General features: G+C 37.5%; 1 protein-coding gene across 1 annotated transcript; it reads right to left on the minus strand.

The window, feature by feature from the left end:
• Positions 1-40,577: 40,577 nt before the first annotated feature.
• RAD51AP2 (RAD51 associated protein 2) lies at positions 40,578-47,287 on the minus strand. The gene is made up of 3 exons (XM_026675587.2): positions 46,474-47,287; positions 45,701-45,796; positions 40,578-40,696 (listed from the first exon to the last, which is right to left on the minus strand). Exons 1-3 carry the CDS (start codon positions 47,285-47,287, stop codon positions 40,578-40,580), a joined length of 1,029 nt encoding a protein of 342 aa, XP_026531372.2.
• Positions 47,288-62,147: the final 14,860 nt, after the last annotated feature.

Below are 62,147 nucleotides of genomic sequence, written 5' to 3' on the forward strand. Positions count from 1 at the left end.
ATTAGAATTTTAAATGATATTTCCCCATTGCAAAATCTCTTTCTAAATCTTAGAATTCATCTATACGTCAATTGAATATCCTCTCCTCCAAAGAAAAAGATAAAAAACTTAAATCTTACATTCAAGACAAAATAAAAGTTACAGCTTCTTGTAATATGAAGTGCCAAATTAATACAGGGAGTCTTAAAAAGAATGCCACAAGCTACAAAAATACCTCATCATTCCACCAACAAGAGTTGTAGCTTTCTTCCCCATCAGATATTTCTTCTCACAGCTGCAGTTGTCATCTCCATTACAGTTGGAGCCTTTGTTTATTCTGTGGAGAGCAAGTAACATAAGGCCCAAGACAAAGTAGAATGGATTTTTTTAAATGTTCATTTAATATTACAGAGATGTCTATATTGCTTCCCTTCTCTGCCTCAAAGTGACTTGGATATCTGACAAAGTATATGTACAGATGCATTAAAAACATTAACATCCATAAATAGAATTATATCTAAAATGATTTGCCATTAACTGTGTTAAGTATGGTCGGTGGGTCCAATTGAAAGACGAGGCTCAAGTAGTGAACAACAGCTCTTTATTTTACAGATAGATTCTGAGACAAAAACCCTAGCCGCGCAGCTCTTTTTATAGAGCTGGCCACGGCCAGGCAGCCTATGACAGACGTTTGAGCTTGCCGCGCTTGGTTTTACCCAATCGCGGCAAACCCCATACGAACCAATCACGAGTGCTTTAGAATGTCCAATCACGGCCCGGCTCTTCCGGACCAATAGGAATGCATGTCTTCAAGCCTGCTAGTATGGAACACCCCTCCCCTCTTGGTTCTGTCCAAGGGGCGGGGTAACGTAGTCACGCAAGTATGCGGGTCTTCGTACCTGCCTACTTGACTTGCACGGTTCATAATGTCTCTGGTCGTCGTCAGGTTCGGACGGGCTCCGCGTCGCTCTCAAGCTCCTCGATGGAACCGCCTGGAAGGGTGAGCCGGGCCTATAGCTGTGACTCCCACCTGGTGACTCTGGGTCGGTCGAGTCGTTTGCTCTGCTGCTCCCGCCTGGGTTCTCTGGGCTGTAGAGCTTGTCCGGCTGCTGCTTCCAGGCGAAGTACCCGTCTGCCACGGTTCCCTGCTGGCTGGTAAGCATTGTTGGTTTAATGTTTGGTTTTTATTTAATGTGTGTGGGGGGGTGTTCTGCTTGCGCAGGTACCGGTTCTTTTTCTGAGTTTGAGGTTTCCCCCCCCCCCTCTGATTTCTTGGTTAGAGTCTATGAGGGGAAGGGTGGCCAGCCTGGACCTTAGCTGGTCAATATGTCGTTTCCAACACCTACCATCTGTGGTCTTGAGCCGGTAGGAACGAGGGCCCGTGATTTGGGTGATTTTTGCAGGGAGCCATAGTGGGTCCCCTGTAAAGTTTTTGGCGGAAGACAGTGTCTCCTACTTTGAAGGTGCGGTGTTTGCTGCTGGATCCTGGGGGTTTCTCCGGGGTGTAAGCAGGGTGCAGATGGTCTAGGGGTGACCGGAGTCTTCTGCCCATCAGCAATTCTGCTGGGCTCTTGTTGGTAGTGGTGTTGGGTGTGATGTGTTGTATTAGAAGCATTTTGGTGATTTTCTTGTGGATGTTGCCATGTTCAATTTTTTGAAGAGTTTTTTTTTGTAAATTGAACCATGCGTTCAACTCTGCCATTCGCTGCTGGGTGAGCTGGCGATGTCAATGCGTGTTGGATGCCACGATCTGCCAAGTATTGCTCGAAAGCCAATGCGGTAAACTGGGGTCCATTGTCAGATACTATCACATCTGGCAGACCATGCGTGGCGAAAAGTTTGTTTAATTTCTTGATGACAGCTTCCGTGGTGGTTGTTTTCATTTTGCTCACTTCGAGCCAATTCGAGTAAGCATCAACAGTGATTAAAAAGGTGTGCCCCTTGGTTGGTCCTGCAAAGTCAATATGGATGCGCGACCAAGGGCTTCTGGGTGTCTCCCATTCTAATGGTGGGGCTTTTGGGGGAGCCGAGCGAGTCTCTTGGCATCTGTTGCAAGCGGTGACCCAGGTTTCAATTTGCTTGTCCATGCCTGGCCACCAAGCGTAGCTCCTGGCCAGGGCTTTCATGCGTACAATGCCTGGGTGCCCATCGTGTAGCAAGTCTAAAACTTTTTTCTGTAATGTTTCCGGTATTACCACCCGGTCTCCCCACAGAATACAACCCCTTTGCGAAAAAAGTTCAGTTTGTCGGTTTTTAAACAGTTTAAAGAGTTCATTTTTCTTGCTTTCTGGCCAGCCCCTCTCCACCCAGCTGAGAACTCGCGCCAAGCGTTTGTCTTTTCTTGTTTCGTGGGCAATGTCTTGCGCGGTCAATGGAGGTGTGGATACCGTTTCTATTTGTAAAATTGGTAATGTTGGTGCTGGGTCATCTTGCACGTCTGGTAAGGGGGATTAGCTTAAAGCATCGGCGTGCGAGATGGTCTTGCCTGGGCGATGTATTAATTGGTAATTATAAGCGGCAAGAAATTCAGACCATCTTGTCATTCTAGGTGACAGGATGTGTGGAGTGGGTTTGTTACCCGCCAAAATGCCAAGTAGGGGTTTATGGTCTGTAATAATTGAAAATGTCATACCATAAATGTATTCGTGGAATCTTTTTAGTGCAGAAACGATGGCAAGGGCTTCTTTGTCCAGCTGGCTGTAGTTCCTCTCTGGCTTGGACAGGGTTCTGGAAAAAAATGCAGTGGAAGCCTCTGTTCCATTTGGCAAAGTGTGGCTTAAGATTGCGCCAACGCCGAAGGGTGATGCGTTGCATGTAACAGTCAGTGGAAGGGTTTCGTTATATTGAATGAGGACTGCGTCTGAAGTCAAAAGGTTTTTTATTTGTTGAAAAGTGTGTTCCTCTCGCTGTCCCCATATCCAGGAAGCCTTTTTATCGAGAAGTCTATGCAAGGGTTCCGCGACAGTCGCTTTCTGGGGTAGGAAAATGTTATAGAAATTAATGAGTCCAAGGAAAGCTTGGAGGTCTGTTTTGTTTTTCAGTCTGGGGGCTTCTTTGATGGCTTTTAGTTTTTTGTCGGTAGGGTGAATTCCCTGTTTGTCAAGGAGGTATCCGAGGAATTCAACCCTTTCGGTACATAATTGACACTTCTCTTTTTTTACTTTGAGGCCGGAGTCTTTAAATTTTTGTAGGACTGCCCCGAGTCGTTTTTCCAATTGTTTTTTATTGGGGGCTGCTACTAAAACATCATCGAAATAGGGTACGACTCCTTTAATTCCATGCAGCAGTCTTTCCATTAGGCTCTGGAAAAACCCCGGTGCGACGCTGACTCCAAATTGGAGTCGGTTGCATTTAAATGCCCCTCGATGTGTCACGATAGTTTGAGCCTCAGCGGTTTCGGCATCAACCGGCAGTTGTTGATAGGCTTGTGCCAGGTCGAGTTTTGCAAAGATTTTGCCACCCCCCAGTGAGTGTAGGAGATGCTGGACTACTGGCACGGGGTAGGCACTCTGCTGCAGGGCATGGTTGAGGGTGGCCTTGTAGTCTCCACAAATTCTCAGGGAGCCATCTGGTTTGATAGGGGTGACAATTGGTGTTTCCCATCAGGCATGGTCGATAGGTTCTAATACGCCTTGCGCTATGAGCTTATTTAATTGCTCATCTATTTTCGGCTTGAGTGCAAATGGCACTCGGCGCGGTTTGAGGCGGATGGGAGCGATGTCAGGGCTAAGATTAAAGGAGATTGGGGACCTCTTGTACTTGCCTAAGGTGTCATCGAAGACCTCTTGGAAGTCCTGTACGAGCATCGCTTCCCAGTCTTCATCATCTGTGTGGTTGATGCCTGCCATCTCGATCCCCAGCGGTGTAAACCATTGCAGCCCGAGTAGACTGGGGCAGTCCTTATCAATGATTGTGAGTGGTAGGATGTTGGTATGGTTTTTGAAAGAAATCTTGAAGTGTCCTGTACCAGCGACTGGGATGCGGTTTCCTTGATAATCTCTTAAAATCAGTTTCTGGTCACTTAGTTCTTCGTGGCGTATGGTGGGTATCAGGCGTTTTATGGTCCGCCAAGAGACCATAGAGAGGTAGGAGCCAGAGTCTACTTCCATGGTGCATGGTTGGTTTTCGATGGTGACCTCAATACGTATCTTCTGTGCGTCTATTGGTGAAGCGTGGCCAATGATAACTGTTTGGTGCGTTTCTTCTCTTCTTGGTGCATCACTGAACTTTTTGGTTCGGCTATCACGGCTCCATCTGCTGTCAGTCAGGCGGTCCCGGTTTTTGGTGGGGGTGCCATCTAGTCTTCTCGGGCTGTTTCCCCGACGCCGGGGGCTGAAATTTCTTTTGTTGCGGCATACTTTGGCGATATGCCCTCGCTTCTCGCAAAAACGGCAAACAGCGTCCAGGAACTTGCATTTGGAACGTGGGTGATTTCCTCCACAGCCGGCACATTGGTACCCCGACTTAGGACCACGCCGGTCTCGCCGCTCGCGATCCGATTGAAGTCTGTGAATTTCTTCCTCTTCACTGTCAGAAGGGGATTCGATGTCACCATGGTGGGTGGAGGCTGCGAGTTTTTCTGGTGTGGAAGTCGTCTCACTGGTTGATTGGCAGTCAGTTCCATTTGAACACCATATTCGCGCCGCTGACTTACGGGTGGCTTCGGCTGTGGTGGCTTCGGCTATGGCGTCGGTGAGGGAGATGTCACCCTTGGCCATCAACCTGCTTTGGAGTGCTGGGTCTTTCAGGCCGAGGACGACCTGGTCACGCATGGCCTCGTCCAAGTTAGCGAATCCGCACAAGCCCCCTAGGTCCCTCAGGTCGGCTACGAACTCACCGATGCTCTCACCCTCGCACTGATCTCGCTGATAGAAGTCATGCCTTCGGATGAGAGTTGGCACAGCCGGAGCATAATGGTTTCGGAGAATGGGAGCTAGGGTGTCCCAATCCATTGTCTTGACATCTGCGGGCTTCGCTAGTGCCTTGGCCATTTTAAAAACGGCGGGCCCGCAGTGCGTTAAAAAGACCGCTCGCTTCTTGCTGGCGGTAGCGTCTTTTAAGTTGTTGGATTCCAAAAACATTTGGAAACGATCAATGTAGGACTCCCAGTCCTCGCTGGCTGGGTTGAATGGTGCGGGTGGCGTGGCGCTGCTGGCCATTTCGCTGGTCGTCTCTGCGTTGTTTGCCGCGTGCTAAACAGCCTTGTTGTCTCAGAATCCCATCCTCGTCGCCAGTGTTAAGTATGGTCGGTGGGTCCCATTGAAAGATGAGACTCAAGTAGTGAACAACAACTCTTTATTTTACAGATAGATTCTGAGACAAAAACCCTAGCCGCGGCAGCTCTTTTTATAGAGCTGGCCGCGGCCCAGCAGCCTATGACAGATTTTTGAGCTTGCCGCGCTTGGTTTTACCCAATCGCGGCAAACCCCATACGAACCAATCACGAGTGCTTTAGAATGTCCAATCACGGCCCGGCTCTTCCAGACCAATAGGAATGCAGGTCTTCAAGCCTGCTAGTATGGAACAAACTGCATTATCATGGCATATGTTAAAGTTAAGTTTACAGAGCGCTATCTTCACTTGCAGATTAAAAAAAAACCCAATGCAAAGCCAAATGACCAACCCACTTCAAACAATTCTGCCTTCGAGCAAGGGTACTTGTGGGTGTTGCTCATAATCTCTGTGAAGGCAAAGGTAAATGGACTGCCACCGGGAACCCTCACTTTGGAAATTGTCCTGGGCACATAGTTGGAAAAGCCAGTTGTGATGTGGTTACACAGTGCTTTCCACTTGGTCTAATTTTTTCAATGCAGAATTCTCACTTGCCAAAAATAAAGCACATCATTCAAGGATTTATTTCTATTAGAATTAGAGAAGGGGGATTTAATTTCCTTTATTGATTATGAATGAGATATCAAGGTCCTCATTTGTCAAGGCACAAGATTCATTTTATGTATTAAGCATTACATTAGATATAAATATGAAATGTATTAGAATTCATTGCCTAATTTGCACATCAAACTCCAGATATTATAGTGAGAATATTATATATGAATTTGTATAAATGTGTGAAAAGAAAGGTATAGCAATGGAAATGCCCATTGAGAGGATGTGGCAGGATTTTCTAAAATGGCTTACAATCAAGCCTAAATGAATACAGGACAGGTAAATATAGATATACTCTAAATTGAAGAGAGTTCTGATTATATACTGAATGCTGTTTATTTACTATATCAATTAGTAATGACTGAAATCAAATGGACTTTGAGAGTTTGTCTGCATTGAGAATTTGTCCAAAATGGGTCAGGTTTAGGAATTTTTTCTTGCAACATGTGCCTTGAAATAGGATCTTTTTTGAAAGCATTTAAAGATCCAGGTGTAGTATTTAAACAGTTGATGAGTATGAGCCAAGCCAAATAAAAATACCCAGAGACAGATGTTTATGGACCAGAAAGGTAAGTAAAAAAATGTTTATAGGAGCTAGGTGTTCTAATTAAATTAGAGGGTCTCTCTAAGCTTTCTGTCCACAGGGTGGAGAAAAAAGATTGCTGATTTATATCCGGTATGATGCAGGCTGAAGAGGATAGTCTAATCTAATGGTTCCCAAAGTGGGCAGTACCGCCCCCTGGGGGGCGGTGGGATGCCTTAGGGGAGTGCTAAGAGGCAAGGGGGCCAGCAGGGGGCGCTAAGAGGAGACAGGGGGGCGTTTGAGATGCCAGCCCTGCAGGTTCACTCATTGACTGTAGCACTGCTCCGGAGCCGGCCCCTCCAATGCGTAAGTGGCATGTTATGTGCCTCAGGGACCACCAAACTCATAATTTTAAATCCTGGAGACCACTAATATGAATTTTGACTGACAGTGGCTTTCTGGCGTTGGTGGGAGAGAGAGAGGGGGGAGAGAGAGAGAGAGAGAGAGAGAGATCTGATCCAACCTCTCTCTCTCCCCCTCTCTCTCACACACAGGCAGGGGTGGGATTTAGGCCCCTGATCTAAAGCTGTCAAAACTCCAAAAACAGGTCAAGTAGCTCTGGGGAGGTCAGTCATAAATTAGAACACTTGCTAAACAATCAGCCATTAAGTGAGGACCACTTGTATTTGGTTTGCCAGTCACCTGGCCATGCCCACCCAGTCACATGACCAGCAAGCCACACTCTCAAATTAGGCCACACCCACAGAAATTTGAATCCCACCCCTGGGTGGGGGGCACTGAGGATGAGTTTGTAGCACTAAGGGGGCGGTGGACCGAAAAAGTTTGGGAACCACTAGTCTAATCTGTCAAATAAGGAAAGAAGAGCAAGGACGAAAACAGGAATTAGGAGGGAATTTACTGCCTGTATTCTTAATGCCCATGGGATAAAACATGTAAAAGATCTGGGCATCATCTCTGTGCTTCCAAGATATGCTACTGTTTCTAGTACTGTTCTCATCTACCTATACTACAGATTTCAACATCCCACTCTGCTACTCATGCTGATTAAGACTCGGGTCTCCTGCCCACCCTTTCATACCGCTGAAATTCACATGATCTCATCACAATCTATTTCCAGATACTAAGTAGGGTTTGAGTATCCCACAAGTTTGAACACATCTAAAGAGAAATCCACCCTTTCATTTCTACAGATCAATGCAAGATTGAACCATGCAGAGTTAAGTTTAAAATAAAATAGGTTTCTTTTTTGTAATAAAATCACTCAATTAAGAAACACACAAATGCTGGGAATTAATTTATAGCTAAAGTACATGAACTGGGAAATATATGTGTTTCTTTCTCGATTTAGGCAATTGGCTCATACTGCTTTATGTTGTTAATTTCACAATCCAGCCCACAAAATTTCTGGGGGTGGTATTGCAAAGATTCTACAGTTCTGTATTACTGAATGCTCAATTAAATATCCGTAGATAGTGATGGTTTTAAGTGTGATTGCCAAGAAAGTTAATTAACATCAAAGACAAAGTTCAGGAAGACATCATATAGCATAAAAGATTCATTTAGGAAGTTTGATTTTCTTCTTTAAAAAATAAAAAAGGCACAGTTTTCCTTACATCTGCTTAAACTGCTTGCTTTAACTACACTGAGAAATGTTTATGCCTTGTATCCAAAGATGTTCTTTCATCCGTTGAAAGCACTCTTCAGTTGTACCAGGGAAAAGCACTTTTTCTTTCTTATCCCTCTTCATTCACTGCAGCCTCCCAAATCCTGCATCTGAGGGTAGTAGAGGATTGTGGTAAGTACGGTAAAAGGGATGGCTGAATATTGGCAGCAGTGTCTTGTGTGAGCAGAACTGCTTTCTTCTATCCACACAAGAAGCATCTTCAGCTACAGACCATAGTTCTTGACTTCTAGGCCAATGCTGTTATTCTTATATCTGGGTAGAAATATAATTCCAGAACCTGCCCTGAACCATGTGGGTATGTTGTAAAGGAAACATGCAGATTTCAAGTTCATGAATAGTTTATGCCTCATTCTATGTCTCTTTCTGCATTAGATGAAGTCCAATAGATACCTTTCTTACATGGGATTCTAATACACTAATAATAAAAAAGCGACACAAACAAAACCTACTTTAATATTGTGAACTGAACACTGATATAGGCAAGTATAGAAATGTTTTCCCTTATAGACAGGCCTTGTCTGTCATGCTCAGCTGATATTTCCATTAGGCTTTGGCAGAAATGGAAGGAACAGCAATAAAGATTCAAAATAGCATTTTGATCTAATCTGTCTCTAACATTTGCAGAGATTACAGACATCAAGCATGAGATAAAAGCCAATATAGGCCTAGAATAACCCAAATAAGAGACCAATATGAGACATTATCTCAAAAATAATTTACAAAGGGTTTTTACTGGAAACTGAATGATATGAAGACTTGCACTGACTGAGAAACGGTCAATGAATATTAATAAGCTCTCATATTCAATAAGACTATGGAAGGTCAAGAGCTGGAAAGCCAATCACAACATGGTATTTCCACTGCATTCACACATCATGATGAACCTTCCAGAGAATAAAGGAAGTTTTTTTTTTTTTTTTTTTTTTTGGAGGGCTGGGGAATGTTTGAGATTTTGGGAGAGTTGTAGAGATATTGTGTTTTGGGGGATAGCTTGGTTTGTTATTCCTTATTATCAAAACCATGTATCAATAAGCTTGGCTTGAGGAAAAATTGAAAACAAGTAGTAGGTAGTTTCTAATTATATGTAAGTTTAAAATCAATACACATATTCTACTTTAGCTTATTTGTGTTTTAGTCATCTCATGCAGTGCTCAAGTGTATTAGATAATCTGATTGTAGTCTGTAGGATAGTGTTATAGGAACCTGTCCTGGACAGCTGAAATTTGATTTCCCATCCTGAATTTGTCTCCCACAGCATTAGCTTTTACAGTGCTCTCTAGATGCAGTTTAATAATTGAAAATTTATTTTGGTTGTTCTCAGAATATGTAATCTTTAGAATCCGGTAAAACTTATTGCGTATTTGCTGTGTTTGTACTCAAACAATTTTATAATCTTATTAAATTAATGTTTTGCTGAATAATCATAGAATGTGCAATTATTTATAATTGTTTTAGAGTTATATTTTTACATTATTTCCCTATTTCATCTATTTTACACTGCTATTAAAAATGAAATCAAAGTTTATTGTTTGTTTGCTTTTATCCTTTACTCAATTCCCGGTTTTCTCAAAAGCATTCCCCCCACCAATAAGCATCTTCTTTCCCTTCTTTTTTCTCAGCCTCCTTTGTTCCCCTTCTCCCTAAAATCTCCTAGATGTTCTCCTTATCTTAAAACATCATTATCTATTGCCTAATCATATTATGACTAGGAAAGCAATTCATACATATAGCATGGCATGACAAAACAGTATTCATTAGATTAATAGTGATTGGAATGCAGAAGAAGGACAAACATTTGATTTACATATTTTTATCTAATATACAGAGAGAGAGCCAGTTTGGTGTGATTAAGGCACTAGCTAAAAATCAGGAGACTGTGAGTTCTAGTTCTGCCTTGAACTCAAAGCCATTTTGGTTATTGTGGCCCTGTCCCTCTCATTCAGTCCTAACCATTAAACCTACACAACAGAGGTAATTTTTTAAAATGCATTAATTTTGGCCTACATAGAATATTGCCCTTGCTCTAAAGCACAACTGAACAAACTGCAATTGTCAAAATTAAAATGAAGCATGTATGATTTTTAAAAGCCCATAGGCTTCTATTTTTCATCTATCAAACTGCAGCTAAATTTCCTATGGAACTATTCCTGTTAGTAACCAAGAAATAAAGTTGGATAATCCATCATTAATCTTTCTTTTGATGTAATGGATAAAATGAATGCAAGGATGGAAAATAAGATGAACGTGCCTATAACTTTAAGCCCTTGGGTGATTGAAATGAGTAGAATAAAAAACCTTGGCTTATACAGATTTGTCAAGAAATTCCATTACATTAACTCAGAAAACTTAAAAAAGGAATGGTGGGATATAAAAATTGTCCATCTAAGAAAGGTCTAGTTATATGGGTCTTTTGAAAAGAAAACAAGCTATTGTTGTTTGAAACCTAGAAGAATGAAAATCTACCCAATTGATGTAGTGGCTATGATCTGGTCTAGAAACTGGGAGATTCTGAGTTCTAGGTCTCCCTCAGATAGGAACACCAGCTTGGTGAGTTTGGACCAGTCCCTTTTTCTCAGCAAAACTCAAAGCAGAGTTGTTCTGGAGAAAATAGGTGGGATTATTAGGTATGCATGTTGCTCTGAGTTGACAAAAAATAAAGGCAGGGGAAAAATGAACACATACAAATATAGTTCTCCATTCATAAGAGGCATATACAATGTATCTATTGGGAAAAAATAGAGTTAGAAATGTGTATATTAGCCCAATTATTATTATTTAGAGTGATATAACTAATCTATCTATGCTAATATGCCCAAAAGAAGATATGAATTTTATAAGAGGTTGTTTTTAAATTTCTCACTGGACACAAGATATAGTAAACTCAAGTTTATAAAAATAAAGAAAAATTGAAATAGTTAAATTCATGTATTCATATTACAAACTATACAGAAATCACCACCACCAGGGCAGAGCTGGTGTCGCGACGATATGGCATGCAATCTTGGAGGTCTGAGATCGCTGCCGATATCTTTGCTCCTGGATGGTCCAATCGGATCTAAACCATCCCGAAGAGATGGTGAAAGTAAAGAGCGCATCCTGTCGATCCCAGGGATACTGCAAAGTCCCTGGTTGATCCAGGAGAAGCTCTTCTTGCCAGCAGCAAAGAGGCAGCCATTAAAGCTGCTAAAGTTGGGACAGCTCCGAAACGAAAGAGGACGGAAAGAGAGAGTGTGCTGGTTTGGTGAGAATTTTTTCTTTACTCTAAGATTTGAATAGGAAATTCAAATCTAAGGAAAAGAAAGAATCTGTAAAAGTTTTGACAGAAGTGACTAAGCGGCGATTTTAAACAGGAATGTCAAAGTAATATTTTTATTTATTTTTCTCACTGCTGGATTTTCTACACACGATCCTATATTTTGAAACTGGACTGGTTTTTTCTCTTCTTTTATCTATTCTTTTTCTCCTTTTTGATTTTATAATATTCTAGGCTAGAGACTCCCTTTTAGTTATTTTTTTTAATATCTTTTTCTTTTTTTAATTAATTCTTATTATATTTTGCTTGGAAAAAGAGGGGTAAAGTGAAAGCAAAAGAAACTTTGTAACACTGCCAACTAGAGGCTTGGAAATATTCTATTTCTCTTTTGACCAGATAAAGCTGAAAAAGAACTGAGACTTCTTTTCAAGGACATTGCTATTTGATAAGATAGAGGGAAGAGCATGGGAGAGTATTATTGCAGGTGCTCTTCTGGGTTTCTATCAACAGCTGGAGTCTGGTGTTGAAGCTTATAGGAAAAGAAAAGGTGATAAGTCTCTGGAGAAGAGAGTTATAACAAGAGCCTTGGATAATTAAACAAAGTGCAATGTGCTCTTTATTTTTTCTAAGTTGCGCTACCCCTCCTCATCAGTTTACTTTTTGTAATAGCTATTTGGTTTTTTGGCCCTTTGGAACTTGTCTTTGTTTGTTTTTTCTTGTCTTTGGAAGTTAAATTTCTATGCTTGCTCTTTATTTTAAAGGAAAATCTTTAGTATTAATGATTTTCTTCCTTTTTTTTTTAAGGGAGTAGTCTTTTTTTTTCTTTCCCTCCCCCTCCTTGGTATTTTTGTCTTTCCATCTACCTTCCATATTGGCTTTTTTTCTTTCTTTCTTTTTGTTTATTTTTCTGGCCTTCTTTTTTTTTCTTATGCATCCTTTTATATTTGAGACCTCTTAATTGGATTAAGGTGTTGAAGAACCTGAATAATTTTCCCTTTCTCTTTTTTAGCTTTTTATTTTTCACTTTTCTGCCTTTTTTAGGATTTTACAACTTTTTCTTTTTTTGTGTGCGTTTATGGTCTTTTCCTTCATTTTTGAATTTTTACTGCTATCTAACCAATCGATTGGATTAAGGTATACAAGAACGTGAAGAATTTTTTTTTCTTTTTTTATTATTATTACTATTTGGCTTCTTTTTTCCTACTATTTTTATTTGGAATTGCAATTGGTTATTTTGCAATTGGTTTAAGGTCTAGAAGAACCTGAAGATTTTGAATTGCTCGAAATGAGTAGGAAATTAACAGCCCCTGGTTCCTCAACTTCTACTTCTTCCTCTCCATCATCTGGAGGACAACGTTCAATGCAGACAATGTTATGGCAAGAAAAAGAACAAGAAAAAGTGAACCTGCAGATGATTATGCAAGATATTCAAAATATTCAAACAAGAATAGAGAATATTGAAAAGAGGACAGAGAACATCGAACAAAGAACAGGGAAAACCAATGAAAAGGTGGAGAACATCCAACAAATGATGATGAAGTATGATGAGAGACTCCAAAAAATTGAAGAAGAAGATAAACAAAGAGACAAGAAGATTGGAAATATTGATAACAGATTAACTGTGGTTGAACAAGATAAAGGTGGTATGCTGAGATGGGAGATGGACAGATCAGAATTTTATCTTAGATTCCAAAACATAGAGGAAGAAAATGGACAAAACCTAGCTGAGATAATGATAGAAATATTGGCTGAAGCTTTGGAAATAACTGAAGAGAAGATGATGGATGGAATAGATGAGGTCTATCGAGTCTTCACAAGATATGCAATGAGAAATAGCTCACCAAGAGAAGTTCACATCAGATTTACAAAGAAAGCCATTAAAACGCAAATATTGCAAGTGGCAAGAGAGAAAACATTGAAATACAAAGACAAGGAGATTGTGGTCTTGAAACAAGTACCCAGAAGAGTGAGAGAGATGAGAAGAGAATACTGATTCCTGACCAAAATGCTACTTAAAAAAGAGGTGAATTATAGATGGCTGATTCCAGAAGGTTTAATGTTCACATGGCAAGAACAGAGATATAGAATTGACTCAATTGAGAAAGCTGAATCATTTTACACAGAATTTTTTAGAGGGAAAGAGGAAGAGGCAGAAAAAGAAATTTCAATAATTGAATTCGAAGAGGACTGCCAAATGACGACTAAAAAAGAAGAAGGTGCAATAGGTGGAAAGGAGGAAGCCAAAGAACAACATGAACCAAGATCTACGAGAGCTGTTAAACCTAACTACAAAATATAACCATGGAAGAGAAAAAATTGATTACAATTAATATAAATGGACTTAACTCAGCTGTTAAAAGAAGGAAAACCTTCCATAAATTAGAGAAATTAAAATTTGATATAATCTGCCTACAAGAAGTACATATTAAAAAGCAATATGAACAATTGTTGATACAGCCAAAATTAGGGAAAATATATACTTCCTTGACACAATGCAAGAAAAGAGGAGTGGTTTTATACATTAAAGATATTATCCCAGCAAAATTGATTTATAGTGATGACGACGGAAGAATACTAATGGTGGAAATAATGGACAATAATACGAAAACACTCCTGATTACAATCTATGCCCCGAATGACAATCAAGAAGAATTTTATAAAAAATTACATATGAAAATAATTGAACTGGACTATGCTAATATAGTTATGATGGGAGATTTTAATGGAATTGTAGACAATAAATTGGACTATACAGCACAGAAAACAATAAAGCAAAACAGAAAGACCCTCCCTAAATATTTTTTTAAAATGGTAGATGAAATAAACTTAAAAGATTTATGGAGAGAAAGAAATGCTAAAACCGAACAATACACCTTCTACTCAAATAGACATTTATCATGGTCCAGAATAGATATGATATGGATGTCAACAGAATTGTTAACTAATATTCAAGAAATAAATATTGAAACAAGTACCTGGGCAGATCACAATCCAATGACAATTAAATGGAAAAGACAAAGAAGAAGATCTAGATGGATGTTAAATAATACTATTTTAAAGGAAAAAGACTTCACACAGTGGATGAAGAAAGAACTGGCTTTTTTCTGTAGAGAAAACAAAAAAGAAGATACATCAATCCAGAACGTATGGGATACAATGAAGGTATATGCCAAAGGCTTGATAATAGACCATACAAGGAAAAGAAATACCATGAAAAGATTAGCCTCTAAGGCATTAGAGGATGAGTATAAAGGACTTGAAAAAGAGCTACAGAAAATGCCACAGAAAAAGGACATTAAGTTAAAAATGGATATAACCAAACATAAAATGGGTCTAATAGAAAAAGAAGAACTAGCACAGAAAATTAGAGGTGCTAAACAGAACTACTTTGAAGATGCAAATAAACCAGGTAGATGGTTAGCATATAAATTGAGAAAGGAGAAAGAATCAAGGAAAATATTGCAATTAATAGACGACCAAGGCCAAGTTTGCTATGGTAGTAAAGAGAAGAAGGAAATCATATGAGATTATTATGGGAAACTATGCACACAAGAGAATATTGATGAGGAAAGAGTTAAACAGTATTTACAGAATGCTAATCTACCCCAGATACCTAAAGAGATTGAAACAATGTTAGAAAGCAATATAACATAATGATGATAGAGTTAACTGAAGCACTCAAGAAGCAAAATAATGGAAAGGCACCAGGCCCAGATGGACTTCCGGCAGAATTTTATAAAACATTACAAGAATAATTGAACCTTCCATTGCTAGAAGTTATGAATGAAGTTGTGTTAAAGAATAGGATACCTAAATCATCGTCAGAAGCTTATATTACACATTCCAAAAGAGGAGGCCGATCCATTACAAATCAAGAACTATAGACCTATTTCCTTACTAAATGCAGATTATAAAATTTTTGCTTCAATATTGGCAGAAAGACTTAAAAAATACTTAAACAATTTTATCCATCCTGATCAAAATGGATTTCTGCCAAAGAGACAAATTAAAGACAATATGAGAGTAATCTTGGACACTTTGGAATACTACAAGGCACATCCTGAAAAACAAATGGCTTTGATATTTTTAGATGCACAGAAGGCATTTGATAATGTGAATTGGCGATTCATGTTATTATGCTGGAACAGATGGGCTTTGCTAAAAAATTTATTCAAGCAATAGAAGCTATATATCATAAGCAAACGGCAAAGGTAATGATAGAGGGAAAATTGACAGACTCTATCGATATAAGAAAAGGAACAAGACAAGGGTGCCCACTATCACCTCTGTTGTTTGTGTTAACCTTGGAAGTGCTAAATAGAAATATTAAAGATGAAAAGAATATAAAAGGGATGAAAATTAAAAAGGAAAAATTTAAATTGCAAGCATTTGCAGATGATCTGGTTTTCATTTTAGAAGACCCACTAGAAACAGCATCAAAATTGATAGAAAAGATAGAGACATATGCAAAGGTGGTTGGTTTGAAAATAAATAAAGATAAGACAAAGATCTTAACAAAGAATATGCTATCAAGACAAAAGAAAGAACTGGCAGATCTATTGAAAATCCAGGTCACAAATAAGATCAAGTACTTGGGGATATACTTGACAGCAAGATGTAGTACACTAAAAGAGAATAATTATATCAAACTTAAACAGCAGATAGCGCTAGATTTGGCGGAAATGGGAAAATTTACAACTGTCATTAATAGGGAGAATATCAACAATCAAGATGAATATATTACCCAGAATTTTATATTTGTTTCAAACAATTCCAATTAGGCTTGGAAAAGATTACTTTGAAGATTTAAATAAAATTGTGTTGAAATATATATGGCAAGGTAAGAAAGCGAGAATAAAGTTAAAACTTTTGCAAGATGCCAGAATAAGAGGAGGGTTTGGTTTGCCTAATTGGGAGTTGTATTACCAAGCTACAAATTTGATGTGGGTTAAGGAATGGATAACATTAAGAAATACTAGATTGTTGACATTAGAAGGACATGATCTGTTGTTGGGGTGGCATGCTTTTTTATGGTATAAAGGAACTAAAACACAGGGGTATTTTAGAAGACATTATATGCGGGAGTCTCTGTGGTTAAACTGGGAGAAGATTAAGAGACAATGTTATTTGAAAATTCCAGTCTGGCTATCGACTATTGAAGCATTTTCTTATCCTATAATATACAAAAAGGAACAAACAGTTAGATATGGTGAAATATTGAATGAAAAGGGTGAACTTAAATCTATGCAAAAACTAGAGGAACAAGGTATAAAGATGAATTGGTTTTCATATGTGCAAATACATTCAAGGTATGATAAAGATTCTAAAACAGAAGGTTTCTATGATAAACTGACTGACTTAGATAAGATTTTGACAGGTACTGATGGAAAGGTGATTAAAAAATTGTATGGATATTTATTAGAAATTAAACAGAAGAAGAACAAGTTAAAGAAACTATGATTGCTTGGGGGAAGAATTTTGGATATGGGATTGATCTAGAGAAATGGCAAAAATTGTGGTCTCAAAATTATAAAATGACAATGTCAACAGCATATAAAGAAAATTTGTATAAGATGTTTTACAGGTGGCATTTCCCCCCGACAAGAATAGCAAGAATGTTCAAGAATAAATCCGAAAAATGTTGGAAATGTCATCAGACACCTGGCTCATATTACCATATGTGGTGGACATGTGCGGATGCTTAAAAAATATTGGACTAAAATCCACACGTGGTTGGAAAAAATGACAAAAAAGCATATAGATTTGAAACCAGAGATATTTTTATTGGGAATTTTACCTGAAATATATAGTAAAGACTTGAAATGCCTGACTGTAAATGTATTAACAGTGGCTAGGATTGTATTTGCTAAAAACTGGAAAAATGAGAAAACACCATCGCAGGAGGAAATCATTAAGAAAATATTGGAATGTGCTGAAATGAGTAGATTGACATTTGAAATTAGGGAACAAGATGATAAACAATTTTATAAAATTTGGGATCTATTCTATCAATGGTTAGACAATAAAATATAGTAATGAAATATGTAGATTCTTAGAAAATAACAAATATATAAAGATGTATTCTTTTCTTATTATATCTACAAAATGATTTTAGGATAGATTTGGGATGATAATATGAACCGTCATAAAACAAATTAAGTAAAATATGATTATTTCGTAAAACATGAATGAATAAAAGTATAGTCAAATGATTGATTAATAATGATATTAATGTATTTAATATTTGATTGAAAATACGAGAGTATATACAATGTAACTGTAATTGAAGACTACGAAATGGAAGCACAAAACAATTTGTAAACCAACCGGCACACTGTATGTATATATATGGAAGATGGCTTGATGTTTTTATGTTTTGTTTGTTTATGTTTGTTTTAAAAACCAATAAAAAAATTTTTTTTAAAAAAAGAAATCACCACCTTGTTTAAAGAAGACTGTCAAATTCTTCTGCTTGAGGAAAAATATCTGCATAATAGCTGTTTCAGTCAACACATTTCTTTAATGCGGGACTGTCACAGGAGCCATTTCTATGTTAAGCAGATGGCTTCCTTCTTGAAGGAAAACAATGGTTCACATGGCAACTTAAATATCAGATATTCCATTTCAGTACCATGGACAAGGACATTGCAGAAAAAATGTTCGGGTATTTTCCCACGTCATTATATTTGTGCTTTTAAAATTGTAGCAACGTTTTGGCAGAATCTGATCTGCCATCATCAGGCTTCTATATTGTGTTCGACTGTGAGTCAGATTTTCACAGCCATTTCAGTTTTAAATTTGATGCTAGCCTACTGCTGTGCCAGAATGATTTTTTCTTAATCCTGATTGGTTGGGAGTCTTGGTCTGTGTTTATTGGTCTTGGAGTTTGCTGTGTTCTGCTTGATTGGTGTTTCTAATATCTTCTGTCTGTTTTGTAGCTTTTTTTGTCTTGATTGGCTGGCAACATTGTGTTTCCTGTATTGGAGGCTTTTAGTGCGGCTTGGCTCCGAGTAAACGGACGGCTATCATTTATTAGGAAGCTAGGTTTCATCGGGGTACCTGGTTGGGGTGTGTTTGAGCAGGAGATATCGGGGGGGTCTGTTTGTGCCCAGGTGTTTGTCTGGCTTGTGGTGTGGAGATTTTTTTGTTTGTGAGTGCAGGCTTCCAAATAATTGACAGTCTGGTGGAATCATCTCTTCTATTCATGCTTTCGGGTCTTTTTTCAATCTCTGTGGCTTCTCTGATGATTCTGTAGCTGGGGTTTTCTATAGTGGCTAGGGTTTTGGTGCCATTGAAGTTGATGCTATGACCTGTTGCTTTCATGTGTTGGACTAGTGAGGAAGTGTGTTCCAGATTGTTTACTGCATTTTTGTGTTCATCCAGGCGAGTACTTATTCTTCTATTGGTCTGTCCAATGTATGTGCCAAGGCATGATGCACAGGGGACTTCATATATGCCTTGGTTTTCCAGGTCAATTTTATCTTTGGGGTTTCTTAGGAGGGCTGCTATTTTTCTGTCTGGTTTGAAGGCAGTTTTGATGTGATGCCTGTGTAGTATCTTGCTGATTTTGTCTGTAGTACCTCTTATGTAGGGCAGGACAGCTCTTCCATAGGTCTGTTCATCTTCTAGGTCTCCATTATGTCTCAGTGTGTTTTTGTGGATCACGCCGGTGATTTTGCTTTTGTGGGAGCCGTTAGCTGTCAGTACTTTAGTCAGGGTGCATAGTTCAGTCTTTATGTGTGTCTTGTCTGCCAGGCGTTTGGTTCTGGCGATTAATGCTTTGGCCACGGAGTTTATCTGTGCTGGGTGGTGGTGGGATTGGGCGTTGAGGTAGCGGTTGGTGTGTTTTCTTCTGGTATATGGTGTGTTCTAGTGTGCCATCTGTTTTTTTGTAGATTAGTACATTTAGGAATGGTAGTTGTTTGTTTGTTTCCGTTTCCATGGTGAACTTGATTTTGGGGTGTGTGCTGTTTAGGTGTGTTAGGAAATTGTTTAGGTTTTCTTTTCCATGGGGCCAAATCACAAATGTGTCATCGATGTATCTTAACCATAATTTGGGTTTGTGGGTGGCATTAGCTAGGGCTCTGGATTTGAATTCTTCCATGAACAGGTTAGCAATGACGGGTGACATTGGTGATCCCATAGGGGCTCCTTCAATTTGCTTGTATCTTTGTCCTTTGTGTATGAAATATGTGTTGGTTAAGCAGTGTTCTGCTAGTTCCATAAGGTGTTTAGTTGGTTGGTATTTATTTTTGATGATTTCAAGAGTTTCTTTTATCGGGACTTGAGTGAATAGTGAAACCACTTTGAAACGTACAAGCAGATCTTCTTGTTCCGTGTGTAGATCTTTGATCATTTCCAAGAAGTGGTATGAGTTTTGTACATGTGAAGCTGCTGCTTCAGCATGGGGCTGTTAAAATCTGTTGATGGAGTTGATGTTTGCAGATTGGCTGGCTTTTTCGGAAGAACATGTGTGGCTGAGGTATTGGCTGTGTGTCTTATCAGCCTCCTGTGTTGTAACGACCTGATAATGGGCTGTGTGATGACCTTCTGAGTTCTATTGTTTTGTCATCCTGGGCCTTGTGCTGTAATCTCCTGGGTTGTAATGACCTGGGTCATGGGCTATGTGATGACCTTCTGAGTTCTATTGTTGTGACATCCTGGGTCTTGTCCTGTAATCTCCTGGGTCGTTGACTGTGTTGCAACATCCTGAGGTTTTTGTGGTGCAACATCCTGAGGTTTTATGGTGTAACCTTCTGAGTTCTGTGATGTTGATCAATGACCAAAACCCAGAATGTCACATCACAATCACCCGCTCAGGATATCACATTACAGAACTCAGAAGGTTACACCACAAAACCTCAGGATGTTGCAACATAGCCAACAACCTCAAGATTCAAAAGGATCTTGATGGATTTGAACATTAGGCCCTATGCAACTAAATTTGTTCAGTGGTGAGAAATGTAAGGTCCAGGGGTGGGATTCTACAGGTTCGCACCTATTTGCTAGAACCGGTTGTTAACATTCTAAGCAGTTCGGAGAACTGGTTGTTAGAAGAAATTACTGGCCTAATCCTGTAAGGAAGGCAGGAAGGAAATATTCTGGTGTTGCTTACAGAAACTGCCTCTCCATTAACCCTTATTACATTCTTGGCAGGACTAGATTTCCTGTCTCTGGAACTTCTCTGGAGTTTTTTTTCCCTCCTTTGCTGGTACTTTGCTTGTGTGGAGTGACCATTCAAAGTTACAATGGCACTGAAAAAAGTGACTTATGATCATTTTTCACACTTACGACTGTTGCAGCATTCCCACAGTCATGAGAGGCCAGGTAAGGAGATACATGCCTTCATGTGAGTGATGTTGAGTTGGCCACGTCCAACCAGTCACATGACCACCAAGCCATGCCCACCAACTAAGCCACACCCACAGAACCGGTTGTTAAAAAAAATTGAATCCCATCCCTGGCAAGGTCCTGCATTTAGGCAGGGGAAAACAGATGTATAGAACTTTGCTTAGTGGTAATAGAGTGTTGCTTAGTGATAATAATTGTGAGAAGGATCTCACAAATAAACCCTGTTCTTGGAATATGCCACAGATCACCAAGGAACCAATGTTGATTTGGGCTGCAACAAAGGAAGGGAGCACAGACTATCCTATACTGATCAGACCACATCTGGAAGACTGCATCCAGTTCTAGTTGCCACAATGCAAAAACTACCCTGAGAAAACTACCCTGAGAAGCAACGTAGGGAACAACAGAAAATATGGCTTAAAAAATTGGAGGCTAAATCTTCCATAAAATAAAATAATATATAGTGGTTGAAGAATTTGGTATGCTGAGCCTACAGAAGGGAAAGCTAAGAAGAGATATGATAGTATTGCAATTCATGAACAGTGGTCACAGGGGGAAAAGTAGATTTATTCTAAGAGAAGAACCAATGGGTGAAAGCTTTACAGTGAGAGATTCAAAGTGAGAGGGGGTTTCTAAAATATGCTTTGTATGTATTTAATTAAGCATTTCAATGCAAAATTCCCCCCAAAAAAGTCACAAAATAGCAAAATCTCAGGAAAAAAGTGGTAAGTGGTTTACAGAGTCAGCATATGCATAAATCCTATGCATGTCTACTTAGTATCAAATCCTATTGAGTTCAATGTGATTTCTAGGTAGCTCTTTATAGCAGGGTAACCAACCCATTCCCTGCAGGATGCACAAGGCTTCCTACATTTCTTCTCTGTGATTCCTGGAGCTCGCCCCAACTTTTGTGCTGCTAAAATTTGGCAAAAAAAAAATAAAATAGTATGGGGAGCATTTTCAACATGAACTAGAGATTAAAATAGATGTGTGAAGCATCTCCTAGGTTTCCTACACTTATTCTGTCTTAAACAATCAAACAAACAAAAAATATAACCTTGAAAAATGTTAAGAAAAAGATGGGAGGGAAATGTCCTGTGGTATCCTGGTACCTAAGAAATTAAGGAAAGGAGGGAAGATATGGCTCCATACTAAAAATGCTTAACTGGTTTAATGCAACTTTAGGCTTAAATAGTAAATCAGGCACACTGTGACCAAAGCTGAACTTAATTTTATAGATTTATGGGTTTTATGAGATAGTTACCAAAACAATCAATAAAATTTTAAAAGGGTTATATGATGTGTGTGCATATGTTTCTCTTTAAAGCTGAACTGGAATAAAATTGGCCTGAGTTTTTAGGAGTGAGTCTTTTTAGGTATCTAAATATATAACCAGGCATCACAATGAAAAGTGTAACGCTTAGATTATTGTCATGGAAAGTATAGTCTGATATTCTCTAACCCTTTGAATCATCTTACTGTGTGACTTATTACAGTTCCACTTGGCCTGACAAATCAGTTTATGTATTTGTACCTAGTGCATAAAGAAGTAGTAAAAACCATTGGAATTTTTATATATTATACTAATAAAACAAATAAAACTTTTTTAAAAAGTAGTAAAAACAAACTTTTTTAAAACCAAAATATTACTTAAACTGTAATCCAAATTATAATAGAGTGATAGGATGACTCTCTTTAGTTTAATTGGAACTAAAGCACCTGTGTTTTACATAAAACCTGATGACTTCATTTTGGGCAGCATAGGGACAATTTTGCTATTCAATTAAACAGTTTGTAGGCTATTCTTTATTTATGAAATGACTTTTCTAGTGTCATTGGAAGAGAATATTTGTAGGTCAGGGTTGGACAATGGAGTCTTGGTGCATCAAGATCATTCCCAACAACACTGACAGGGCAAGCCACTAATACAGGGGTGGGCAAACTACGGCCCGCGGGCCACATCCGGCCCGTTGGTCTTTTTAATCCGGCCCGCCGAAGATTGGTACAGAATTAAGGTTTGATGTGAATGATTGAATGATTGCATTCATTTGATTTTGACTTGTAATGACAGGCATTTCGACACCAGGTGGCGGCCCGTCTGTCAAATTTTAAAAGTCAATAAGGCCCCCGAGCCAAAAAGTTTGCCCACCCCTGCACTAATATATAAAAGGAGAGCAAATCCCACTCCCTTCTAGCACTGATGATGTTACCTAGTTTGGTAATAAAACATCTGCAAGTAAACAATCAAACTCAGAGACCACCAAAGACATCCATGGCTTTTCTAGTGGCTTGATAGATTTGATCTTCTAGTGACTTTTCTTTTGAAACATCTATAATATCTGTTGAATCTGTGTTCTCTTTCCTGCTTATTCTAAATCTATTGTATTGTAAATCCATGGTATTCAACAGGCTAGACAATATTCAAACTTCAGCATCCCAGCCATTGGGATAGAAGTCTCATAAAATACAGATGGATTTTTAAAGATCTGATGGGTTTGAATGATCCTCGACTAAAGGGAAGTATCCATTTCAGATGGCAGTTGAGACGGTGGTTCAAGTTTATATAGTTCCATTTAATTTGTTAGCCATTTACTTGTATGTGGAATACAGCCACTACAATTTTAATGAAGGTCAGGCAGCTTACCAAAGAATATTTTTTTCATAGTAGTACCAGTACTAGAATGGGTTATGAAAAAATGTTATGCTCTCCCCATTTTATGCAAACTTCATTTTTCAGCAAACAGCAGAAAAACCAATTGATTACCCTCCCATCATGCAATAACCATGGTTTTGCTTTAAGGCATAAAATCACAAAGCTACCATTGTAACTGTATATTAATGAAATATCTGGCTGAAAAAGCCAGTGTCTTTCTACAGTATGTTGCTATAATTATGGCTGCATTTATATTCTTCACATTTATTATATCATTCAGGACTTCATGTTTCTTGGATATGCTATCAAACATTATTATTATTGCTGTACAGTAAGACATCAAATTATTTGAGAAATGAGAAATCATTAGACAGATATATGGCACAACGGAGCTGAAAACAAAAGACATTGCTGATTTTTTGGGAATAGAAAAGCAAGGGATAGTTCAAAGATATGTTGCAATGCATTCAATTCAGGCAGTAACCATGAATAGACTTGTTTCCTAAGAAGCTTCTTCCTCTCTGTTACTAATTAAGTAATGTTTAAGCAATCATGTCATAGCAAATAGCAATTAGATCCATGTTTAGCAAAAAAAAAAAAAACCAGTGTGCTTTTTCGAAAGGGAACTTATAGCTGAACTTCCCCTCTACTTACATTGGGTGTACATTCCCTTTGGCTAGACATCCCAGAAATTCTGGAACAGCACATCTGCAGAGCATTGGGGGGTGAAATAGAAGGAGAGGAAATGGCTGCCATTGAGGATTTATGAAGCAAGAAAGTATCATTGCTGCAGCCATGCGGTTATTCATCTATATACCCCACCTCCAACACATCTTCTTGCTTTCAGTTGCAAAACTATACTTGTATAGATATTACAAATGGATATTGGCCTTGTGAGGGGACAATCATTCAGCAGCTTGGTTGAGTCACTCTGCTTACTATTGAGACTGAATTAAGGAAAGCTATTCACTTAATTATACACCAATTGTGATGGATCAAATTCATTACAGAACATTCAAAGAGTAGGCTTCTTGTTTACCTTCCTAAATTGGCTATTCTTTCCTCATAACTTGTCATAATGAGTATTTATAGTTACAATTAGTTCATGAATTAGTTCATCACCACTGCTGCTAGGGTCATAATTTGTATGAATGAAATCCTTTCAGCAACTCTATCATTTTCATTCCCATACCTTCAAAAGAAGTTTGAAGATCTTGCACAACTTTAACTTCTGCTGATCTTCGCAAAATGAGAACAAGGAATAAAAGCTGTTGCAAGACAACAACAGCAGAAGCAGCAACTACAATTAGTTGCTCATTCCACTGCACCATAAGAGAAGCAAAATAAATTATTTGTATATCCTTGCTTCATGCAGTGTTTCTTTATCTAGGTTTTTGAAAACAAATCCCACTGGGTATACTTACAAAGAGCACCTAAAAAGCCATTTAGCCATCTTTCTCTTTGAAAAAAGTTTCAACTGAAGTGGAAATACTTCTACAGTAGTATCCAGGGGTGGGATTCTACAGGTTCGCACCTATTTGCTAGAACCGGTTGTTAACATTCTAAGCAGTTCAGAGAACCGGTTGTTAGAAGAAATTACTGGCCTAATCCTGTAAGGAAGGCAGGAAGGAAACATTCTAGTGTTGCTTACAGAAACTGCATCTCCGTTAACCCTTATTACATTCTTGGCAGAACTAGACTTTCTGTCTCAGGAACTTCTCTGGAGTTTTTCCCCCCTCCTTTGCTGGTACTTTGCTTGTGTGGAGTGACCATTCAAAGTTACAATGGCACTGAAAAAAGTGACTTATGACCATTTTTCAAACTTACGACTGTTGCAGCATCCCCACAGTCATGAGAGGCCAGGCAAGGAGATGCATGTCTCGATGTGAGTGATATTAAGTTGGCCACGTCCAGCCAAAAACATGACCACCAAGCCACTCCCACCACCTAAGCCACGCCCACAGAACTGGTTATTAAAAATTTTGAATCTCGCCCCTGGTAGCATCCCAAATAATTTGTGTTAATTTTGCTGCAATCTCAAGCAAGATGTGATTGTGTTTGTAATGTTTCAGCTGGCCAACATGGATGGTAACATGAGATCACAAGAGGTGGAGCTGATTCTGGATCATGCAAACATATGTGGAGATACCCTAAGGATTTGATACCGTCAATGATCCCATCAGTGGGATGTGCTATATCTAATTGATAGAACAATAGCTCTATGGCATTTCCATAGAGGGCTGAGAAATATGCTCCAGCCTCGAGAAAGCAATTGTGAGCCATTTTCAGTAGTATTATGTTAGAGGGATCAAAAGTCTGAGTCAGTACAAGGTTCATTTTGATCAGGTCATCTGCTGTTTTCTGATTGTCTGACAGTTGTCCTTATAATCTATAAAAGTTGCTGATTCCTCACAATGAGGAGAATATTCACTTTGCAAAAGAGTTGACTGAGACAGAATTGACAATCTATTATTACAAGCACTTCCAAAATTTCAGTGGGGTGATGGCGTGTTTCTGTATCCACTTTCACTTTCATTTCCATAACGTGTCACAGGGAATACCATGGCTTGTATGATTCTGATATTTGCAGATATTATTGATGTATCATGGCATGTATCATCTTACCTAAGGCCTCGGTAGCATCTTTACCAAGTGCTAGTCTATGATGTATTTATTTGACTGCTTGTTCCTTTACTGCTGAGGGCTGATGCTAAAAGGCAGAAGATATCCGCCACTTTGATACCTTTATTGTCAATTCTAAAACTGGCTGTTCTCCTTTGGTTTTCTTTATATTGAATTTTAGTCCAATTTTTTCCCTACTGTGGTTTGACTTTTAGTACTAGGGCTTGCAAATCTGTTGCATTTTTGCCTCTTAGGGTAGTGTCATCAGCACTGCAGATTGATGTTTTTCCCTCCAATTTAAAACTCCCTTCACCTTCTTCCAATTCACCTTCCTTTTTATGTTGTTTTCTTGGTAAAAAAAAAAAAAATAGAAGAGTGGTTTACCATTGCTTTCTCCCATACAGTAATTGCCATTGTCACTAAAGTGATCATCTGTCTTCAGTGTCTTCCTATATTGCTAATGCCCAAAATACATACGCATTTGTTTTAGCTGGACAGCTGGAATGACCTTTGTGCCTTAAGTGACCTTGTTGGGAATTCATACTCTTGGCATACACTCCCAACATTCTTCATTTGTCCCACCCAGGAACAGCATACATATACATACATACATACACGCACAGAGAGAGGGAGGGGGAGAGAGAACCATGATGAGGACAAGGGGAAATTAAACACCCATTAATTTCACCTGTCAGGGCAATAGCAAAGGTTTGTAGGAATTGGAGTCAAAAACATCCTCAGAACATTAGGTTTTTATCCCTGTTCTAGGGTTAGGCTCTATTGCCTTCACATATTCCTGCCCAACCAATTTTATCTCACCCCCCTCTAGCTAGCCTTCCAATATTGTTCTGGGTAATTAAATCCATTAGTCAGTGGCAGTCTTTGGTGCACATGCAGCTGATGTGTATCAGTTCCTTCTCTTATGATAATGCAGGAAAGGAACACAAAAGAAAGAACAAATTGCACAATCCAGGCAGCTGAAAGATGGTGGGAAATGGTTGCTTAGTGAATCCATGATGAGGCATAAATCTGATTATGTGGGATCTTCCAGAAATAAATTGTGAAGCTATGAGCTCGTGCACACAGAAGAAGAAAAAAACAGCTCAGATTTCTATTTTGGTAGTGCTTTGCTTCTTGATTGCCCAAGAAATAAATGCAATGATATTGCTATCGATGGAGCTGGGGGTTTCCTTGATCTCTAACAATACATTGGGGGTTACCTTTGTGCTAATAGTTACCAGCAAAAAGTGCATATTTTGTATCAGCTAAATAACAGCAAAGCAGGAACAAATTATACAATTTTTTCTTCACAAAATAAATTCAATTTACACTGAAAACTATAAGGATTCTTGAAAGAATGTGGAAAGTATGACAAGTAAAAACATTTAACAGTGAAAAAGCTTGCTTAATAGCTGCATTAAAATTTTTAAGTTTGGAACAGTCATGAAACAAAACAGATTAAAAATATAAAAATGCTTAATTTTCTTAGAACAGAGGTTGGCAGTCCATGGCAATATCTATGGGCACTAGGACATCACCTGCATCTTAAACATATAAGCTCTAACAATAAATAGAAATATGAACACACTGGGATATATAGTATGTGTTTGAATATATTAATTGCAAAGATATTCTTGCCTATCTTATGAGTTTTTAGCATTCCCAGAAGATATCTTCCAGTATCTTGAAGTGAGTTTGCTAAAACCTCAGAAAATATGAGAATCTTGTGCTATTTCAAAGCAGCTTCAGAAAGAATTTTGAGAATGAGAAAGGATTGACAAAATACTACACTGCTCAAAAAAATAAAGGGAACACTTAAACAACAAAATGTAACTCCAAGTCAATCACACTTCTGTGAAATCAAACTGTCCACTTAGGGAGCAACACTGATGGACAATCAATTTCACATGCTGTTGTACAAATGGAATAGACGACAGGTGGAAAGCATAGGCAGTTAGCAAGACATCCCCAACAAAGGAGTGGTTCTGCAGGTGGTGACCAAAGACCACTTCTCCGTTCCTATGCTTTCTGGCTGATGGTTTGGTCACTTTTGAATGCTGGTGGTGCTTTCACTCTAGTGGTAGCATGAGACGGAGTCTCCAACCCACACAAGTGGCTCAGGTAGTGCAGCTCATCCAGGATGGCACATCAATGCGAGCTGTGGCAAGAAGGTTTGCTGTGTCTGTCAGCGTAGTGTCCAGAGCATGGAGGCGCTACCAGGAAACAGGCCAGTACATCAGGAGACGTGGAGGAGGCTGTAGGAGGGCAACAACTCAGCATCAGGACCGCTATCTCTGCCTTTGTGCAAGAAGGGACAGGAGGAGCACTGCCAGAGCCCTGCAAAATGACCTCCAGCGGGCCACAAATGTGCATGTGGCTGCTCAAATGGTCAGAAACAGACTCCACGAGGGTGGTATGAGGGCCAACATCCACAGGTGGGGGTTGTGCTTACAGCCCAACACTGTGCAGGAAGTTTGGCATTTGCCAGAGAACACCAAGATTGGCAAATTCACCACTGGAGCCCTGTGCTCTTCACAGATGAAAGCAGGTTCACACTGAGCACATGTGACAAATGTGACAGGGTCTGGAGATGCCGTGGAGAACGTTCTGCTGCCTGCAACATCCTCCAGCATGACCATTTTGGCAGTGGGTCAGTAATGGTGTGGGGTGGCATTTCTTTAGGGGGCCACATAGCCCTCCATGTGCTCACCAGAGGTAGCGTGACTGCCATTAGGTACCAAGATGAGATCCTCAGACCCCTTGTGAGAACATATGCTGGTGCAGTTGGCCCTGGGTTCCTCCTAATGCAAGACAATGCTAGACCTCATGTGGCTGGAGTGTGTCAGCAGTTCCTGCAAGACGAAGGCATTGATGCTATGGACTGGCCCGCCCGTTCCCCAGACCTGAATCCAATTGAACACATCTGGGACATCATGCCTCACTCCATCCACCAATGCCACGTTGCACCAGACTGTCCAGGAGTTGGGGGATGCTTTAGTCCAGGTGTGGGAGGAGATCCCTCAGGAGACTATCCGCCACCTCATCAGGAGCATGCCCAGGCGTTGTAGGGAGGTCATACAGGCACGTGGAGGCCACACACACTACTGAGCCTCATTTTGTTAGATCGGGGTGGATCAGTTCCCAGAGAGACATGAGACCATAGTAACTTTCAGCTCTTTATTTTTGTTCAGCTCAGTACAAGGAGACTGGAGCCGCGGCAACCCTTCATATAGGGATTGCTCCCGGCTCGGCGGCCAATGGCAGCGCTTTGAATCTCCCACGATCGGCTTGGCCAATCGCGGTAGATTCCCAGCGCTCCAATCACAGCCGCTGAGTCAACCAATCCGGTTGCGGTCCGTGCGGACCAATCAGGTGTCAGGTTTTGGAGTATGCTAATATAGCACACATTTTGACTTGTTTTAAGGACATTACATCAAAGTTGGATCAGCCTGTAGTGTTTTTTTCCACTTTAATTTTGAGTGTAACTCCAAATCCAGACCTCCATGGGTTGCTAAATTTGATTTTCATTGATAATTTTTGTGTGATTTTGTTGTCAGCACATTCAACTATGTAATGAACAAAGTATTTAATGAGAATATTTCATTCATTCAGATCTAGGATGTCTTATTTTTGTGTTCCCTTTATTTTTTTGAGCAGTGTACTTTCTTTTCTTGGAACAGTATGTTCCAGGAATATTAAGCACAAATAAGAAGTAAATTACTTTAATTGATTGATAACAGTCTATACTGGATCATAGTCACAAATTTTATGAAGATATCTTCTTTCAAGGATAAATTTGAAATTAATTCAGATCCATCACAGGAGGCAATTTCTCAAGGAAGGAACATAAAACTTTTAGATGGCAACACATCAGTGCTGGAACATCTGATTTAACTTAAACTATTCTGTTGATGCTTCCTACTCATCCAGCTTCCGCCCACCAGGTTTATTAGCACCTGCGCTGAATTAAGTCTCTAGATGAATCAGACTGAAGCCGTTAGGAAACATCATATTTCAATAATCAGCTGAAGAGAAACAGGACATGTCTAGTTTTTATTGGAATGTGGATAAATCAAAAGAAGATCAAAATGTGTTCCTAACTTATTTAACAGGTGAACAAGGTGATTACTGGATCTGATCTAAAACTAGTAAAATCTGGAATGGCCCTAAGCCCATAACAGTAAAGGTGTATGTGCATTATCAAATATGAAGTTTTAATATTCAACTTGTTTTATTTGTTTATTATTCATTTATATTTCCTATTTCTTAACTGCCCATCTTCCTCAGAGATGGAGTCTGTGTAGTGTTTAGCTTGGTTCCTGTTTCTCTCTCATTCCATTTCCATTACCTCCTGCTGATTGTTCATTGTGAGCTCCTTCAAATAGTAAAATTGGTGACTGAATTCCTACCTAAGAAGGAAAGGTACTGTCACAGAACAAATAATCCTGTTCTTGAAGCTGCGGGATATGTTTTCCTGAAAATTATCGTAACATACACATAGTATAGCTGCCATGTTACTTCATATTTAGGAACAGAAAGAACACAATCTGTTACATGATGCAGAGAAAATTGCTTTGCTCGTGAACAAGATGGCTTTGTTCTCTAAAACTAATAGTTTACATTGAAAGACTATAGAAAGCCACTTTCAGACTACTATCAGTGGAAGAATTCTGCTTAATAGAAGAAGCAAGGAAAGAAAACTTCTAAGTTGTTTTCAGAAGGAAAGTGAATGCCATTTATTTTATTTTACCTTTTCCTAGAAAGAAAGGATTTGATGAGTCAAACTCTGTCAATGCTAGGAAAATAGGGAAATTTGAATGGATGAGATGTTTTTAATGGAAAATTTCTGTATTTGTTTTCCTGTTTGATCTGACTAAACCTTGCAATTCACCATGTTGTATTTTGTCAGTCAGACACACAGAGGAATGATAAGCATGGTATTCACAATCCATTCTACAATTAGGCTCCATTAATCCCAATGGAAACAATTTGATTTTAGAGGTTCAGTGTTTTTAATGGTTTCTGGTGAAGACAATCAATTCCTCATTGGGATTATGAGATTCAAACAAAAATGAATTATTATTTTTTGACTCATCCCTGCTTCATACATTTCTAGATATATTCTTTTCTCTCAAGCTTAAAACCCAAGCATGCACATTAATGATATTATATGAAATGCTCATAATCATTTCTATTGGGTAGAATGAATCATTGAGCATTTACTTAGACTGTATATAGACATTGTGATACAGGAAAAAAGGAAAATAATATGTATGAATTAATATCTCATGCACACTTAGAACCCTTTCCAGATGGGTTGCTCGAGCATTATTCACACCTTTCTAATGGAACATAAAGTTCAATCAGATTAATATTAAAATGTCTATATATTGGGGGCTGATCTGATTCCTCTTCCTACAGATTGACAAGTTCCTTTTTTATTGGCAGTTTGTTCCTCTATCTCACATCATCACTCAGATGTAAATAAAGTATGTATACAATAAGCTTCTTGAAAACTATTGCAGTGCTTGAGTTCTGAGAAAGAGGGGGCAGCGAGGGAAGCAATAAAGTGAACTGAATGAATTAACTTCTTAGATTTGAATGTCAAGGGACACTAAATCCCCAGGAGGGAAGTCTTATTCTGAAATATGGGATATTTAAATGATCCCAGGAATAAAGAAGATTGGGAGGCAGGAGAAACTATCTGCCTCATGGAAAACACAGAGGAAAATCAGACAAATATGGAGTTGTGCCAGATGTTGCTATGCATCTTCTTGGCATGAAAAAAAAATAGCCTGAAAGACTGTTAGAAAAGTGGCAGTTAAAGTAGCTGAGGGTTGTAAAAATGTGGGGAAAATTGCCCAAGAAATGTAGCTAAAAGTTAGGAAATTCAGATAACAGCAATGAATTGAAATGCAGCAAATCCATGAAAGAGAGATAGGAGGTAACAGACATAATCTAAATAAATAAACACGAAACTATCAGAAAAATACAGTATGTAGCAAGCTAAACAAATTATTGTTATATTGGTCCACTTGTATTCCTGGATTTACAAAAACCAGGGTCATTTTCAGATTAAGAAAAAAGCTGCATAAAGTAGGATGGAGAGAAAATATAATGAGCGGATGTCCATCTACCCAAAGCTTTATAGTAAATTATGAGCAACCTGTATTTAAAAATTGAGATATTAACTGCTGTGTTTTGCTAAAATAACCAAATATCTTTACTGATTTCATAGGCACGTATTTCCTTTCAAATAAGGCATATTATTTAAAAACAGAGATGTCTGGTAAACTAATAACCATTTTTAAGGTTTATATCACTGATATGCTCCCAATCATCAATTTGTTTTGTTGTTGATATATTATTATCATTTCTTTTATTCATTAAACATAAAACTTGTTCAACTGAACATTTAAAAATGTATCACAAATATTAATGACTGGTGCTGAACTAACAAAATTACCAATTTCTCAGAACCAAAATATTTCTGTGCGTTTTTTTTTGTTTTCAATGTTAAAATTGTAGCACAAGATTTTTGCCAAAATACAATTGACCTTTTTGTGAAAAATTACATTTCATTTCTGAAAGTGCTTAGGATAATCTTCCCTGCTGTTTCTTGACAAGCGTTTGAGAAAAAGCAATGGAAGGAAGCACTCTGCATTACATTGTTGATTATATTGCCAGGCAATTCTCGCAAATTTAAAAATAGTGAATATTTCACTTCCTTTTCTCCACTTGCTTGGACTGTCAGTTGTAACCAAAATAAAAGCTGGTAATCAGATTTTTTTCATGCAGGAATGACTGGCAGAACAATCTGACTCCGAAGAAGCTTTAAAAGTGAAATTATATATTAAAAGCTCCAATGGAGACATTAAAGTGCTTGCACAATTTCCATACTTTTACTATTTCTTTAGTAGAATATTTAGCTATTTTCTAGATATCACTGAAATACCTTCCAGCAGCTCTCAATTTTTTTCCCATTATCAAACTTTATCTTGATCTAGTAATGACAGAACTCTAACAGTTCCATATATTTCAATCAGTATACTTTTCCAACACAGATTTTTTTCTTAACACTGTTTAGTTTGGCTGTTAGTTTTTCAGTAGTAACAACAAGTCTCTTTATCATCTACAGGTGAAACTCAGAAAATTAGAAAGTTCATTTATTTCAGTAATGCAACTTAAAAGGTGAAATTAATATATGAGATAGACTCATTACATGCAAAGCAAGATAATTCAAGCCGTGATGTGTCATAATTGAGATGATTATGGCTTACAGCTCATGAAAACCCCAAAGCCACAATCTCAGAAAATTAGAATATTGTGAAAAGGTTCAATATTCTAGGCTCAAAGTGTCCCACTCTAATCAGCTAATTAAGCCATAACACCTGCAAAGGGTTCCTGAGCCTTTAAATAGTCTCTCAGTCTGGTTCAGTAGAAATCACAATCATGGGAAAGACTGCTGACCTGACAGTTGTGCAGAAAACCATCATTGACACCCTCCATAAGGAGGGAAAGCCTCAAAAGGTAATTGCAAACGAAGTTGGATGTTCCCAAAGTACTGTATCAAAGCACATTAATAGAAAGTTATGTGGAAGGGAAAAGTGTGGAAGAAAAAGGTGCACAAGCAGCCTGGAGAGGATTGTCAGGAAAAGGCCATTCAAAAGTGTTGGGGATTTTCACAAGGAGTGGACTGGAGTCAGTGCATCAAAAGCCACCACCCACAGACGGATCCTGGACATGGGCTTCAAATGTCGTATTCCTCTTGTCAAGCCATTCCTGAACAACAGTCAGAAGCATCTTACCTGGGCTAAAGAAAAACAAAACTGGTCTGTTGCTCAGTGGTCCAAAGTCCTCTTTTCTGATGAGAGCAACTTTTGCATCTCATTTGGAAACCAAGGACCCAAAGTCTGAAGGAAGAATGGTGAGGCACACACTGCAAGATGCTTGAAGTCCAGTGTGAAGTTTCCAGTCTGTGTTAATTTGGGGAGCCATGTCATCTGCTGGTGTTGGTCCACTGTGCTTCATTAAGTCCAGGATCAATGCAGCCGTCTACCAGGATATTTTGGAGCACTTCATGCTTCCTTCTGCAGACAAGCTTTATGGGGATGCTGACTTCATTTTCCAGCAGGACTTGGCACCTGCCCACACTGCCAAAAGCACCAAAACCTGGTTCAATGACCGTGGCTTGATTGGCCAGCAAACTCGCCTGACCTGAACCCCATAGAGAATCTATGGGGCATTGCCAAGAGAAAGATGAGAAACATGAGACCAAACAATGCAGAAGAGCTGAAGGCCGCTATTGAAGCATCTTAGTCTTCCATAACACCTCAGCAGTGCCACAGGCTGATAGCTTCCATGCCATGCCGCATTGGGGCAGTAATTGCTGCACAAAGGCTGTTTCTCTTATTTTTTTTTTTTTTTTTTTTTTCCCAACTCTTTTTTATTCACAACAATATATACATAATAAAAATCTTTCTTTATAACAAAAAAAACAAACAAAAAAAAAAAAACCAAAAACCCCCCAACCCGGCCCAAATCAAGTACTGAGTACATATGCATGCTTATACTTTTCAGAGGTCTGATATTGTTCTGTGTACAATCCTTGTTTTATTGATTGCATGTAATATTCTAATTTTCTGAGATTGTGGATTTGGGGTTTTTATGAGCTGTAAGCCATAATCATCTCAATTATGACAAATCATGGTTTGAACTATCTTGCTTTGCATGTCTATCTCATATATTAGGTTCACCTTTTAAGTTGCATTACTGAAATAAATGAACTTTTGCACGATATTCTAATTTTTTGAGTTTTATCTGTCTTTATCTGAAAAGGTTTCTTTTTATTTCATGTGAATATGTGAGACCTTGTAAAATTTATAATCACAATGTTCAGTCAAGCTTGTATTTTGCTAGAAGACAGACCTAGTTGATTAATAGTAACAGTTTCCTTCTACTGGAAAATAAATGTAATGTCTATATTAATTGGAGACAGGTAGAAGAAAAGTTGCTTTGGTTAATGTTTTTAGAATAGTGATTAAAAAAATACAAAAGCCATATGATAATGATGTACTGCTATAATTGGCAATATTTAACTTACTCTGTTGCATTTGTACTTTTGGGACATGTTTTAATAATCATTATCAGCATCTCTAAGCAAAAGCTGTAGTTTCTGATGGGGAAGCATGAATGAGCTCTAGTAAAGCCATGTACTAATCAAACAATTGGTGCAGTTTCCAAGCTGGAAGGTTGCCCAATGCACCTTTGATCAATTCAATTTGGCATCTGAAAATAAATTCTGATTCAGAAATCTAATTGCTGTGCTCCACACTGTCTCTCAGAGGATATTGACTTTTCGTTTTGACATGCTTTTTAAAAAAATTTACAAGCATTATAATACTGTATGAGAATATCATATTTCAGACATGTTGAATTTACACTAAAATCTCTGACCCAAACTGGAAAAGAAATGGAAATGAAAGCATGTTCTAGTAAATCCTTTATGTTACGGAAAAACATTTATATAAACAACATTTATGTAGAGAATGTTTTAGTAAATAATGCCAGCAAAATATGACCAATGCAACATTGCTCGTGGAAGTTATTTTTCTCCTTTACAGTGTATTTTAAATGATACAACAGGAAGTCGTGCATTTCCAAACCAAATATCAGCTCTGCCAATCTTTATTCTGGTTACTATTAATCCAAATGTACCAATATAAACACATGGCAGAAGAAAGCAATAATGGGTATAAAACCTATGATAACTTCCTGCTTAATGGAAACTATAATTTGCTGTTTTTTTTAAAAAAAAAAAACCTCCTAAATAAACTAAATAAAAATGGCCTTGTTAGTTAATATTATAAAACACCTTTGTACATTTCCAAGAAATCTCTGAAAAGAAAAATGGAATACCAGGGATAATTTGCTATGCAAAAATCTCCAGTCATTATACCCCTATTTTGTCAGATTATTTTTAGGATTTCCTTTCTAGTATGCAAATTTTACAAGTCAGGGGACATATGGTTTAATTTTAATATCAATAAAATATTTTTGTTTCAGATGACAAATGAGGAAAGTTAATATATCTCTGTGGTTTATAAAAACACTTACTTTACATAATTGAATTATTCATAACATTTTGAAAATTCTATTTAATCATTTGCATATGTGATGGGACATAAGCATATTCATACAAATTTGTGTACATAAATATAAAATACAATTACTCTTAAAACAGTATTTAAAATCAAGTATTTTAAAACATAAGGATTATTACCTTTAATTTATGTTGATATGAGTGTTTTGATCAGCAGCTATAGGTCAAGTATATCCTCCCATATGAAACTAAGTTCTTCAGATATGCAGTTTTTGTACTTAAGAAGGCAACCCAAAATTTAACCTAAAATCAAAGTTACAACAAGGTTTCTCTATCCCTTACCATAATATTGTTTATTTAGCTTTAGAATTTTTTATTTTATTTTATTAATTTAAAATAAAGTTTATTTAAGATTGATATATTGAAAACATTTTTAAAAAACAAACAAACATATAAACATGTTCTGTCTCGCCTTTCCTCTTTCCCAAAAGATGAAAGAGTACAAACTCACACAAACTCCATAAAGTTAGTCATGGCCCCTGAGTCCACCAGCACATTCGCTGGAATCCCTTCCGACTGGTTAGCCAAGAAAACCCGAGTGTCCAAAATCAGATGCCGAGGGGGCCCAGAGTCAACCTCCGCTAATTCAGGCGGGTGTTTGATATGTGCCCGGCCTAGGGTTTCCCCCCAGGTCAGGCCTGCCCCATTTCCCGACTGATCATGCCGAGATTCAGGCACAGGCTTGAGCGCCCCACTTCGCTTTAGAGGACAAGAAATAGTGAAATGTCCTGCCCCACCACAATGCAAGCACAAACCCCCTTGGCGTCTCCGCATTCGCTCCTGGGCCGTCAGGTGAGGTCTGACCACTCCTAACTCCATTGGTTCCTCGGCCATTGCCACGACACGTTGGGTGACCTGGGGCGCTGTTAGCACAGGGCGCTGTGGTACAAATGCAGATGGCTGCTCCTGGACGATGCGACGGTTCTTTTGCCGTTGGAGTCGTGCGTTGATGCACAAGCATTGCACCACCAGAGTGTCAAGGGTCGGGGCCGCTTCCACTCAAACTAACTCGTCCTGCAGCTCATCTGACAGGCCATCCTGGAAGGCATCCATTAACGCTGCGTCATTCCAGTTGGAGTCCAGGCACAAAAGCCGAAATTCAGAAATAAACTCTTGCAGGGGGCGCCTCCCTTGGTGAAGGTCCTTAAGACACCTGGCTGCCGTCTGCACTCGTATGAGGTCTTCATACATGTGGCGCATGTGTTGCCAAAAATCCTGGTAATTAGTTAATAACGGGATGTTCTTGAGCAACAAAGGTGTGGCCCATCTGGTGGCCAAGCCAGAAAGGAGGCTTATCACAAACCCCACCCGAGCCTGGTCATCTGGGAAATCCTCTGGCCTCATAGCCATAAATAACTGGCACTGTCCCATAAAAGCCGGGAACATCTCAGGCTGCCCAGAAAACTTATCTGGCACAGCCACCGGGCATTTCTGATGAGGAGGGGGAGGAGGAGCTGCATGAGTCTGCAGCAAAGCAAGTTGGGCTGTTAATTGAGCCACTTGCTGTTGTAGAGTTTGATTTTTATCTTGCAGCTGTTGCTGGTCCATCTTAGGTAAAAGATGGTTTAAGTCTGGTATGGGACAAAAATGTTCTGTCTCGCCTTTCCTCTTTCCCAAAAGATGAAAGAGTACAAACTCACAAAAACACAGGCAGGCAAGCTGGCTCGGATTTTACAGAGTTAATTCTTTGGAACTGATAATATTCTTGGCATTCCAACATGTCCTGCCTGCCAAGTCCGAACTGATAACAAAATAAAATTTTACTCACAGAAAATCACAAGGCAGTCCACAAAATAATCATTCACGAAGAAAATCTGAAGTAAGGTTAAACTTTGTCCCGTACAAAGTTTCAGAAGAAAACACACCCACTTTTATCCCCTGTGAGGTGTGGCCCAATGACTCAGCTCACTCTCTGACCCTCCCATGCCTCCTACGTTGCTGCTCACGTTTTTTTCCCTACGATGCTGCTTAGGATCGAGCCAACACTCTTCCTTTTACTCCCTGTCAGGGGCTGCTCTGATATGCCTTCCTCCTGATTAATCTCAGGCTGTTCCTCTCGGTTGTCTGATGGAACCTGAGGCATTATCAGGAAGGTCCTGGCGAGGAAGGCATTGCCAGAGAGGAAGGTCCTGAGGAGGAAGGCATTCCCAGTTCCTCCTCCTCATCTTCCAGGTCCTCTTCCTCTGACAGCATAGGCTCGGGAATCGGGGCCACAACATAAACCTATACATATACATATACATATATACTTATAAAAATTAAGAATATATATATATATATATATATATATATATATATATATATATATATAGATATAGATATAGATAGAGAGATATTTTCTGAAGTTTTCGCGGGTACTTACATGTATGGTATTCAACTTTGTTCGGGTATTTTCTGTATTGTGTTCGTCTGAAGCCTGATGATGACAGATGAGATTCTGCCGAAATGTTGCTACAACTTTAAAAGCACAACTATAATGACGTGGGAAAATACCTGAACAAAGCTGAATACCATATATATATATACACACACACACATACACATACACACACACACACACACACACACACTTGTTTTCTGAGGTTTTCGCGGGTATTTGTATGTGGATCTTTGGTTATTCGGATTTTTTCCCGCGTAAAATTGGAAGTATCTTGCCGTTTTGATGAAGTCTCATTCGTCAACTTCAGGCTTGTGTCTTCGGCTTTGTGCTTCTCAGAGTAATGTGAGCTTGCAGCTGCTTCTTCCTTTTAACTGCTAGTGGGGTGTGATTTGATTGGGTGGGGTTGGCTGTGTTCTGATAGGGTGGGGGTGTGTTCTCATTGGTTGGGGTTTGGCTGTGTTCTGATTGGTTGGGGGTTGGCTGTGTTCTGATTGGCTGGGGGTGTGTTCTGTTCAGGTGGGGGCTTGGTTGTGCTCAGGTTAGTCTTAGTTGCCGGGGGATTTGAGCTGGTGAACTGTGATCCTGTTGTTTGGCTTTGTGTTCATGGTCGTGCCACATCTTCATGGTGGGCGTCCGTTCGTTTCATGTATGGGTCGGAGGGGTTTGAAGTGGGTAGTGATGCAGCTGCGGTACGGCTTCTGGTCCGTGGTCATGTCTCATCATCTGTGTGAGTGTGAGTCTGCTTTCTACATGGAAGTGTGGTGGTAGCATCTTGTGTGGCCCTCGTGGGTGTGGGTCTGGTGTCATTCTTCATGTTAGGTACACGTTTGTTAATGAGGGCAGGTTTCCAAATGGCTGGTAGGCGGGAGGTATCATCTCGTTTATTCATGCTGTGTGGGCGTTTTTCTATCTCTATGGCTTCTCTGATTATTCTGTTGTTGAAGTGTTCAGTTTTGGCGATAGTTCTGGTATTTTTAAAGTCAATCTCATGTCCTGTGGCTTTGAGGTGTTGGACCAGGGAAGAGGTTGGTTCTTCTTTTTTGATTGAGTTCTTGTGTTCTTCACTAAACATGTGGTCCTTAATATACCAAAGTAAATAATAAAAAATTACAGTAAAGCACAGTAAAGTTGAACATAGAAACGTTTTAATTCTTATGAGGGAATGGTTGAAAAACATAGCTAAAATGGATTCTTGTTTTTAGTTAATAAATGCCAGAATAAGATTTCATCCAACCTGAAGAGCTTTATCAATTAGTTCTAATAGTGTGTGTGTGTGTGTGTGTGTAACTTTATTAGCAATATATTAACATTAATTCAAGTTTGGCAGAGAAACATTTCAAAAATTACATAAGCAATTTGTCAGAGGATAAAATGGATAAAAACCATCCATGTCTAAGACTTTGGACTTACAGCATGATAAAATAAGATAAAATAGACGGCCTAGAACACTGTTTTATAAATAGTTAGACATCCCATTAACTTTGATAGAAGTTCCTTAAGAAAGAAGTGGAGAATGAATGCACACTTCTTCCTCTCTTCTCAGCAATGTGTTAGCTCTGTATACTAGGTACAGATACATGGATCATTTTATAAGCACTTGTACAAGAGACTAAATATTTAACCGAAATATCCATGGAGGAAAAACCATTTTAATCTTAAGACTATTATAATAAAAAGTACCATTAAATAAACATGGCTCAGAAGATTCCATAATGGTTTCAGATGAATATACAACTTGACTATTGATAGGTATTTATTAAATTGCTATATGATATGACACTACATCTATTTTACGCTTTGATAAGATACTTTAATAAAAGGAAATAACTTAAGCATATTTATGTATCTGATTTCTATGCATTTCAGTTTAATAACATATAACAGTGTTGTACCTACATTTCACAGAATACTTTTATCAGCAGTTAATTTTAAAATCACAGTAAATTTATAGGCTAGTGCTTTATATATTACAATAATAATGAAATATTTTAATTATGAATGTGATAACTATTTTAAACATTTAATGCAAAACAATCTTTGCTTAACAAGTTGTTAATAGTGAACTATTTTAAATACGGATGAAGCTGCTTGAGTTTAGCTTTCCTTGACAATCCAACTCTTAAAGGACCGCAACATGTTTTCAGAGGCTGTATTCTTATAATTCCACTGAGTAAACAGTTTCCTACATTAAAAAAAAACAACATCTTGAAATCATATCAGAAGTGTGCATTTTCATTATTTCTTATCAAACAAGTTTGATGGTGATTTTGTAGAACTCAAAATAAATTTCTAGAATGACAACCAAAGGAACAAAGGAACTATTGATGCTTTCACTCCTGAAAACATCTAGTCAAGTGCAGTAGTAACTGTTTTTCAGGTAAATTATTTAGAACATGGAGGCACATATACAAATGCTTTCCTTTACAAAAAATGAAATGTTATCTCCCATTCAATTATTTCCCAGGTCCAACCATGCTTAGGTTTTCAAAGGAATTCGAGATAATCATGGTAATAAAAAGAGACAGTATGCTTTCCCCACACCTAGGAGAAAATCTTCTACTTTTCTATTTTGCCTGTTATCAAACCATCAAGGTACAGCTATTTTTTCATCCATTGAAAAAGCTACAGTTGAGAGTAGTTGTCATCATGGTTAAGTGCTATGTGTATTAAAAGGTATTTTATATCAGCTTTTATATGCCTTTGCTCAGATTTAAGTTATGCAGCATGCTATTTCCTTAGTGACAGTGTTTTTTAATCTAAATTTTAGCTAATGGTATGATTAACTATGCCTCAGCAGTTGCTTTTGATGTTAAAGCTGACATTAAAGAAGGGTAACTTTACCTATAGGAAATAAATAGAAGATTGTGTCAGGCCACATAAAGTATGCTAGGGAGCAATGAACAGAGGTCAAGGTAGAGCTATATATGTCAGACATTATTCCCTACATTTTATTATCAGATTTGGTTCAACTATCAATCCAACTGATTCCAGAGCATAAAAAGGAGAGAGAAGATTATTTGTACATAAATTGGGAAAAATATCCTAGTTCCATTGCACTGAAATTGTAACTATCAGTGCCAACTGGGGTGAAGGAGAAGTTTAAAACATTTTTCTTTGTTTTCCATTAATTTTTTTACCTCGAGTTGTTTTTATTCTTCAACAAAATTTACCCAACTTCATTCAAAACCAGTTTAAGGGAGTGATTAGAAATAGAAGTATGGTAGGTAAAAATTATCTAGAAAAGGGCTTAATGTTTTCCTGGCTTGCCAATGCCACAGACTAATTTTCAAGAATAAAAAAGTCCCATAACTTCAAAAAAAAGAAAAAGAAAGAAAAGAAATAACACTGAATGAAAATTATATATTGTATGTGATCAGTGTTTGCTTTGGCACAAAGGTAACAAAATGAATAAATGAACTAAATGATTGACAGGTTTTTTTTGTCCTGCATTTTCCCCCATCCTCTGCATATGATCTGGAGCAGTGGTCACCAACTGATGAGTCGCGAGAAAATTTTGGTGGTCCGCAGAGAAATGTCACCCCCCAGAGCACCCCCCAAAGCAATTAATCCAGGCTTCCCGGGAATACAAGGCAGCGCTGCCCACATGGCCTACGGGAACCCTCCCCGCCCACTCACTCCTTACCTGGCAAACTTGCCTGTTAAGTTGCTATTTTTCCTTTTTTTTCCCGACCATCAGTGGTTTTGCTGTGCTGGGAGATTTAGATTAGCTAGAAAGCAGGAAACTGTTGGGTTTCTTGCTTTCTAGCTAATCTTTAGATCTTCAGCTCTACTTTTAAGCAGAGCCGAACCTTCCTTAGGACTGAAGTTTCTATTATTTAGTGCAGACTCAGGTAGCCGATGGCAGATAGATAGATCTCTGAATGAATCTGTAATTCTGTGAGCAACTCAATCTGCCTACCTGCTTTGCCTGATTTTGGGTAAAAGTTCTTTTTTTTTTATAAAAAATTGAATATTTACATACATGATGCTTTGTGAGTTTACTTGCTAGCAAATTTTATGGGTTTGCTTGCAAGCAAATTTTATGTGACAGCTGATTGCAGATAGATAGATCTCTGTGATCAACTCAATCTGCCTGCCTGCTTTGCCTGATTTTGGGTAAAAGTTGCTCTTTTCTTTATAAAAAATTCAATATTTACATAAATATTTATAATATTTACATACAAGCCATGCCCAGCGAGTCACATTACCACCAAGCCACACCCACAAATTAGGCCATGCCAACAGAACCGGTTGTTAATAACTTTGAATCCCACGCCTGTATGTTTGTTTGTATGTCCATACTGATTTGGAGGATTTAAAAGATTAATATGCAATTGAGACCAGAGGTTTTTTTTGGGGGGGATTGATGATTGGTTGGGGGAAAAACTCATGGTACTTTGTTTCTGTGTCTGTGTGTGAAAGAGAGGGAGGGAGAGGTTAGATCTCTCTCTCCCTCTCCCTCCCCCCCCCTTCCCACCAAGTCAGCAAGCCACCGTCAGTCAAAATTCATATTAGTGGTTCCTGGGATTTAAAATTATGAGTTTGGTGGTCCCTGAGGTCCAAAAGGTTGGCGACCCCTGATTTGGAGGGTCTTTCCATCCCCAGGAGGAGCTCTGTGGATGTGTTATCAATGGTTTACTTTTTCAGAGTTTTTAAAAAGATTTAAAGTAGACAGAAGATTTTATGGTTTTGTACGCAATAAGATTATGGAACTGAATTATGTACAAATAATGAACATGTAATTGCTAAAAGGTATAAACTTTTATTGACATTTGGAAGAGAACAGATGAAAGAATGTAAATTAGGCTAAAATGTTTATAATATATAGATGAAATAATGGAAAAATATGTGGTTGAAAGTATTGAAATTTATACTACTTCATTATCTTCAAGAGAACTTTTTATAAAATGATGCACCTTTGGTATATAACATCAGAAAACTTATTTAGAATGTATAAAGACATTTCAAACATATCTTGGGAATGTGAACAGGAAGACAGGAATATCATGTTTAATTGATGTGTAAAAAGCTAGAAAATTTTGGATTCAATTATAACATGTTTGATGGATTTGTAAAAAAGCTGGAAATTTTTGGGTTCAAATACATACTGATTTGGAGGATTTAAAAGATTAATATGCAATTGAGACCAGAGGTTTTTTTGTGTGTGTGGGGGGGGATTGATGATTGGTTGGGGGGAAAACTCATGGTACTTTGTTTCTGTATATGATAACTGCAACAAGATGCATAAAGATGCACAAAGATTGAAAGATTTGGAGGAGGAATGATTGGTGAAGATGATGGAACTTGCTGAGATGGCTAAATCAATTTCATGGATTAGAGAAAAGATAGTATCTAGTATGTTTAATGCTAACTGGAAACCCCTTATGGACTATTTGTGTAAAATGGAAAATATGAATTTATTATTTATGGTTTTATGATTAGACAGGATAGATTATAGAAAGTAGAGTTGTAACTATAGAGGAAGAGATAAATTTGTAATTGTAATAATTACTGTAAACCTACTTCTTCGTATCTTTTTTCTTACTTTTTAAAGTTTTCTTTTAATTTTTATCTTTTCTTGCAGATTGATTTCTTTTCTTTTTCTCACTTTATAATACTTGTATTAGTTTTTATCTTCCTTTAAAAAAAATCTCATATATAGATATTTTATATGGATGCATAGAGAAAGAGTTCTAGTAAGAGATGGAAGCTGTTGGTTACAACTCAATTCTACTTATTACATCAGCACGAACTTGAGGAGCAAAGACACAATTCTAGAACACATAAGAATTTGTAATAAAATTTAGCTATCAAAATTATGCTTTGGGTAGACAATTACATTAATTTCAGTTTTCCTCCGACCTCATTTTTGTAATCTTATTTTTCATCTGATTCACAGAACATGACACCACCTAGCTATTTTGACTAAACTGAAGAAGAAAAAATCTAAACAATTTTAGTTCTGTTAGTGGGCTGGATGAGAAATCACAGAAAACCTCAGGATTATAGACAATATAATCTGTCATCCCAGTTACATAAAAGATCTCAGACTTCCTAAGAAAATTGAACTCCATGAAGAGGAGAATTTATTGCTTTTTCTTTTATTTCAGCATCCAGCCAGGGTGTCTCCTACATGTTAAATGTTAAATTTAATTGAACACTATTTGCTTTTAGGGTTGAATGTATGTTTCTTTTTTGTTTCATTTTGTTTGTTATAGTTTTACTGTTTTATATTGTATTTTCCATGATAAAACAATAAACACATTAAAAATTGAATTCCATAGGTAATTTCCCTAGCAAGAACATTTCAACTATCATGGAGTGAAGGCCTGTATCAACATCCCCCCCAAAACAGTATGTTATGTAAAGTATGCCAAGTAAACAAGAACATAAATACTAATCCAAATGGCACACTTTGTCACCAGACTATAACTTTGTACTTATCTTTGCAACAATATGGACCTGCAAATTAGTGGCAAAGCCTTGGGTATACCAACATCTTTATGAATGACCTAGAACAATGCTTTCTTAATTCTTATCTCCCAAAGCCTCTCCTTGACTTGTGATTTATTGATTGCATTTTCATAATCTGGATGTATCAAAATTAATCCCTTTTCAAATGCCATCATGAGTTCAACATCTTCTACCCCCGACAACTACAGCCTAGACTTATCTATACAACATATCCTTTGATATCATTGTAAAACTTACATAACAGTTTAAACTATATATCAGTGCAGCCATTCTATGTATCTGATGAAGTGAGCTTGACTCACAAAAGTGTGTATCTTTTAATAGAATTAATTAATCTACCAAAATCCCTAAATTTTTGCTGCCATAGATTAACATGGCTCTTCTCCTACAATCCCAAAAGCAGGTTACAGCAAACCATTCATGTGTTTTAAACAAGATAACTAGATAGGACAGTATATGAAGTGTCTCAATTTGAACTTGATTCAAGAATGATTTTATCATCTTTTACACACTGATTTTTTTTTAGTTTTAGTAAAATGTTGTTTGAGTTAAAATGGTATTCACATTAAAGTGTTTGAACTCAAAGCTCACCTTGGAATCCAACAAATCAGCCACAAACTCATATAAATTAAAAAATTTTTACTGCATAAATTAAACTAAAATATAAATATATAAAAGTGAAAATGCTAAATTATTATAAGGCATAATTTACCTCTTTCTGTTGTTAAATTATAGCTTCCTTCTTTTGTGAATGTTTGAGATACGAATGCAGGGTTCCAAGAGAAAGATTGTTTACAATGAGCACGTTCTTAAATTTGAAAAACAAATTCACAATAAGCATTATAGTTATTAATAGATCAATTTGAACTTTACTATATACTACACATTAGGTCTACACAATGTAGCAACTATGTGGTAAAATATTCCTAGCTTGAGATAATATATAAAACTTCATATTATATACTTGATATATTTGATATATTTATATATTTGATATATTTGATCTAAAATATAGCAACTACATTTAAAAAAACACCCTAATGCTTTATTACATCTTTTCCACTATAGTATTGATATATTAGCTCTTACCAAACCTGATTGTCTACTACAAATTAATGTGCCAAGCATGACTTATACTGATGGTTTGCACTGGATCCCCTTTTCTTTCTTTTTCTGCCAATGTGATCTGAACAGCACCAGGCAGCTAAACGCAGTTGCAATTTAATACTTACAATACTTCCAGTATAGTGTTGCTTTGTGGAAAATGTTACTATCATCATTTAATGTCCCAATGTTTCTGTTACTTAATCAAGAGTAGCACCCAATGTCAATCCAAAATTAAAGCTACTGCTACCAACATCTTCACAAATATATTTTAACAAATATTTAGATTTGAAAGAGATCTGTGCATCTTTTTTATAGTGCAAACCTAGTACTATTACATAAAATAATCTGACTCACATATTTTTAAACTCATTTACTTACTTTCAGAAGATGAACAGAACAATTCTTCATCTGACAGATTTGAACTGTAGTTGTGGGGTATCTCTTGCTCTCCAAATTGTATGTTCTGGTGAAATGAACTTTTTGTATAGCTGTTTTGCTTTACCCCAGATGTGCAACTCATAGTAATATCAGTTGTGGAAATGACTGGATTGATATTTCTGTTAACTTGATCTGGTATGTTGTCAGAACAATTTAGTACATGAGATTCTTTCTCAAGGATATTTATTTCTGTTTGTGACAGGCTATTTTCATTTGCCTTACTAATTTCATTGAACATACGAAGCTCTTCCAGTACTAACTCAAATTGATCTCTTCTGTTAGTTTCTGAAGAAAAATGCTCTTCTCTTGAATCTTCACCTTTTTGTTTTGTAGAACATGAGGCTGTTAATTTGTCCACAGAATTAACAGACTTTGCACATTCGTCTTTGAAATGTAGCTCACATAAATTCTGAGATTGGTTTCTTTTGTTTACATAGTTCTTCCCAGCAATGGTACATTTTGTCTTATTTACATCCTCAGCAGTTTGGTTTATACATAGTATTTCTGACTTAATTGTGCCACTGAACAAAATATTGTTACTACCCCAAAAGTTCATATTTTCTATTACTTTAGCTTTGGGTGCCTTAAAAACATTTGATATCCATGTAGTTTGATATTGGTATTGTAAAACACTCTTAAGTTTTTCAAATTCAAAGCACCTTGGCTTTGCTTTTTTTCCATATAGGGAAGTTTTACTCCACTTTGTTTCTACACCGATTGCTATATTTTGGGTTAGAAAAAGGTTATGAAACATGTTGGGAGTAAAATGTTGACTAACATGTAAGGAATGTTTAAAAAGTCTTTTGGAAATTGGGAAAAATTTACCATTAATTTTGTGTTTTAGCCAATGCCTGTCTTTGAAATACTGAGACGTCTTACTTTTGATTTCTTGTTTTAAAAGATAATCATTTGCAAATAACTTGAGTGGCGCACAAATATAAGTTAATGTTTCAGAATGATTGCTAGTGAATCTTTTATCAGCAGTTATGCATTGTTTGCTATATTTTTCATCAGTAATTATTATATTACCCAGGACTGAAATGTGTTCTATTTCGTCTGAATAAGAACTGAGGGAAATTTTTTTATATGTATCAAGATGAGATTTTCTATCAACAAAATCACATGGATTATTTTGGTTATGTTTATGATTATTATATTGTGTTTTGTTCATTCTTTCTTTACTACCTGTTACTATATGTTTTGGGACATATTTGTTATTATTTGTATAATTAATACTATTTCTAAATATTCTCTTTTCCCATTTGTTATGTGCTCTTAAAACAAAATGAAAATGTTTAAATTTTTTAGAAGAAAAGTTACTGGTTTGATTGCACGTTTTTCTATTTTTCTTTTGCATAAATGGTTCTACGGTAACTATATCAAGTTTAAAATCTTTAGCTTTTGACTTTTTAAGCATGATTGGAATTAAAATCAGATAATTTAATAATCTAAAACTATCTGCCAAATTGTAGATTGTTTCAGGAATATACAAGCTTCTTTCCCGTAAAATAATATTGAAATGTTTACTTTGGATATTTTGATTATTAGAAAGTATTATTTGGCTTGTTGTTTGTTTTTTTCCACAGCAAAGCATTGAAAATATATCATCTTCCCTAATATCTGTAGGACATAAGAGCCATTCTTTTGTATCTTCATTAGATTTTTCTGTTTGTTGGTGATTAATTTGACTTATGTGGTTGAATACTGAAATAGCATTTTCTGTTACAGTACTGTAATGATATGTTCCTTTACTTTGTAAAAACAGTTCAAAAGCAATACCTTTTGTTAATTTAAGATTTATTCCACATTTTTTTGAATAAAGTGTATATGTGTGCCGAAATATTTTGTTTCTTCTGAAATTCTTCCTTCTATAAAATCTTCTTTGCTTTTTGTAGGATAAAATATCATTGTTCTTATGTAAAATATTTTTATACTCATAGTTCAAAGATTCAAAGTCTGACTTTTTTCCATTCATAAAATATTTAAATGGAAAACAGAACTTTAAGACTTCTTTATCACTATTTTCATAACTTCTAACTGGTTTTGAAATAAGATGTTGTTCTTCTGACTGTAACATTTTATACGCATGACAACAACCTGGGTTCTTTTCTTTATTTTGAAATTCTGGCACATCTCCAAATAAAGATTCTATTCTTGCAATAAACTTTTCTGCCAAGATAATATAAAAAATTATACCTCTTGTTGGCCATTCATTTGTCTTTGACATATTTGTCTTTGTTGCCGTTTCACTTTCTTTTGCATATGAGACCAAAGATTCAAGTTGTATGAAATCTGAATTATTTTTCTTTAACTTGCAACTACCATTCCTAAGAGTAGTACAACTATTAGAAGGCCATTTTCCAATGTACGGAATATTTTCTAACAATCTGGATTGTAATTTGGCATTCATAAACATCTTGAAATTTGCATGTTGTCTTACACTGTTTTTTAAAATTGTACTGCTTTTCTCTCGTAACTCCAAATTATGTTGACTAAAATTCCATGTTTTAGGAAAACACAGAAACTTATTTGCTGATTTGTTATCTTCATTGCATATTTCAAATAACTGCTGTTGCCCCCTCTCAAAGATCACTTGATTGCTATCAATTTTAAATTTCTTTGAATATGGTTCTTCTGTTTCTTCTGGTGTAGGTAAAACTGTTTTTAAACTAGAGTCTTCCATGATGATTTGTCAAAAATAAAATGTGGAAGTTCTCTGTTCTGTAATGTTAAAAACTGACACAAGAAATTAGTGCATTAGCATCCTAAAGAAATCTGTATTTTCCTACCAGAATTTAATGTCATCTTTTAAAGGCCTGTTTTGGGTGCCTTTCTGTGCTGAACTACACTGAGTGGTTATCTGAGATCAGGCCTCTTCAATAATGATAGCTGCCCTACTTCTGAATGCCCTCACTAGAGAGGTGCAACTACCAATCAGAATGCATCAATAAACCCCAGGTCTCTTGCTACTTCACAGCTTCACTTCATTATTCAGCTTAACTAGGCAGTCAATTATCTGCTTGGTTTGGTTAAATTAGTCAGTATTGTAGACTAGAATGTATGTAAATCATATACAACAGTAATCATTCACAGCCAGATAAAATGACAATTACACCTTCAGGGGTTTAAGCCCTAGCTTCTTTCTTACTCCTTTCCAGATTAATTAGTGCTTGATACAACACTTGGCAGACTTGAAGTCAAGTGGTTGTTGAATGGCTATTCTGAACTGGAACCTCATTCACTCCTAGGTTTATAGTACTTTCCTTTTGATACTAGGTAAAAACATAAATAACATAGTAAAATGTAATGTATATTAACAATGTGCATAATAATGGACTTTTAATTTCTTTTAATCAATTATGTTTAAGATCCACATCTTAAGATTATTAAAAATCTTATTAATATTTGGATTTATTAAGATTTGCTATTAAGAAATAATTATATTAATATAAAATAACATTTTTAAAATTGTCAAAATTTATACTATTGGACTAGTTTCTGAATCATCAGCTTTACATTCAAGTAAACTATATGCTTTTAATAACAATAGTTTAGTACTATAAATGTAATACTATTGTAGAAATAATCAAGAAATTCTCTATATAAAGTTAGGCTTTTTATCCTAATCAATAAACCATACCTAATACATATGATTAGGAATGGATTGGTATCAAATTCAAATCAAAATGCTGTCATTCATGTCTCTAATTACTTTTATTTTAATCAAAAATGACCTTACATTCATTTTATTACAGTATTAAGAGTTTGATTCTTTTTTTTAAGAGTCATTTCGAGGCATCAAACATATCAAATACTCCTGCCTCTTATTTTCACAACCACCTTGTGAAATGAGCTTAGCTGAGAGAAAGTAACTTGCCCAGTCACTCAATGGTTTCATGCCTAAGGGAGCCCCAGAACTTACCATCTTCTGGTTTCTAGGCCAGCATCTTAACTCTTCTACCTAAGTTTAATTAAATTTTAATTTAATTGATCTAATGACATTTTATGTCAGATACAAAGAACAGTTAATTTTTAATATTTTCTATTTATCACATTACAGTGAAAGAATTAACTTACAAAGTTAAAGTACTACAAATAAAAATTGAAAATAATATGAAAACTTAGAAGTTTGTACTTTGTACAAAATGATTTTTTCTTGCTGTTTTAGAAACTAGAAGCCAATGGAAAAAATATGAGGACATTCCAAATACATAAAGTATTTCATTTATGGTTATTATAAACAAATTATCTATATATAAACATTTGTGCAAGACTGCACAGAGAGCATCACTGACAACAGATATACTGTAGATCCAAATGTCTCTGATAAAGCGTGGAGTTATTTACAAAATACACTCTTTTCTTTTCAAACCAAAGATGCTCTATCATGATCAGGTAGAGAAAGCTTTTCAAATTATTCAGTCTTCTGCCTGAAGGTACTCCCAACACTTAAAAATTGTTCACATTAGGAATTTAAGCATAAGACCTTTATTTTATCTAGTGACATGCTGTTTCTCAAAACAGTGTCATAATATATCCATACTGGTGCTGAGATCTCAAGGTTTAATGCAGTTGCCTGAGTGGTAGGCCCAATTAAAAAAAAACAACAACCCAGGCCCTTTGAATAGTTGTTAGCTGCCATTTTAAATCTAACAGCCCTCCAGCTATCACAAAACAAACTTATCTGACTGTTTAATCCTAGGTTGTTTAGTGCCAGATATACAAGGGAAATTCTTCCAATTCATTTTCAAGGCCCTCAAATCTGGAACCAGTCCCAGAGGATCTAATACTCAAGTGTTTCTCAACTTCAGCTTTTAAGTTGTGTGGACTTTTAAGTTGAAATCCAGTTGAAATCCCCACATATTGAAATTGATAGTTAAGTAACACCGCCTTAATGTTCTTTATCAACACATATCAAGAGATAAAAAGACTGTTTCCAAATGTTTTTGTTTTGGGAGTTTTATAATTCATTTCCTTTAGATTTAAAAAAGGTCTCTAAACTTTTGGAATTCTCGAAGTTTCTGACTTAGATTCTATTTTTGAATTATAAAAGGGTGAAAACTATTTTTGACCTGTAAAAAGATGGAGGTTCTTAAAATTGCTGGGAGGCTAAACTCCACAAGGGGGTCATGAAATTCCTATGAGAAAAAGAGTAATAAAAGATGGACTGGAAGGATATAACCCTGGAGCCAAAAAGAAAAAGCTTATCACTAGAACATGCTTAAAATGTCAAGGACATCTTTCCTATGAGTTATTGTTCCGATGGTTTGGCACTAAAAAGAAGCCATTATTTTGCTCCGTATACTGTTCAGGGTCTGTTGTGTTGCTCTATTTTAATGCTGTGCCATATTCACCAGAATCATTCCCAAGACATTTCTATAAAAATGAATGTTACAGGTAACCTGAACCAACCTTTCAGGTTATCTTATTATCTGTCCTAATGTGGAAATACTGAAGGAGGCTATTTCTTCCCAGAAAAGGAAACAGATTCAGCTTGGCTTCCTTCCACCATTTGGTTCTTCCTGAATTACTTGGTGGCTGTGCTGCCTTTTATTTTTTTCACACTGAAAGCCAGAGCCTCAAAAAGAGATGGGAGAAACACTTGCCCAGGGAAAAAGTGGGATGTTGGGCTTCCATATTAATATATGGCTCTTGCCATTTCCCACTCTATGTCTAATAAAAGAAGTCCTCATTAAGCAACTGCCTAATGGAGTGACCATTAGCAGATTAAAAAAACTAACTTTGCAATTAATCCACATGTTTACAACCTTCACAGGTCTGTAGAGCAAAAGGAAAGCTGAAGTAAGATCATAAATACAAAGTTGCAGTTTCACTTCACAATCACTTCACTTAAAAAATGAGTTGCTGGTCTCAATTGTGGTCATTAAATGAGGACTACCTATATGCAAAAGGACCAGCTGGCTGCTCAAGCATGAAAAGAAAGCTCTCTAACTACTGCCTTCCTTCTTCAATATTACTATTCTCTCTGTGTGGGACTCAGAGAGCAAGCTCACCACATTGCCGAGGTAATTGTGCTGAGGTAAAAAAAAAAAAAACAGCAATAAGGAAGAGTCTCTTGGGAGCTATTAGGGAAATTGTTTAAACCAGGGTCACAGATTCCTGGGAGTGACCCAATTCAGAACCTGGTCAGCCAGCTGCTTTTCCTGGTTATGCCATTATTTTTTTCCTAATCAGAATACAGAACAACAGAGTTGGAAGGGATTTTGGAGATCTTCTAATCTCATCCCTCCCCCCACTCAAGAAGGAGATCCTATATTATTCCAGACAAATGGCTGTCCAATCTCTTATTTTTTTAAAAAAACAAAACTTCTAGTGATGGAGCACCCAGTTTCTGGAGGCAAACCCTTCCACTAATTCAAAAGAGGGATCACTCAATATTTTTATTACATTTATTATATGCCACCCATCTCCCTATCAAGCCACTCTGAGCAGCTTCCAACATCATAAAATAGCAATTTAAAACCACCCAAATGTTTTTTTAAAAACATTTAAAACAAGGACTATTAAAAGTTAGTATTAAAATTAGAGTTGGCAAAGCTGGTGTCCCATTCATCAGGGGACAGCATAGTAAACACAAGACATCCTAAAAGTCTATTTAGAACATCAGCTTCTCAAATCTCATAATAATTCATTTTATTCATATGAAGATACCTATGATTATCAGACAACAAAAAAGCATAAATCCAATCCTCCTGAGCTTCACAACCCAGAGGATTTGACACCCTGCAATGCCCAAGGAGTGTGGTGAAACACCTACAATGGAAATGTTGTATCTGTTTCTCTCTCTCCTTCCCTTCCTCTGCCACACAACACCCTCAGCTTCTCTCTGATCCCCCTTTTAAACCACAGGCTACCTATGCGTAAATTTACGTAGGGAAGTAGAAATGGGCGTGAGGATCCCGTTTCCATCTCTCTTCAGCTCTACATACAGATAGTTCAATAGGAAGTATTGGTTAGCAGGCTTACCTGCCCAGAAATATTTTTTAAGGGAAATTTATTTTTAATTGAGTCCTCCAGAAACAGAAACAGAAACAGTGCTAAATAACCTCAACCTTCCCCAAGGTGGCGCCTCGCTGGTTGTCAGTCTTCAAATTATAATTTTTAATAATCCGGCCATCGCCTTTTTCATTCAATGCACGGAAGGGACGCCCTTCTACCCACCGAGGAAAGGAATAATGCTGAAACAAAACGACCCGGACATTACTGAGGGGAAAGGGGAAATTTTCGCTACAAAAACAAGGGTTTTTTAAAAAAAATAAAACTACATTGCAGGTGAAGATCATTCTTTCCAAATGAGGGGAAAAACCGGTCACATGAACAAGTTTCTTATTTTTGCATAGACATTTAACCCGACCTGTAATCAGGGCTAAGCCAAAGGACCCCGAAATATTTATTTATTTATTTATTTTTATTTGCATTTGATTTGCCAATTGTTTACAAGATAATAAGTATAAGTGTATACATAGTTGTGAATACATGAAATGGGTACATATAAAGAAAAATAAAAGAATAAGAGAAACAATAGGACAGGGACGGTAGGCACGTTGGTGCGCTTATGCACACCCCCTACAGGCCTCTTAGGAAAGGGTGAGGTCAATAGTAGCATGGATGGGTCAGATTTCAACCCTGGAGAGGAAAATGGGACTGCAGGAATGCAGAAGCTTTGTCCAGGCAAGGAAGCGAGACACCTGCAGGATCCCTTCCCAGCGAGATCCGCCAGTAGGCGTCTACCTGGCAGGGATCCTTCCGACTGGGCGGCAATTGGCTTGCAGCCCTGTCGGACAAATCAGCCTCTGCAAAAGCGCGGGGCAAAAGGAGCTGCTAAAGACTGCAATCCCATCGATGCTGACCTCGAAGGACTCCAGGGGGCTTTACTTCTGAGTAGATCTGTTCAGCGATAGACGAAAGAACGATTCCCATTTTTTTCCCGCCGAGTGGAGCAGACGTAAAGAAAGACACTTCCTTTGCCTTGGAAGGGCTGTTTGATAGGTTTCCTTCCAAGAAGGTGTACAGAATATTGCAGTGTGGATTTATTTCTAGTATTTATAAGCGCCGCAGGGTTCGATTACATTTGTCTGCCCGTGAATATATTTTGTATATTTACACTATAGTAGTCGACATGTGTGCTTGTTTCCTTAAAAAAAAAGGGGGGGGGAGTTTGTTTTGCTTTTTTCTGCCTGAAACAGAAAACTCTTTTAAGCAGAAAAAAGCAAGCTGCCTGCCGATTTGGGATGTCGGAATGAAAAAGGGCAATGGATCGTATTTGTATATACACTTTCTTCCCTGTACGCCTCAATGGGACTTATTTCTGAGAAATGCACAAGATTAGGTTGACTGAAGAATTGGATTATTTAATCATTATTTAATGTATTAGGTCGATTGAACCTGAAAGAGGAGATAATGAGAATCTCCATGAGCAACCGTTGTTTTGCAGGTGTTTGAGGCAAAAAAGGGGGAGGTGGGTCTTTAAGGTATTATTCTTTGATTCTGCAAGGGGGGGGGAATCAATAAAGTAATGGCACTATTTGAAGGTACGTTTGTAATTGAAAAAGCATTAATGAAGAATAATGAAAGATTGGGGAGTATCATTTAATCCAAATCTGTAGTTATTGTACACTTAACCAGGCATTTCTACAAATGAAGGGGCTAAAATAAATGGAAAACTGGTATTGTGCAGTGATCGTGAAAGCCCCTCCCCCTCACAAATTACAGCAGGTGTTTAATACAAATAACTCACTTCATAGGCATTTATTCCCAAGTAGATGTGTAGAGGATTGCAGCCTTAAGATTGTGGATTATTTATTTAAAATATTTTAAAGTAGATTATCTCTCAGTTGTTTCCTGACTGAGATAGAACTGTAAATTCAAATATCTCCCAGTAGGTAAGAAACAGGAGTTTACAATCCCATACTGCTTGATAACAAAACATGCCATTAAATATGCTCAGGACATGTAGTTTCCAATTAAATATATTTTTCATGAAAATTTTAATGACATTATTTATACCTTCCTGCTGCTAATAATCTTCTGCTTCTTCACAGTCGTCTTTTTAGAGTTTTCCATTCTCTCTTCCAAGACGCCTCAGATCAACTGTGTTTTCATACATAAATAATATCAGTGTATTTGCAAACATAATACTATTGAAGAGAAATCATTAAATTAAATCAGGATGGTGAGACTCCTTCACATCCCACTTTGGAACTGGTTGGTCTGCACAAGTCAACAAAGCTTCATCTGTGCATGTGCAAGATCAAGGTAGCATACCAAACCATGCCCCCCCTCCCAGTCTGGAAAAATTGTTTTTCATGGAACCAGTCCCTGGTGCCCCAAAGGTTGGGAAGTGTTGCTGTAGAGAAAGATTGAAAGAACTGCGATGTTCTCTGAAGAAGATCCAACGAGTGGGAGTGGGGATGTGATATGGTGGCATTCTTCAAACACCTGAAAAAATATCATACAAAAAGTCAGGATTTGCTTTTTCCTTTATCTGCAGGTGTGAACAAATGGGGTCAGGTTAGAAGAAGGCATGTACTCCTGGAATGTTAGAAGAAAATTCCTGACAGAGCAACACTTATCTAGAGAGAAACAACTATTTGGAGAGTTCTATTTTGTTGAATGTGTTAAAGTGAAAAGTAAACAACCTGGAATATTTTAATTTAGGTTCCTATATTGAGCATGAATTTATGGCCTTAGTAGTCTCTTTTAAGTTATGATTAACCATTGTTGCATTGCTTTCTTTGTCCAATTGTTTGAATTAAGCAGATACTTTAATATAGTGTGTGTGTGTGTGTATGTGTAGATGATGGATGGATGAATGGATGGATAGGTAGGTAAGTAGATAGACAGACAGACAGATAGATAGATCTAATTCTTTTGACATTGGAAAACATTCCAATACCATTATATGTCTATACTTAAAGATTAGAATTGTGCAAGCAGTGGTACTCATGTGACACTATGGAAGCAAAAGTTGGCAAAGCAGTTCAGTAAGAGCACTGACACTTTTGAACATTGATGTTGGAGAAGATTCCTGGAAATACAATGGACAGCCAAGAAAACAAGCAAGTTCATCAAATAAATCCAGAGTTCTCACTCCTGGCACAATAACCTGGCTCTAGTTATCAGACATATTATGCAAAGAGCTAGCTTCCTAGAGAAGGCTCTAATGCTGGATAGGTAAAAGAAAAGAAGAGATTGATGGTTTTAGTTACAATGACAATGGGTGTGAAGTTGAAGAAAATGAGGGACCAGGTTGGGGACAGATGGTCATGAAGAAAATTTAAGTGATAGCTAAGAATCAACAAAGGTTGATGACACAAAGTCAATCATTTCTTCAACAAAATAAACACCATGTGTACAGAAGATAGACTTTTTATGCACACACTGTGATCCTCATACGTTGCACTGTGTATTATATGTATTTTCTTTCATCCAGCTTGTAAGTTATATAATATACAGTAGGAATACAGTAGGAAAGTAAACAATAACAAAATGTAAATTTGAGCCAAATGAGTAAGATCTCAATGCTACTTTTGGCAGGAAACATTCCAGAACTGATGACTTCATGGACATAGACATGCAGTTTTCTTGGCAACATTAAAGAAGTAGTTTCACTCCCTTCTCTGGAGCTATTTTTCTACTTCTCAGAGTACTAAGATTTACCAGTGGTCTTCCATTCAAATACTAACTGGCTTGCTTATGAGTGGAGACAAAATGGTAACCACCAGACAAATTGCTTTGTTTGCCTTAACAAAGTCTGCACAATGCTGCATAAATCTTTCAGTGCTGTGCAGAGCTTGTTAAGGCAGCAAAACAAAGCAAATTTGTCCCCAGGCCGCATGGCGGCAACCTGAACATGGCTACCATTTTGTGGGCTGGACAAAATGGCAACCACTTCCGGAATTGTGCCATATGGTCTGTCAACAAACAATCTGTTCCAGCATTCTGGAAGTCCTTAGAGCTCTTCAAAGATTAGTTGAGGAGGAAGGTATTTGGCCTGGTGAGTGGGTCCTCTAAGGCAACAGCTCCCGACCTTTTGGACACCAGGAACCAGTTCTGTAGAGAGAGGTTTTTCCGTGGACTGGAGATGGCGTAGTTTTCATGCGCTGCCTTATCCCGCGGATAGGGTTTTGTTTGCACAGATCAGTTGCTGGCATGGTGCAGACTGGTGCCGGTCCACGGAGCAGGGGTTGGGCACCCCTGCCCTAAGGCCTGAGGGACCTGCTAAGAATGGGGAAAGTCCTGTGGGGACCCAAGAAGTGAAAAGTGGAGCACAGGAGCCTCGAGGGGATGTGGTAGACTTTGGGAGGGTCAGAGCCAGACAGAACCCTGCTAGGTCTCCAAGGACCTAATCCCCCCTGAGGCACCTACCTATTCATTTAATGATTCATTGGAGAGACCAGGGATGGGGAGGGTGTGACATTCCTCAGTAATGGACAAACTTACATGTTGAGGACTACCTATACTATATTTGATCCGCTATCATGCTGTTACTATTTTACTTATATTAGGTACATCAGTATATAATTGATTACTGCCTTACCTTCCTTTAGTCTCCATTGCCAAACTACAGGTAGTCCTCAATTTATGACCACAATAGAGTCCAAAATTTCTGTTAAGTGAGACATTTGTTAAGTGAGTTTTGCCTCATTAATGACCTTTCTTGCCACAGTTGTTAAGTGAGTTACTGCAGTTATTAAGTTAGTAATAGAGAGGGCTTAGGGCTGTAAAAGCACGGTGAAGCGGTATATAAGTCCAAGTGTTATTGCTATTAGTAACCCGGTTGTTAAGTGAATCTGGCTTCCCCATTGACTTTGCTTATCCGAAGTTCGCAAAAAGTAGTCCCATGAAACACTGCAGTGGTCATCTGTTTTTCAGATAAACAGACAATTGGATTTGTACTGTAAGAATGCACAAAAAAGCATTGCATATATTTTGGACAATGTAAAAATTATGTGTAGTTTGAAATATAATCCAGAATTCAGATAAGTATTCGTGTTTTGAAATACAAAAAGATCCTGAAAGATCTTATCTGACAGACTGTTTTATTCCAGATTTTTTTTTAATCTTATTGTCTTAATTTAATCATCCCAGATCTATGATATTTACAGAAATACACAGTAGGCATGAATAAATTACTTAGGAGCATAGAGTTGCTAAACTAAATTATTTACAAAATCACTTTGATACAGTGTTTTTTTCTTTAATTAATTGCACAATCCTTTGAGGAATATATATTTTGTGTGGATAGATTTTCTTGATTTTTTTTCTCATGATTAATCCATATTGAAACAGCTGCTTACCCTATTTTTGCATAATGGAGGAACGGTTAATTCAGTTCTAAGTCCAAATGCCAACAGTTTTACTTGTAAAATAAGACACAAAAATGAGACTACATCACTTCAGAACTAGGTTATATCAATAAATTTTGCACACACTTTTCTTTAATTGAAAAAATATTTTTATGGTTTTTATAAATATAAAAATTATTAATTTTCATTTTTTATAAATTAAAAAAAAATGAGTGGCTCAGTGGCCTAGAGGTGAAAATACTTGTCTCACATCAGAAAGTTGAGAGTTGAATCCTAGGCAGCGACAGATGTTGCTTTATCAGGGTGCAAAGTGAAAATACCTGCTGTGAGCTACACATAGGTGTCAGGAAGGGCATCTGGCCACTAAACACTCAGCTCCATTTTGCCCTGATCCCATCCTGAAACAAGGGATTACAGGGTCATAAGAGAAAAAAAGAAAAGAAAAAAATGTAACTAATTTATTAAATTTATATCCCACCAAAAATCAAGGCGTTTTAAATGATTTCCCTTCTTTCTAACCCCACAACTTCTAGTCCTGGTCCCACCTTAGGTATGAAAGCTACTTGGGCGACTGTGGGACAGTCAGTCCCTCACTCTCAGCCCAATTGACTTGATGGGATTGTTATTGTGGGAGAAAATAAGAGGAGAAAGGAGGATTAAGTATATTTGCCACTTTGACTTGTATATGAAAAAAAAAGGTGGAATAAAATCTAAAAAATATTTTTTTTTGAAGCAAGTTCATTGGGTACTAAATGTCTTCCCAGCATTAATCCAATAACTTAACCATCATAACCATTAATGCTAAATCTCGGTATGAATTCAAAGGTATCTGGCAAATGGAGATTTCTTCAAAATAATATCATTTAAATGTGAAAATCATGATGTACTTTACATGCTGGGGTCCTGGCATCTAACACAAGCAGAGGAATTTTTATGAGATGGTACATGTTATGCTTGCTAATTATGAGCAGATTGCCTATAGATATAAACTTTGTATGGATAAGTATAATGAAATATGAGACTCATTTATACAAAATACATACTTTTTTAAAAAAAAAGCATGATAGCTATATAAGTGTATTAGAAATAAATGTATATCTACTTAATGTTTACATTAAATAATATATAGAATTATAGCTGTTAACTATTGTAACCACATACTATACCCTCTCTATTTTTTTTTCGTGGTATTTTTTCACTTACAGTATATTTCAGCACTTGTTATGCTTTTTTATAATGTATATTTGTGTTTTGTTCCTTTTGTGTTTTCTTTTTTCTATTACTTTAAAAGCAATAAAAATACATTTTTAAAAATGGTTCATGTTGCATAACTCTCCCTTCCCCTCTACACTCACTTGCTTTTAAGTTCATTGATACTGGTACTTAATTGCATGGTGAATGGGATGTAGTCAAAGGAGAACAATTATTGGTGCTGGACAATGATTGATGGGGTCGGTAGATCGGCTGCCTGGCAAAATGGAAAAGGCCCAACTGTTTTACTAGACAGCTTTCTGATCCCTCCAATCAGCTATCTAGCAGGCTTGTTTGATGTGGATTTAGTACTCTTAAAAAGTACATTAAGCCCCCCCCCCCCCCCTCCCCCCCCCCCCCCCCCCCCCCCCCCACTATCCAAATTACCCTGATAGGAAGCTGAGTGATTGAAAGGAATGATTTTTCCCTGATAGGAAGCTGAGTGATTGAAAGGAATGATTTTTAAGTTGCATTTGGAAACAAGACTAACAAGTGATTGACCAAACAGAGGCTGCCTAATGAAGTAGGATAGCCAGACCTCTCAACGCCTGGCAACAGCCCAGCATACTATGTAGCTCTCCAACTATTCCAATAAGCTTATACCTTTATCCTGTTCTTTCCTCCCCCGCCCCACCAAAATGGGGCCAGGTATTGAACCAATGGTGGGCTGCAACTGGTTTAACAACCAGTTTGGTGAGCCCGTGCAGTGTTCAAAAACCATTCATTTTAAGCTTAAAAACTTACCTTCTATGTCAGCGCTGCTGAGTAAAACAGCTGAGGCGTGGCATCCATTGTGCTGCATGATTCAGCTGAGCTAAAAAAATGGAAATATAGGACAAGAAAGGGCAGGAGTGGGTGGCGGGGCCAACTACTCACTGGAACTACCGGTTCACTAGAACCAGTCCCAACCTGTAGCAGCCCACCACTGCCCTGAACCAGAAGGACCCAAAGTGCAACCCAGAATAAGCAATCCTGCTCATATTGCCTCCTATAAGTTATCTGACTGCCACTACTAACATGCACAAACAAATAATGATAGATTAGCATCACCTTAATACTGCTTCTGGTTGGTATCAGACTAAAGGGAAAAATTTTGCTTGAACATCTATACTCAAAATCAAACCTCAAACCTTCTCAGGCATGGGCTGGTAACAAGATGAAGGCAATATCAAGGGAAACAGCAGAATAACAATGTCATCAGGGATGCAGTAAGGTACAAGTGAGGAAAGGCCCAAATGTTTTCCAGTCATAGGTAAGGTAGCAAAAAGAAATAAGTGATTTTAGGAAGTGTTCTAATCAATTACAATAATAGTATCATTTAAGGCAGAGAGCTGAAGACTATTTTGGATCTGAGGCTCTTACTGAGTCATTACCACCATCAATATAATAGCCAAAAATCTATTTTGATCGAGTAAGAATTGTTGTAGGTTCTAGAATTTATGTATGGATCCTAAGAGAGATGGAAAAATCAGGTTTATTTGAAGCCAGCCTGCTTTTTCTTAGATGGCTTTGAAGAGGATAAAACAAAAGGAACAAGCTACATTCATGCAATATTGTAGGTTCAATTAAAGAAAGTTAGGGCAAAATAAATTCTATGCCACTTTGATATTGTGACTGGGAACTAACAGATGCAGGTTAGGAAAATAAAAAAAGTAAAGAACAGGTGCATCTTGACTTTTTTTTCTCCTGCAAACACTTTTTTTAACTGATTTATTAAGCACTTGAGAATTCCAGATGTAGCTTATAATTATAAATAGGCTTTATTTATTTTTCCTTTAAAACTACAGCCTCCCTATAGCTTTGTCCTGATCACTTTGATTGGCACCAAAATCTCTCAGAAACTCTGATTTTGTCAGATTAGACCTTGGTTTTCTGACATTAATTAGGAAACAAGCAAACAGTAACATTAGACATCCTCAAAAGCATCCAAATTTGCATAGGGTTGTTAACTCCATACCCAAATGCTGGGCCCCAAGGCATAGAGAACTGAAGCTTTTTCACCTTGTCCTGTGGGGAACTCACAGCTGTGCTACG

Source organism: Notechis scutatus, chromosome 1, assembly GCF_049901735.1.
Source record: "Notechis scutatus isolate UNSWTSFEM ecotype Mainland chromosome 1, rNotScu1.2, whole genome shotgun sequence".
Taxonomy (NCBI): Eukaryota; Metazoa; Chordata; class Lepidosauria; order Squamata; family Elapidae; genus Notechis; species Notechis scutatus.

What these genes read in the sequence shown, in the direction of transcription:
- RAD51AP2 (XM_026675587.2), bottom strand. Translation starts at nt 47,287, where the DNA reads ATGTTTCATAACCTTTTTCTAACCCAAAATATAGCAATCGGTGTAGAA. An exon ending in GTTCTGTTCATCTTCTGAAA is followed by an intron (nt 45,797 to 46,473) that starts GTAAGTAAATGA and finishes TTCAAATTTAAG; the next exon opens with AACGTGCTCATTGTAAACAA. An exon ending in TAATTTAACAACAGAAAGAG is followed by an intron (nt 40,697 to 45,700) that starts GTAAATTATGCC and finishes TTTTTAATGTAG; the next exon opens with GAAACTGTTTACTCAGTGGA.